At 41.9% G+C, this 72,089-nt stretch overlaps 1 protein-coding gene across 1 annotated transcript; it reads left to right on the plus strand.

Annotated features, from left to right (window-relative positions):
• The first annotated feature begins 12,748 nt into the window (after positions 1–12,748).
• Positions 12,749–38,168, plus strand: LOC142217513 (NADP-dependent alcohol dehydrogenase-like). Its single transcript, XM_075285798.1, has 9 exons — positions 12,749–12,872; positions 16,311–16,412; positions 18,685–18,823; positions 25,104–25,191; positions 26,324–26,546; positions 28,135–28,395; positions 31,376–31,511; positions 32,662–32,797; positions 38,006–38,168. Exons 1-9 carry the CDS (start codon positions 12,798–12,800, stop codon positions 38,028–38,030), a joined length of 1,185 nt encoding a protein of 394 aa, XP_075141899.1. The 5' UTR covers positions 12,749–12,797; the 3' UTR covers positions 38,031–38,168.
• The last annotated feature ends 33,921 nt before the right edge of the window (positions 38,169–72,089 follow it).

Genomic DNA, 72,089 nt, shown 5'->3' on the forward strand with positions numbered 1-72,089 from the left:
TAAATATGTTTTACTGGATAAATGGACCAAATAATAAAAAATATAAAATAATGCGTTCTTTCTGGGTAAAATATTGACAGATTTAAAATTAGTCAAGACATGGTTGGGCAGTAGCAAATAATTGGCGATATAGCTAGAGAAATAACCAGAAATGAAAGGAAGATTGTGATCCTGCTGCATCGAGTGCTAGGGAAGCCACATCTGGAATACTGTGTGCATTTCTGGAGACCTTATTTTAGAAAAGTCATTAATATAATTGAATATGTCCAAAAACAGGCACAAAAATGGTGAAAGGTCTTAAAGGGGTTTTAGTAGAAAAAAAAAATTCATAAAAAGTGTTTTAGTACTATTAATAGGTTAAGAAAGTGTACCCAAATATGTTGAGCAGTGCTTCAAGTGATTTCTGGGTTTCTCTGTGAGCTCCTGGCATTTTCTGCATTTGTTTACATTGACATGTATCTGTTCTGTGTTTTCCTACAACTACCATGATGCCTTGGGCTTCACTCGAAGCTCATACCACCTTCTTCTCTCATTGCCTCCCCCTCCCTTTCTCACTCACACCCCTTCCCTGTTTCCCTAGCTAACTCATCCACTACTAGCCTCTCCTAACTAACTCAACCTCTCACCCACCCCATCATACTTACCCGTCTTCTGGTCTGAACCTTCTGGGCACACCTGTGCAATAGAGCCTGAGTGCCAGCATGCACAGTAGTGAGTGCGTTATCCTGTGCATTGTATGCTGGCCGCTCACTCTACCTTTATGTGTTTTACTTTATTTACTTTTATATGTGTTATAAAAAGAAGGGGGATATAAACTTTAATTATTTTTTTTTTACTTTTATTTTTAGACCCGCTAATTGTCTTGAACCCAGAGAATCTGATCACTAATGCAATACACTGCAATGCTAATGCATTGCAATGTATTGCTAAATACCTATGCTTCTATTATAGGCTATAGAACTAAGGCCTCATTCACATCTGCATTGGTAATCCGTTGGTAGTCTGCATGGGGACCCCCCCAAACAGAATACCAAGCGCATTGGCAAGCAGTGTGCAGTGAAAGTTATAGTCTATGGAGTTTGTGTGCTCTCCGCGCAATGCCTGCATAAATCAAGCGGACATGAAAGTACTTCGTGATCTGCTTTCATGTCTGCATGATTCCTGTGGGCAGCGCATGGAAAGCACATGGATCCCATTATAGTCTATGGGGTCCATGTGCTTTCACTGCACACTGCTTGCCAATGCATTCAGTAGTCTGTTCAGGGGTCACCATGCTGACTCCCCAAATTGGATTACCAAACGCAGATGTGAACCAAGGGTAAGCTAATGACAAGGCAGGGAGCCTTCAATTGACAACACGCACACTCAACAGGCAACACACTCGATCATGTGCATGAGCCCTAAGATTCTACAGTAGGCTATTTGAAAATGGATTTTCTAAACTGCTTTAAGGCTAAGACCCCATATAGCAGGCTGCAGTAAAAAGTGCTGCAAGAAAAAAATGTGACAGCAACACATTGCTGTTTTTCCTGCAGCGGCAACACATTGCGTTTTTTTCCACAGCATTTTTCACAGAAAGTCAGCAGAGTAAGGTGACCCCAGGAAAAACATTCATTTTCCAAAAGTTCTGCTTTGTTCGTAAAAGTGGTAAAAGGTAATAAACACCAATATAACTATGGTATCGCCTTAAAGGGGTTGTCCCGTCACAAGGATCTTATCTATAATGCTTGTTAATGTGAATGTAAGACTTTTCCTAAATACATTGCTTCAGCAAAATTGCTTTGTTTGTCCACTATCTTACTTTATTCATTTTTTTGTGGCCACAGCCCTGACCTAGCTGCTCCTGAGTCAAGTGATGTGTCAGCCTGCTCTCAGGGGGGAGGGAGGAGGGGCTAAGTGCACGGGAGCGAGCCTGGAGGGGGTGGAGTTTACCCTTTGGGGGAAGGGGCCGCCAATGCAGGGTTAGATGCCGGCACAAGTGAAGTCAGCAACATCGCTATGCTTCTGCCCTGCATGACGCCAGCAGCGGCAGAAGCGATGCTGCTATTCCGGGGCGGGGGGCGGAGGAGCGGAATAACAGCATCGCTTCTGCCGCTGTTGGCTTCATGCAGGGCAGAAGCATAGAGATGTTGCTGGCTTCACCTGTGCCAGCGTCTAACACTCCCCAGCATCCGCTGTAATAGAGAGGCGGATACCGGGTACAGTTAGACACCGGCACAGGTGAAGCCAGCAACATCGCTATGCTTCTGCCCTGCATGAAGCCAGCAGCGGCAGAAGCGATGCTGTTATGCCGCTCCGGGGTCACATATGCCGCCGGCCCTGTGTGCGTGCTCATGCACTAGTCTAGCCTTCACAATGCAGACCCGGCACCCTGTCGGGTCTGTATTCGCATTGTGAAGGCTAGACTGGTGTATGAGCGCGCACACAGGGCCGGCGGCATCTCACCGCTTGGCTTTGCATATGTGACCCCGCCCACCAATGACGAGACAAAGCCGGAAGACAGAAGAATTCACAGAAACGAAGACTGGTAAGTATGCGACGTGGGACAACCCCTTTAATTGTAATGACCAGCCAGACAAAGCTACATTATAATTTTTAATGCAGAGTGAACACTGTGAAAAAAAAATGAAAAAATGATGACAGACTTGTGTTATTTCACATGGACCCCCAAAATGTAAATAAAATCTAATCAAAACATAATATACACCCCAAAATAGTGGCAAATGTAAGTACAACAGGTCAAGCAAAAAAATAAGCCCTCACATAGCTATGTCGAAATTAAAATAAAAAAGTTCTGAATTTCGGTAGACGGGGAATGAAAATATGAAAAACTTGCCAAGCATTAATGTAAAAACTACGCTACGGCATTAAAGGGTTAAACAGCATTAGTTACATAGGAAAATCTGGTTCAGTTTAAGTTGGTCTAATCTAAATTGGCAATGGCTAAAACTTAGACAGTATTAGTTTAAGGCTAAAGCCCCACTGGGCAGAAAAGCAGCGTAAAAGCTCTGTCTTTATAGAATGGGAGGAAATCCACGGAAACATGGGGACAGCGCCGCACCTCCCATGAGGCGACCTGAAGCGAGCGCTTCAGGCGGCGCTATGCCAGGGCCTCAGGGAGGGCGGCATTTTTGCTAACCTAAGCCAGTCCAGGACAAGCTGTCCTGGACTGGTTTAGCACGGAGCCGTGGTTTGGGGAGGCCACTGGAGCAGCGCTGCTCCAGCAGCCTCCCCACACGCTCAGGCAGAGCGCAGGCAGTCTCCGGGCCTGCTCTCTGCCGCGAACGGTGCTAAGCCCCGCCCCTCCGCTAAGCCACACCCCTCCGCTAAGCCACGCCCCCACTCCGCCCCCTCCCCCGGCGGCGGGGGGGGCGGCTTTCTGCATTTCGCGGGTGGCGAAGGGGGCAGGTTCACCCCTGCATGGGGAGAACATACAAACTCCTTGCAGATGTTGTTCCTGGCAGGATTTGAACCCAGCACTCCAGCGCTGCAGTGCTAACCACTGAGCCACCATGTTTCCCCTTATTTTTTTTGAAATATAGATCGTGAGCTCCACATAGAGCTCACAATGCACTTTTTTTTCCCCCCTATCAGTGTGTCTTTGGAATATGGGATGGAAATCCATGCAAACACACAATCCAATTTGTTAAAAAAAAATTTAAATATTTATTAAATATTTTGGCAAGTAATTGCCACTTAAAATTCAATAATGTACAGCATTGATATAACAGAATTCTACTATTCCATATATTTATATTGAAATTACCTGAACTTATATTATAGGATTCAGCATAAACACCTTATGCTATTTGTTCTACGTGTCTATTCTGTTTGTGTCTTTGGCTAAATCCATCTGCCCTGCTGTACATTATTGAATTTTAAGTGGCAATTACTTGCCAAAATATTTAATAAATATTTAAAAACTTTTTTAACAAATTGGATTGTGTGTTGGCTTGAGCTTTTTCCGTGATGTTATGGATGATGTTTTTCATGGCCATTTTTGTGTTACTTGAGGTGCTTCTATGTGAAATGGAAATCCATGCAAATACGGGGAGAACATATAAACACCTTACAGATGTTTTTTTGCCCTTGGTGGGATTTGAACACCAGGACTCCAGTGCTGCAAGGCTACAGTGCTAACCACTGAGCCACCATGTGGCCCCATATATTTTCTATTTTATGGATTTTCACAAAATTGTGATTTTAGTCCAATGAAGAGAGCTCCTCTGATTTTCCTGTCTCAGAGTAAACCTTGCCCACAAAATCCAAAAAGAAAGAATTTCTTAAAAGAAGAATGTGGCGAGGTCAAGCACACCATCTGCCCCCTACTAGCTACGCCTCTGCCCTGCGTTCTTTATACAGCCTGCAGCCTTGCAATTCTGCACTTGAGTTGACAATGCATTTTAGAATTTGACACAAGTAATTGAATATGATTTATAAAATTGATGTAAATGTAAAATCTGCTAACTTTGCCTAGTTTTGTGTGTCTTACGCTTGTGTAATCGTGTCCTGTAGCCTGCACTGCTTTGTACATGACTCCCAGAGTGGAGTGACTTGGCGCCTATTTATGTACCTTTTTTAAAAAAGGCGCAAATAATAAATTAGCGGACACATGTTACACAAGCAGCCACGCCTACTGTTCTAAATTACAAAATGACGGATAGGGAATTCTTACATAGAAAAAAGGCACAAATGCTTCATTAATCTCACATAACAGCAAAAAAGGCACAACATATGCCAAATGTAAGGCCTCATGTTGCAGAAAAACTGCTTTTTTTTTTGCACCCTTTGCTGTGTTTTTTTGAGCCAAAGCGAGTAGTGGCTACAAAAGGAATGGGAAATATAAAGGAAGCTCTTGTACTTCCCCCTTCTGCTCAACTCACTCTGGGCTTTGGCTCCCAAAACACAGCAATACCTGCAAATAAAAAAGCAGCTTTTCCACTTGTTGGTCATCTGTTCCATTACTTCCCTACTGATCAATTTAAATAGATTGTTTTAACTACTATTCTCATACTATATAGAATCTAGAAATAGAGTAATGGGATACTGGTAGAGATGAGCAAGTAGTAGTCGATCGAGTAGGTATTCAATCAAATACTAAGGTATTCAAAATATTCGTACTCGATCAAATACTACTAGCTATTCGCAGTAAATATCCGATTCAGTGTATAGGATTCGGCAAATCAACGCTGGTTCTGCAGCAGGCTCGTCCTTGCTAGTCAGGAGAGCTGGCAGCTTGCTGTTACGAGGGAGCTGACTTTTTCTCATAGGAATGAATTGACCAGCGTTGATTGGTTAGTCTACAGCATTCGGCCAATCAATGCTAATCCTGCTGGAGGCTCGTCTGTGAGGAGGCGGAGTCTAAAATCGGACCACAATGGAGACTGCTGTTCTGATCTTAGACTCCGCCTCCTCACAGACGAGCCTTCGGCAGAACCAGCGTTGATTGGCCGAATGCTGTACACTGGCCAATCAACGCTGGTCAATTCATTCCTATGAGAAAAAGTCAGCTCCCTCGTAACAGCAAGCTGCCAGCTCTCCTGACTAGCAAAGATGAGCCTGCGGCAAATCAACACTGGTTCTGCAGCAGGCTCATCCTTGCTAGTCAGGATAGCTGGCAGCTTGCTGTTACGTGGGAGCTGACTTTTTATCAGCGCAACTGCAAGCGCTGTGCAGTTAAAGCGCACGGACCCCTTAGACTATAATGGGGTCTGTGTGCTTTAACTGCACAGCGCTCCTCCTAAACATTTTCCTCCTGCTATTCGTGGACTTGGTGACTCTCCTTAGTCAAATAGTGGTTTCCCCTGAAACGAGCATTTTTTCCCATAGACTATAATGGGATTCGATATTCGATCAAGTAGTCGAATATTGAGGCTCTACTCGAAACGAATATCGAATCTCGAATATTTCACTGTTCGCTCATCTCTAGATACTGGTAAAATGTCACACATGAACGTTTACATTTTATTACTATATCATGTGTTTAGTTCGAAATAGAAAATTTGTTGACTCCAATATAGTATGGTTGGGGCCCCACTTGGCGTAAAGCCCGCAGGAAAAAAACGCAGCATTTTACAGTCACAGCAAACTGGTTAGTATAGCATCGCAGTTTGCAAATCGTAGCATGGCAATTATACATACGGAAATGCTGGCGATTTCCCATGGGTATAATTGAAGCAGAGGAAACTTTCTGTGGCCCGCTACGTGGGTCCTTAGCCTATAGAAGAAAAGTACCATTTCTATTGCTTTCCGCTTCACATTTACTCTAATCAGTGCATTTAGCTCTTAAGGGCGTTGCTCACTAAACTAATCCTTATGGGACAATATTTAACTCCACACCTCAGGGCCTGTGTACGGCTTGTGTAGTATTTGCTGTATAATGTCAACAGAAACACCCTTCGTAATGAATAGGTACAATTATTTCACTTACTTTTTCTATTACCATATTATCAGTTTGATCAGGATATTAGTAGTAAAATATAGCCTATCAAAATAGTTAATACAAAAAAAAAAAACTAAAAAATACAAAAAATATAAATGTCAGTTTTACCAATATCTATGAAGAGCAATGACACCTCTAACACGTATATACAGTACGTACTTATTTGAGAACTCTAGTTTACTAGTACTACAACCGTGTACTTCCAGTCTTACAAGTAGGCAGACATTTTCAGCATTTCATGTCATACAGCTAATGCATTCTTCTCTAGAAGGATGGCTACAAGGAGAGGACACGGGGCCTCATGGAGGTGATATACAGCAACACAATGAGTCAATATATGTCTGTAATATGGACCCATATACAATATGCATTGGGTCTGTGCACAGTAAATTGATTCTATATACATAACATAACAATATACAGATATATAACAATCCAGAGGGAACATGTATAAAGTATAAATAAAATAAAAATCAAATACTACAGATAGGCTCCGTCTTCACGGAGTAACGCACTGCTCATTTAGACACGTATACACAGATACATAAACAGATCCCATAGACTTCAATGTGTGCCAGCATACGAGCGATACACATTGAAATCAATGGGAGGCTTTGTAACCCATTGACTTCAATGTGTATCGCGCGTGAGCCGGCACACATTGAAGTCTATGGGATCTGTTTTGAAGCGCCGCACTCTGACACGTGGATATGTGTCTAAATGAGCGGCGCGTTACTCAGTGAGAACGGAGCCATACAGTGCCTTGCGAAAGTATTCAGCCCCCTTGAACTTTTCACCCTTTTGCTATATTTCAGTCTTCAAATATAAAGATATCCAATTTAAATTTTGGGGGAAGAATCAACAACAAGTGGGACACAATTGTGAAGTGGAACGAAATTTATTGGATATTTTAAACATTTTTAAGAAATAAAAAACTCCACTAAATCTCTCTAAGACTGAACTACTACTGTTTCCACCATCTAACAGATCTGTCCCTGATATATCCATTGCAGTCTCAGGCCTTACTATAACTCCTAGGCAGCAGGCCCGCTGCCTTGGGGTCATATTTGACGCAGACCTTTCCTTCACCCCTCATATTGAATCACTCGCACGTTCATGTCACCTCCACCTCAAAAACATCTCCAGAATACGCCCTTTCCTTACCAGAGATACACTAAAGACACTTATTGTCTCTCTGATTCATTCTCGCCTTGACTACTGTAATTCCTTACTAATCGGTCTTCCCCTCACTAAACTCTCTCCTCTACAATCTATTCTGAATGCAGCAGCCAGGCTCATCTATCAGGCTAGACGCTACAGCGATGCCTCCGGTCTGTGCCAATCACTACATTGGCTGCCTATTCATTGTAGAATAAAATATAAAGTTATTACTCTCATCCACAAGGCTCTCCATAATGCCGCACCTCCCTACATTTCTTCCCTCATCTCTGTCTACCGCCCAACCCGTGCTCTCCGCTCACTCAATGACCTAACACTTACATCCTCTATTATCAGAACCTCCCATGCTCGTATACAAGACTTCTCCTGAGCTGCACCACTTCTCTGGAATGCTCTACCCCGGACAATAAGATTAACTCCCAACTTCTACAGTTTCAAACGCAAACTAAAGACGCATCTTTTCAGACAAGCCTATCACAATTCCTAATGCACAAAATTGTCTGAACACTGTATAAGCAATGCCGCCCCTGCTACCTCTTGTGTCACCCCCTCTACCTCATAGATTGTAAGCTCTTTTGAGCAGGGCCCTCAGTCCCATTGTGTGAAATGACGTTCTTTGTTATGTATGTCTGTATCTGAACCCTATAAATTGTACAGCGCTGCAGAATATGTTGGCGCTATATAAATAAAATGTATTATTATTATTATAAACTGAAAAGTGGGGCGTGCAAAATTATTCGGCTCCCTTGCGTTAATACTTTGTAGCGCCACCTTTTGCTGCGATTACAGCTGCAAGTCGCTTGGGATATGTCTCTATCAGTTTTGCACATTGAGAGACTGAAATTCTTACCCATTCCTCCTTGCAAAACAGTTGGAGCTCAGGGAGGTTGGATGGAGAGCGTTCCTGAACAGCAGTTTTCAGCTCTTTCCACAGATTCTCGATTGGATTCAGGTCTGGACTGTGACTTGGCCATTCTAACACCTGGATACGATTATTTGTGAACCATCCCATTGTAGATTTTGCTTCATGTTTTGGATCATTGTCTTGTTGGAAGATAAATCTCCGTCCCAGTCTCAAGTCTTTTGCAGATTCCAACAAGTTTTTTCCAGAATGGTCTTGTATTTGGCTCCATCCATCTTCCCATCAAGTTTACCATCTTCCCAGGCCCTGCTGAAGAAAAGCAGTCCTAAACCATGATGCTTCCACCACCATGTTTGACAGTGGGGATGGTGTGTTCAGGGTGATGAGCTGTGTTGCTTTTACGCCAAACATATTTTGCATTGTGGCCAAAAAGTTGGATTTTGGTTTCATCTGAGCAAAGCACCTTCTTCCACGTTTGGTGTCTCCCAGGTGGCTTGTGGCAAACTGTAAACGAGACTTTTTATGGATATCTTTGAGAAATGGCTTTCTTCTTGCCACTCTTCCATAAAGGCCAGATTTGTGCAGTGTACGACTGACTGTAGTCCTATGGACAGACTCTTCCACCTCAGCTGTAGATCTCTGCAGTTCATCCAGCGTTATCATGGGCCTCTTGGCTGCATCTCTGATCAGTCTTCTCCTTGTTTGAGATGAAAGTTTAGAGGGACGGCCGGGTCTTGGCAGATTTGCAGTGGTCCTTCCATTTCAATATGATTGCTTGCATAGTGCTCCTTGGTATGTTTAAAGTTTGGGAAATCTTTTTGTATTCAAATCTGGCTCCACAACAGTATCTTGGACCTGCCTTGTGTGTTCCTTGGTCTTCATGACGCTCTCTGAGCTTTAAACAGAACCCTGAGACTATCACAGAGAAGGTGCATTTATACGGAGACTATTTATTTCTATTTATCATCGTCAGTCATTTAGGACAACATTGGATCATTCAGAGATCATCACTGAACTGAACGGAGTGAGTTTGCTGCACTGAAAGTAAAAGTTTAAAATATCCTATAAATTTCGTTCCAATCTACAATTGTGTCCCACTTGGTCTTGATTCTTCGCCAAAAAATTTAAATTTGATATCTTTATGTTTGAAGCCTGAAATATGGCAAAAGGTTGAAAAGTTCAAGGGGGCTGAATACTTTCGCAAAGCACTGTAAATGGGCTATTGGTCCAAGTAAATTACAAGAGCTTATAATCTAGGGGTGACACATGAGGCACAAATATTGTATTGTACTATGGTCCTGCCATATGTAATATTAAATTGAGCTGCATGAGCCAGTCACCCAGCTAGCATCTGTGTACCTACATATATGAAGTGCATTAGGTTGCCAGGAGTGTGTTGAATGATTGGATCAGAATTTGAGACATGATAGGTGTCATAAGTTATGAAATTTGAAAGATTTGCCTAAAAAGATGACTTTTTAGGGCACAGTCAAATCACACTGAATGCTGAGGGTGGCTTATTGTAGCATGGCGGATCAGTGTTTAGCGCTAGAGTCCTGGGTTTGAATCTTGCCAAGGACAATATCTGCAATTAGTTTGCATGTTCTTCCTATCTCTGCATGGGTTTCCTCCAACATTCCAAAAACATACTAATAGGAAATTTAGATTGTGAGCCCTATATGGTACAGTGACTGACAATGTCTGTAAAGTGCTGCAGAATATGATGGTGCTATATGAGTAATCTAAATAAATAATAATAATAATAATAATAGGACTAGTGCAGCAAATGAAAAGTCCTGGAGATGGGACGTTGAGGCTTGGAATAACCAATCCAATGATTAATCCCACAGTATTAAGAGTCTCGTAGGCTACAGGCATATAGTTGTCTTTAACCTAATGGGTTAATTTGTGGGGTGGGGTGGGGAGTTGGCAAATACAATTGAATGAGGTGATCCAGGGCACTAGGCCAAAAAGTTAGGGCGTACACCAAACAAGAGGTGCCAGGTCTTATTTTAAAAAAAATACTAACATACATACCTATATTAGAGATGTAATATCCTATAGAGATGGATATTAGTTTAGCCATAAATAAAAAGACAAAATACAAAAATTGAAAAGAAAATGTAACCAAATATATGTGTATACATAGATAGATATTAACATGTAGGTATACTATACTGTACATCTCTACTAAGTTTTGGCACATTTGTTGTGACCTATTAAGTACTTTTATATGCATATACAGTGAAACCTCCTTAAGACCACCTAAAATTGCTTGAAAAAGTGGTCTTCTCAAAAAAAAACATGGCTATTATGGAAAACTGAAAATCTGTTACAAAAATGTGGTCTTGGTCGGATGGTCGTCTTCTCAAAGAGGTTGCCTTCTGGAGAAGATTCACTGTGTGTATATTTATGTACACACACACATATATTATATATATACACTCACCGGCCACTTTATTAGGTACACCTGTCCAACTGCTCGTTAACACTTAATTTCTAATCAGCCAATCACATGGCGGCAACTCAGTGCATTTCGGCATGTAGACATGGTCAAGACAATCTCCTGCAGTTCAAACCGAGCATCAGTATGGGGAAGAAAGGTGATTTGAGTGCCTTTGAACGTGGCATGGTTGTTGGTGCCAGAAGGGCTGGTCTGAGTATTTCAGAAACTGCTGATCTACTGGGATTTTCACGCACAACCATCTCTAGGGTTTACAGAGAATGGTCCGAAAAAGAAAAAACATCCAGTGAGCGGCAGTTCTGTGGGCGGAAATGCGTTGTTGATGCCAGAGGTCAGAGGAGAATGACCAGACTGGTTCGAGCTGATAGAAAGGCAACAGTGACTCAAATAGCCACCCGTTACAACCAAGGTAGCCAGAAGAGCATCTCTGAACGCACAGTACGTCGAACTTTGAGGCAGATGGGCTACAGCAGCAGAAGACCACACCGGGTGCCACTCCTTTCAGCTAAGAACAGGAAACTGAGGCTACAATTTGCACAAGCTCATCGAAATTGGACAATTAAAGATTGGAAAAACATTGCCTGGTCTGATGAGTCTCGATTTCTGCTGCGACATTCGGATGGTAGGGTCAGAATTTGGCGTCAACAACATGAAAGCATGGATCCATCCTGCCTTGTATCAACGGTTCAGGCTGGTGGTGGTGGTGTCATGGTGTGGGGAATATTTTCTTGGCACTCTTTGGGCCCCTTGGTACCAATTGAGCATCGTTGCAACGCCAAAGCCTACCTGAGTATTGTTGCTGACCATGTCCATCCCTTTACGACCACAATGTACCCAACATCTGATGGCTACTTTCAGCAGGATAATGCAATGCCATGTCATAAAGCTGGAATCATCTCAGACTGGTTTCTTGAACATGACAATGAGTTCACTGTACTCCAATGGCCTCCACAGTCACCAGATCTCAATCCAATAGAGCATCTTTGGGATGTGGTGGAACGGGAGATTCGCATCATGGATGTGCAGCCGACAAATCTGCGGCAACTGTGTGATGCCATCATGTCAATATGGACCAAAATCTCTGAGGAATGCTTCCAGCACCTTGTTGAATCTATGCCACGAAGAATTGAGGCAGTTCTGAAGGCAAAAGGGGGTCCAACCCGTTACTAGCATGGTGTACCTAATAAAGTGGCCGGTGAGTGTATATATATATATATATATATATATATATATATATATATATATATTTCCACTCTATATAATGAATGCACATTCTTTTTTGGGGTGGGTAAGTAAAGCAAGGTAGGGGCAACACGGTCGCTCAGTGGTTAGCATTGCAGCACTGGAGTCCTGAGTTCGAATCCCGCCAGGAACAACATCTGCAAGGAGTTTGTATGTTCTCCCCATGTTTGCATGGATTTTCTCCCATTCTACAAAGACATACTTAAATGAAAAAAATAAATAAATACATTCTGATCCCTATATGCGGCTCACAATCTACATTAAAATAAATAAATAAATAAAGCAAAGTTTACAGTACCCAGAATTTGCTACGTGACCTATTACATTCCAATGCATAAAGCCCAGAATCAGACTAATATTATACGAACTAGTTTACCTGCAATGATAATGCAGGTAATGAAATATTAACTTCATGGCAAACATTTCATTGTCATAGAGCAGCCCACTATGACACTTTGTTTACAGTGGAGGTATTCACACTGCCAAAACCTCAGCCAGGAGTTAGACCTTATAAAGCTGCCTAAGACAAAGTGCTTGAGACTAAGCTGAGCAAAAATCGCAGGGAGTGGCGTGTGTACTCAATAGAGTGTAATGCAAGCAAGTGAAAGATGAACAGAATCAGAATGCAGAGCACTGAGAACAGACACTGCAACCGCAGCCCCGCCATGAGCACCGCAGGGAAAGTATGATACTGTTACTACTACAACATTCCTATGATGGCACAATGCTTTTTTCTTAGACAGTTATCTTTCTTTTTATGTGTAGTTTCTGTTATTGTATTGCAACAAATGGATTTGCCAGGTTTTAGATTTACCAGATTTGTACCTTCTGCAATGTTAGGGTGCATGCAGACTACGTAACGCCGGGCGTGTATGAGAGCCGTACACGCCGGCATTACGGCAGACTGCCGAACACTTCCCATTCACTTCAATGGGAGCGCTCGTAACAGCGGCGTTTACGAGCGCTCCCATTGAAGTGAATGGGAAGTGTTCGGCAGTCTGCCGTAATGCCGGCGTGTACGGCTCTCATACACGCCCGGCGTTACGTAGTCTGCATGCACCCTTAGGGTGCATTCACACTGAGTAAACGCTAGCTTATTTTGTAAAGTAAAATTACACTTGTAAATTTTGCTATCCCATTGACTTCAATGACATTTTACAGGCGTATTTTTACAGGCGTATTTTTACAGGCGTATTTTTTACAGGTGTATTTTTACACTTGTAAAAAAATATCATTGAAGTCAATGGGATAGCAAAATTTACAAGTGTAATTTTACTCTACAAAATAAGCTAGCGTTTACTCAGTGTGAATGCACCCTTACAGTGATTTGAGCTGATTTGATACCTTTTACACTACTTTGCTAATTTCATTAATATGTAATAAGGATATTGTGAAGTTGCCTGCACTTCATTATATTTGTGATATCACATAGTCATACACGCTTAACCTTGACCTTGATGCAAATGTTATTAGATATGGAGTTTTAGTGAAAGTCTTGAAGCACAGGAGAGGAACTAACAGAAGAAGAAGAAAGGAAAAGAGATCCTACAATTTTGTAAATACTCTTGTGTTTAGCTCTAAAAACAGGCTGAAATGTATTTTTTTTAACTAGATAAAATATGTTGTATGTATGAAGTCCTTAATAGAGCTGGGCGAACCGACTCGTACAGAGCCAGGATTGACCTGAATATTTCAAGCTGTTGGTTTTTCTACTAAACCAAACGGAGGTTCGTCTTTGGCAAACTACAATGGCCACCACATTATACTCTGGGGTCTTTTCATAGGAGGTGAAAAAAGAATTAAAAAAAAACATTTATACTCACGTTCCCTCTACTAGGGATTTCATGCACCCGGGTCACCGCTGAGTCCTATGTTTGGACCACCAGCGGTCATATTGACATACTAAGCGTCATGATGCTCAGTATGCTCATGTCACTATGTGAACCTGGGCGCATGACATTACCAATAAATGCAGAACACCACAGGGAGGCCCAAAAGAGATAAGGGAAAGTGTTTTTTTTTGTTTTTTTTTTATACTTCCCCTAGGCCTCTATATATTATAATCTGGGGTCTGAAGAGACCCCAGAGTATAATAACATCATATTCATTTTGACATAACCATGGTTGTGTTTGCCTTGTCAGGGCTGTGAGCTCTGTCAGTGTTATACCCAATGTTTTAAGTTTAAGGTGTGCTTTATACTAAACTTGCTTGACTAGGCAATGAATCTTGGACCCGAGGCACAAAAACTCAAAACAAACAGAATCCTGAAATATTTGCCCATGAGAAACTAGAGATTGTGAGAACATGCTGAGAGTTGTAGCTGGCATATACTATTAGTTTCTAGAGATGAGTAAACAGTGAAATGTTTGAAGTTTGATTCGAGTAGTCACTCAATACTTGACTGTTCGATCGAACATCGAACCCCATTATAGTCTATGGGAAATAAATACTCGTTTAGGGGGAAACCAATACTCAATTCAGAAGGGTCACCAAGTCCACTATGACACCCCAGGAAATGATGCCAACACCCTGGAATGCAACTGGGATAGAAGGGGAAGCATGCCTGGGGGCATCTAACATGCCCAAGTCACTGTATTACGGTGGGATCCCTGTCAGCTTGCGATATGCGCAAGCTAACTTTTTCCCATAGGAATGCATTGACCAACATTGATTGGCCAAATGCCATACAGAGTACAGCATTCGGCCAATCAACGCTGGTTCTGCCGGAGGCTTGTCTGTGAGGAGGCGGAGTCTAAGATCAGACCAGAATGGAGACTGCTGTGGACCGATCTTAGACTCCGCCTCCTCCGGCAGAACCAATGTTGATTGGCTGAATGCTGTACTCTGTATGGCATTCGGCCAATCAACGCTGGTCAATGCATTCCTATGCCGAGATGTAGCAGTGCTGACTGTGCACTCAGCTCGACTACTCCGGAGATGAGCCGATCTGAGCGCACGGCCAGCACTGCTATACCGGCGATGTAGCAGTGCTGGCCGTGCGCTCAGCTCGACTACTCCGGAGATGAGCCGATCTGAACACACGGCCAGCACTGCTACTCTGAGATGCAGCAGAGCTGAGTGTGCAGCAGGATTCAGCGCACACTCAGCTCTGCTACATCTCTGATGCAGCAAAGCTGAGTGTGCAGCTGGGTTCAGCAGTTCTCCGATGTAGCAGCGGTTCTCCGGTGTAGCAGTGCTGGCCGTGCGCTCAGCTTGACTGCATCTCTGGAGTAGTCGAGCTGAGCTCACGGCCAGCACTGCTACATCTCGACATAGGAATGCATTGACCAGCGTTGATTGGCCAAATGCCATACAGAGTACAGCATTCGGCCAATCAACGCTGGTTCTGCTGGAGGAGGCGGAGTCTAAGATTGGTCCACAGCAGTCTCCATTCTGGTCTAATCTTGAACTCCGCCTCTTCACAGATGAGCCTCCGGCAGAACCAGCGTTGATTGGCCAAATGCTGTACCCTGTATGGCATTCGGCCAATCAACGCTGGTCAATGCATTCCTATGGGAAAAAGTCAGCTCGCACATATTGCCAGCTGACAGGGATCCCGACCAGATAGAGCCCCAAAGAGCTGGGTGAGTGACATTCCCACCTAAATAAAGGTAATCCCTAGCTAACCCTCCCTGTACATCTATCCCTGTCTCACAGTCACATAGTTCACAGTCTCATATGAACCGGATATTAAATCCACTGTTTGTATAAATTGGAGGTCACCTGAATTAGCCAGCCAATTACTTTTTCAGATTTTTTTTTCAATGCCTCCGTTGTCGTAGGTCCTGTCCCACCTCCCCTGCGCAGTTATTGATGCAAAAAAAGCGCCAGGGAAGGTGGGAGGGGAATCAAATTTTTAGTGAGTTTGCCACCTGGTGTTCGACTCGAATCGAACATCTCAAACAGCCTAATATGCGATCGAACATGTACTCGATCGAACGCTGTTCGCTCATCTCTATTAGTTACTAATGCCTGCAAATGTGTGTGTAAATGTCCATTAAGCAAAGTATTACATAAGATTAGTGTACTGGTATAATTTATCATGAATTGTATAGGTTATAAAACATTCTTCTTGATAATTATATGTAACATCATCCAAAACAATGATTTCATTTTCAAGGTTATTAAATGCAAGGCTGCTGTCGCCTGGGAACCTTGTAAGCCCCTCACCATTGAAGAGATTGAAGTAGCTCCACCACAGGCTCATGAAGTCAGAATAAAGGTAAAACAATTGCAATAGAAATGTCTTATAGATAAAATGACATAATGTACATTATGCAAATATGCCAATATGTGACACACTGTTTATTAAAGTATTTCATAGGTATATTTCATTTTTAGATTAATAGGGAATGGTACTTAAAGATGACCTTCCATGTCCTCATGAATGTATGGTTTTATATATCGCTAGAAAGCCAACAGTGCGCTCAATTCAGCAGATTGTCAGCTTTCTCTATATGTGTGTTAATTTTGGCACTGATATCTTCCCACTGTCAGAATGGCGTTCCTCATAGCTCACTGTCATTGCTGGGCTGCAAGGAATGCCTCCTGACTGTACTCTAACATATCCTTGTACTGTCAGAGGGGGCGTTCCTTAAAGTCTAGTGGTGACACTGAGCTATGAGTAACGCCATTCTGACAGTGGGGAGTTATCGGTGCCGAAAATGTTTACAGTTGGAAAATTACAGAATAAGTAAGAAGGATACTCTTCAGTGGCACTGACTGTGGCAATAGTTCGCCTCCCCAGTTGCCAATTGAATACAGTTCTTAAGACCACAGTTGTTCCCCCAATTAGAGTAAGTTATCTGTAGTTTTCTAACTCTAGTGGGAGTGGCAGGGGTGTGTTGTGTGGATGACAACAATGGACTTAAAGAGATGTTCCCATGTACATAACCATTTTTACATTTGTAAAAGTTAAACTTTTTTTGTAAATATAAGTAATTAAATATTTTGCAGAGTTTTAAAGTTTAAAGTTTCCCTAAATATCTTGTGGTCACTAGTTGTCTTGATCAGTTGCCAATGGATACAACCATGAATACAGGACCTTTCTAAGATCAGAAAATTATTTCCTTATAGTGATATTTTCTGATACATGTAGTGTCTCTGCCTGATAACCCAGCTATGATAAGAAAATCATGGCTGAGTTCCTGACAAGTCCCAGAGCATAAAAAGTTTCTGCATTCATGGTCGTATCCATTGATAACTGATCAAGAGAACAGACTGTCACCTGTTAGAGAAAATCTTTAAACTCTGCAGTTAATACAACTTATGTAGAAGGGAGACTATTGCCTATGGGGCGGTACTATTGCAGAAATAGTGCTCCCCACCCCTACAGGTAATAAGATTGCTTATGTTGCAGGGGACTATTACCTGTGGGGAGGGACACTATTAGGGCACTATTACTGTAATAGTGCTCCCCACAGGTAATAGCATTGCTTATGTGGGAAGGGGTGCCATTAGGGCACTATTACTGTAATAGTTCCCCTCCCAACAGGTAATAGCATTACGTACATGGGGAGAGGCAATATTATTGTAATAGTGCACCCCACAGCTAATAGCATTGCTTATATTGTGTGGAAGACTATATTGTGTGTAGGGGGTGCTACTATGGCACTATTACAGTAATAGTTTCCCCCTGCAGGTAATAGCATGACTTATGTTGGGTTGCGATTTATGCCTATGGTGGAGAAACTACTACAGTAATAGTGCGCCAGCATAGTTGGGGATCCCCTGCACAAAAAACAACAGAGAGCCACCCTCTAAGCCACTAAAATGTATCTGAATGGATGCTGGAGCAGTACATGTTCCTGGGTGACCAGACATTTCTGAGAGGCAATTCTGTTTTTTCAATATCAGAGTTTAAAAGGATCCTATCATTAAAATTCAATTTTTTCTCACTAACACGTCGGAATAGCCTTAAGAAAGGCTATTCTTCTCCTACCTTTAGATGTCTTCTCCGTGCCCCCGTTCGGTATAAATCCCGGTTTTCGTCGGTATACAAATGAGTTCTCTCACAGCACTGGGGGCGGTCCCCAGTGCTCAAACAGCACTGAGGGCATCCCCAATGCTGTGAGAGAACTCTCCAGTGCCGCCTCCATTTTCATCAAGAACGTCCTCTTCCCGCATCTTCTTCTGGCGCAGGCTTCAAACTTCTAGGCCTCGGGCCTAGGGCAAGGCCGACTGCGCATGCTCGCCGGCCACAAGAAAATGGCCGCTTACACGGTATTGTAAGCATTGGGGATTCCCCCAGTGCTGTTTGAGCGCTGAGGACCGCCTCCAGTGCTGTGAGAGAACTCATTTGCATACTAACGAAAACCGGGATTTATACCGAACAGCGGCACAGAGAAGACATCTAAAGATAGGAGAAGAATAGCCTTTCTTAGGGCTATTCCAACATGTTAGTGAGAAAAAATTGAGTTTTAATGATAGAATCCCTTTAAATTTTTTATTATTTAAATTTTTTAAATATTTGTTATATTTCCCATTTTACGCAGATTATTTCTTCCGGTATTTGCGGCTCTGATAACAGTGCACTTAACCAAATAATACAAACCAAGTTTCCAGTAATTTTGGGTCATGAAGCTATTGGAACAGTGGAAAGCGTGGGTGAGGGAGTCACCAAAGTTAAACCAGGTCAGAAGTATTCAGAATTGTACTGAAGATAATATATTCATATTTTACTTAATTAAATATTTGATATTACCATTGATTAAATGATAATAGGTTACATTTGTTCGACTTTTCTTTGTTTATCCAGCTACAGAAGTGCATCACTGTGAATTTAGCTGAATTTTGACACTGATCAAGAGGAATAGCCTAAGGCTGGGGCCTCTTGGGCCGGATATGCCGCGGTTTTGCCTGCGGCAGAGACGCTGGCAAAACTGGTGCCATTTAACAGTAACAGCAAAGTGGACGGGATTCATGAGAATCCCATGCCAACTTTGTGTTAAAATCTGCAGCGCGAACATGCCCGTTTTTGGAAATCACAGCATGTTAATTATATCTACGAAAACCCCAGTGGCTTTCACATAGATATAATGGTAACAGAAAGTCCGCGGAGGAAAACTAAGTGAACTTTCTGTTCAAAGTGCTGCGGGAAGAACCGCGATGCGTTTCCACCTTGGTTGTTCCCACGGAGCTTTAGTACAGCGTTTTTGGCCTGTGGGGCCTTAGCCTAGAAGTCTGTTCAGAAGCCAGCATATCAACCCAATCAACAGATAGATAGGTTAGGGTCACCTGAGTTAAATAATGTTCTCAGCTTATGAATTGCTGCCTCCAATGCTGAGATATCATTTTTTTCAATATGCAAATTAGTTCTTTGCCTCAATGAGGGTGTTATCATTGCACCATAAAGGTAAGTGGTAATGCTTACATTGCTCCACAGAACTCATTTGCATATTGACAAAAACAGGTAGCTGTCAATCACTGGGTAGGACGACCCCCTTGACTTAGCATACAAAGAGCAAAGATATAAATAAATATCAGGTTATACTGAATCTTCTTCCATAAAATGATATATTAATATATACTATACTAGCAGGAGGACCCGGCTTCGCATGGGTATATTACATTTTATGTTTGTGTAGTGGCCCCATAAGAATTGTCCAATTTTGCACTGGTGTATTTTGTATGTTGTTTGTGTGTATGTCCATAAGCGTCATGTGATTATGTGTATCTCATTTTGGATATCGGTGAAAAACCTATGATCAGTTGTTATGGATACCTGGAGTAAAGCTGTATCTAATCCTTCCCCGTGTAGTACAGTGTTTAGACGCAAGTATCTAATCCTTGTTGGTATAATACTGTGTGCAGATGCACATATCTAATCCTCCGGCGTGTGGTACTGTGTGCAGATGCGCATATCTAATCCTCCCCCGTGTGGTATTGTGTGAAGAGGCGCGTATCTAATCCTCCAGCAAGTGAAAATGTGTGCAGACGCACATATCTAATCCTTTGGCGTGTGGTACTGTGTGCTGAGATGCATATGTAATTCTCTGGCGTGTGGTATTGTGTGCAGAGACATGTATCTAATCCTGCCCCATGTGGTACTGTGTGCAGACGTGCGTATCTAATACTCCAGCATGTGAAACTGTGTGCAAACGAGCGTATCTAATACTACGGCATGTGGTACTGTGTGCAGACGTGCGTTTCTAATCCTCTGGCGTGTGGAACTGTGTGCAGATGCACATATCTAATTCTCCCCCGTGTGGTACTGTGTGCAGATGTGTGTATCTAATCCTCCCCTGTGTGGTATTGTGTGTAGAGGTGCGTATCTAATCCTCCCCCACGTGGTACTTTGTGCAGACACATGTATCTAATCCTTCAGCGTGTGGAACTGTGTGCAGACGCGCACATCTAACCCTTGGTCATGTGGTACTGTGTGCAGACACACGTATCTAATTCTCCCCTGTGTGGTATTGTGTGAAGAGGCGCATATATAATCCTTCGGCGTGTGGAACTGTGTGTAGACGTGTGTATCTAATCTACGGCATGTGGTACTGTCTGCAGATGCACGTATCTAATCCTCCCCCATGTGGTACTGTGTGCTGAGATGCATATCTAATTCTCTGGCTTGTGGTACTGTGTGCAGAGGCATGTATCTAATCCTCCAAAGTGTGGCATTGTGTGCAGACACACGTATCTAATCCTCCCCTGTGTGGTATTGTGTGAAGAGGCGCGTATCTAATCCTACAGCATGTGGTACTGTGTGCAGACGCACGTATCTAATCCTATGGCGTGTAGTACTGTCTGCAGACGCCTGTATCTAATCCTCCCCATGTGGTACTGTGTGTTGAGACGCGTATCTAATTCTCTGGCTTGTTGTACTGTGTGCAGAGACATGTATCTAATCCTCCAAAGTGTGGTAATCTGTGCAGACACACCTATCTAATTCTCCCCTGTGTGGTATTGTGTGAAGAGACGCGTATCTAATCCTACGGCATGTGGTACTGTGTGCAGACGTGTATATCTAATCCTATGGCGTGTACAACTGTGTGCAGATGCACGTATTTAATCCTCTGGAGTGTGGTACTGTGTGTAGACGCGTGTATCTAATCCTATGGCATGTGGTATTGTATGCAGATGCACTTATCTTATGATCTGGTGTGTGGAACTGTGTGCAGATGCGCATATCCAACCCTTTGGCATGTGGTACTGTGTGCAGACGCGTGTATCTAATCCTTCGGCATGTCAAACCGTGTGCAGACGCACATATCTAATCCTTCAGTGTGTGGAACTGTGTGCAGAAGCGTGTAGTTAATCCTCTGGTGTGTGGGACGGGACTGTGTGAAGACGCGTGTATGTAATCCTCTGGCGTGTGATACTGGGCGCTGATCTGTGTATCTAATCCTCTGATGTGTGTATCTCAGTTTGGATATCAGTGTTGTATTGCATATGGAATATGAGTGAAAGACTTGCAGGTTAGTAAGGGGGGGGCATTGTGTTTGGAATGCTGTATCTCAGCAACGGTACGTTCGAGCAAGTTGGAGTCTCGTCTTAAACCTTCCCGGATACCTGAAGTATCTCTGTACCAAATTTGGTGAAGATCGGTCCAGTCATTTGGTTTTCAATAGAGAACAGACAGACAGACAGAAATTCATTTTTATAATATAGAGAGATATTAACTTGCTCTGCTCCTCCTGTTCTATAACATGATGCTTGTGCATTGTACTGCATCACAAAACCATGTACAAGCCCCCTCACACCCTCACAGAAGTCGATTTTTATACTTTTTCCTCCTTTCTAGGTAGTTATTTCAGGCTGCAGTAGCATGGAGATTTTAGGTTAAGAACTGCATGCTTTTTTTAAAAAATATTATTTTATTTTATTTTCAAAAACTGAACAGCTTTATCATGAATTATAGAGCATATACAACAGAACGGTGACATGCACTGAGTCCACGTTCTGCTGTACTGAGTTCTGTCTGGTAAGAAATAACATTTGTGAAGTTTACACTGGGAAGTTCGGAAGTTCCTTTCCTTTCTGGCATCATGAAATCCTGCCAAGCAAGTCAGATAACCCTGGGGGAGGTGCACATATGAAAATTCAACAGCCCAAGAGGCTTGGGCCCTCTAGCTAATTATGCATAAGTTCTGTATGGTGTTTACTGACCTGGACCTACTTCATGAGGACTTTCCAACAATATGGCCACCATGCCCTTGACCAGCGAGTCTATACACTACCTGGAAATTTCACCTGTGAGAATGGTGCTGATTATGAATTAAGGCTGCTTTCACACGGAGTAACGCTCTGCTCATTCTGACACGTAAACATGTGTCAGAGTGAGTGCTGTAAAACAGAATGCCATTGACTTCAATTGGTGCCATCTTATGCGCGCTACACATTGAAATCAATGGGAGGCTTTTTAACCCATTGATTTCAATGTGTAGCGCGCATTAGACGGCACCCATTGAAGTCAAAGGGATTTTGTTTTACAGCGCTCACTCTGACACGTGTTTACGTGTCAGAATGAGCAGAGCGTTATTCCGTGTGAAAGCAGCCTAAGAGATCAAATGTGAGGGTCTCCTCCTTTTTGAGGTCCTAACCGGGGGTTTTGAAAATGTTTCCTGGACTCTTGATAGTAGTATTGCTATCAAACTCCAGCACAGTAAAGAATTTCTCTAGTTTAATTTTTTTGGGGACAGATGCTTCCACCCAGGCCATAAGAATAAACAATCATTTCTTCAAGTCTGTATTGTTTTTTGCTAAGATCAGATGGAGGAGCTTTCTGCTATCAAATTTGTACTTTTGTTATTCGACTAGCCAGACACTGTGCATAGGATGTGAAATGGTTCACAGTTGGTAAGGTGGTACTGGGTGAAAATTTGGATTTCTGAGACAAAAATTCTGAAAACAATTCACAAAATAACAGACAATACCAATATTTGCCTTGGGCAGCCCGCTTTTGAAACAGGATTCAGTTGTAACTATACTTATTCTATAATATAGAACAGTGGTTCTTAACCAGGGTTCGATCGAAGCCTAGGCCCTGTGCACGGTTCATTTTGTGTACCAGTAAAAAACCATATACCTATGTCTTGAATTTGGAAAAAAATCCTATTTGATTTATCACTAAAGAAGGGTTTGGTGAATGCGCATATGAAACTGGTGGGTTCGGTACCTCAAACAAGGTTAAGAACCACTGATACAGACTCTATGTAAAAACCTTAAGGTCATCTCTACATCTAGCACAGGGGTCCTCAAACTTTTTAAACAGTGGGCCGGAGGCAGAGCAGGTCGCACAGACATCGGGAGCGGTGCCCTCAAATAGGTAAAGTGAAGTGCGCTCCATGGCCTGCCCGATCTCCCCAGGAGCTTCATTATTAATGCACGCCTGCCGGCGTTGTCGGCGGGGCCAGACAGAACTGCATGGCGGGTCGCAGTTTGAGGACCCCTGATCTAGAAGAAGGAGGTATCTTAAAGGGGTTGTCCCATCACAAGGATCCTATCTATATTGCTTGTTAATGTGAATGTAAGACTTTTCCTAAATACACTGCTTCAGCAAAACTGCTTTGTTTGTCCACTATCTTACTTTATTCAATTCATTGTTGACACAGCCTTTGACTTATCTGGTCAAAAGTCAAGTGATGTATTTGCCTGCTCTCAGGGAGGAGGGGCTAAGTGCACGGGAGCGAGCCTGGAGGGGGGTTAGTTTATACTTTGGGGGGAAGGGGACGCCAATACAGACCCGGCATCCGCTGTAATAGAGAGGCGGATGCCGGGGAGGGTTAGACGCCAGCACAGGTGCCTGTGACATCGCTACGCTTCTGCCCTGCATGAAGCCAGCAGCAGGAGTGATGCTGCTATTCCGCTCCTCCGCCCCCATCCCCTCCACCCCCTTCACCCCCTTCATGCAGGGCAGGAGCGTAGCGATGTCGCAGGCCCCTGTGCCGGCGTCTAACCCGGCACAGGGGCCGCCAATGCAGACCCGGCATCTGCTGTAATAGAAAGGCGGATGCCGGGTCTGTATTGGCGTTGTGAAGGCTGGGGAACTGACTGGTCTCACCATCTATGAGCGCGCACGCAGGGCCAGCGGCATAGAAGCGACGTCATCTTGCTTTGCATATGTAACCCCACCCACCAATGACGCAACAAAGCAGGAAGAAAGAAGATTTTATAGCAGTGAAGACTGGTGAGTATGCAACGTGGGAATACCCCTTTAAAGGATTTTTCAAATGTGTTTGCAGCTTAAATCTATCAATGTTTGGTACATCAGAATTCCAACTCACCATACCAGACTTGTATCCTTTATGCTCCAGAGAGGGTCTGAAGACTATAGGAGGAGGCTATATAGAGAAGAAGACTGACCTCTTGTGGTTGTGGGACCTCACAAAATGTTCTAGATTGTCTGGTCCCATTCCAGTTCGGCAGGATGAATAAACATTTGTGTGTGCAACTGGCAGTGAATGTGGAGTGTGTATATCAGGCTGTTTGGATTTTATTAATGTCTGAAAAGCACATGTTCATTTTGTTTGTCTATTGTCCATACTTGCACTTTTAAGTGATATTTTGTTTTGAGTACTTACTATGTTACTATGCATTATGCATGGAAATAATGGGCAGTAAATTGAAAACTTCTGTTATACTGGCATAGTAAAATGTCCTACTCATTACTATAAATAAAAAGCACATGCAGTTCTTAATTCAAAATGCAGTGTGAACCGAGCCTGAAATAATGAATAACACTTTGTAGGGGTTTGTTCTCACTTCAGGATTGAAGAGTCTTTATATTGATCAGTGCCATGAATGTGTTCTGACTCAATAGTATCATGAAATAAAAGGGGCTGAACATTAATTAATAATGAATATAATGTGCAGTCTAACTAACAATACACAAAGAGGAACAAACCTAATGACTTGTATAACCAATAAATAGTCATGAGTATGCTAAGACTGTCTTCTATTAAATCCATAGGTGATAAAGTCATCCCATTGTTTGTCCCACAATGTGGATCATGCAGAAGTTGCAAAACCCCAAACTGTAACCTGTGTGAAAAATTTGAGTAAGTACATGTTATCTAAATTGTTTACTGATCTACCATTTGGTGTTGGCCCACTGACGATTGTTTTAGGGCACATTCGCACTTTTAGCCCTTCGAAGAGTGTCTAAGACATATCTACCCTATAATTTTTTCAGTATGTCTTTTGGGAGTCTGTCACCAGGGTGAAGCTATTTTCATGTAAATTTCCATTTTATTTATATACATATGAGAGGAGAAGTGCTTTGTCTTGGAATCTAAACAGACATGCCCCTATTTTTCCCTCATTTCTATATGAATAAAATAGTGATTCACATAAAAATTGGACCCCAAAGCTGAATAAGGGCTCATTCACATCTGCGCCCAATTTCCGTTCATGCACATTTCCGTTTCCTGCACAAAACTGAGCAGGAGACGGAAACCTGCAGGACTCTTTCTCACCCATTCATTTGAATGGGTTTGAAAGAAGTCCGGCCGTGAGCACCCGTGAGCGTTTTATGCTCTCCGCCGCGAAACCATTTTTTTTAAAACCGGACACAGAGTCGGACATGCAGTACTCTGTGTCCGGTTTAAAAAAAACGGTTTCACGGCGGAGAGCAGAAGATGGAAAGCTCAGAACGGACTCCGGGCACTAGTGTGAACCTAGCGTAAAAGAGGCATATTTTGAAACTATAGAATCACCTCCGCAAGATATTGGAATTAGGTTTATAATCAATTTACTGCTCACAGACTATCTTTAATAAGTACCTGTCACGGCCTACTCACCTATATTAAATTGTATTTCAATGCTTTTACAATCTTTGGCAATTGTCACTCCGGTGACTGCTTATATTTCTTTTTCCAACTTCCAAATGCCAGAATTTCAAATGTGATACCTGGGGCTATCTTAGAGGGCAGTTTATTTTTTTGTTGAAAGAAAAATCCTATTACTGTCTAATAAGTTGTCTGTATCAATACCTCATGGTTGTCATCACCTCTGTTGACTTCAAGCACAGATCTTAAAATCCAAGAGGAGTTAATATGCAAAGTATATTAGACAATTGTATTTGTCTTTTTAGTATAAATTACCTTTATTTGCTACAATACCTCTATCAATATCAATTCTTCAGATAATTATTAGCTACTTATTTATTTCTTCTAATATTCTTACCTGTAGGTTTGGGTTAAGCACCCAGTCAGGACTGATGGCAGATGGTACAAGTAGGTTTACTTGTAAAGGCAAATCAATTTATCATTATGCGAGCACAAGTACCTTTACCGAATACACTGTTGTGTCTGATATTTGCGTTGCTAAAGTGGATGGCCGTGCGCCAGCTGAAGTTTGTCTTATAGGCTGTGGATTTGCAACTGGATATGGTGCAGCTATAAACACTGCTCAAGTAAGAATTTCCATATATGAATTATTGTTCATGAAATGCCTTATATATTTAACATCTGATAGAGCACAATCTGTTGGCTTCTACTCAATGATTCTGAATGTGTTTGTGTATTAGCAGTGTAGTGTGTATTATCAGTCATAGCATAGATAATGATATTGGAGACTTAAAGGGGTTGTCCCATCACAAGGATCCTATCTATACTGCTTCTTAATGTGGATTTAAGACTTTTCCTAAATACACTGCTTCAGCAAAACTGATTTGTTTGTCCACTATCTTACTTTATTCAATTCATTGTTGACACAGCCCTTGACTTATCTGCTCAAAAGTCAAGTGATGTATCTGCCTGCTCTCAGGGGGAGGGAGGAGGGGCTAAGTGCACGGGAGCGAGCTTGTGTTTCTAGCTATTCCTGTGTCTGCACAAAGTGACCTAGCTCCCTGCTCTCAGATAGAGGAGAGCAGCTGCTTTCATTTCTGAACTCGTCTTCTGTTCTCCCAGTTATCAGGCTAGCTAATTCAATTGTGTTCTTTATGGCAGAGACAGGCAGTCTCTGTATGTAACACAGAATGGAGTTGCTCCTGCCTGTACTTCATAGTCCAATGTTGTGCATATAGTGTTGTTTGAGGACCTTTGATGACATCACAGGCCCTTCAGCTGCCCCGTAGGCGGCTAATTTGGGGGCGGAGCTAAACGGCAGGTTGCATGTGAAACTCCACCCACCAAATGACGCAAAAAACCAGGAAGAAAGAAGATTTTACAGCAGTGAAGACTGGTGAGTATGTGACGTGGGAATACCCCTTTAAGGACCTTCGCTTTATTTTTAAGAGCAGACAAATCAGATTTTTGACACAGATGGTATCCTTCACTCTGCAGGTCTTTAAATATCTTGTATATATCTATGTCAGGAATCAGCACAGATATATGCAGAGAAAAGCAGACATACAGGGCTGAAAGGTCCTCCTTTCTAATTGTACACTGCAGCTATCAAAGTTGGTGGGAGGTTTGAATATAAGCCCCTGGGTACCAAGAACCCCCACATTATAATCCACCATTGTGCTAAGCCAAGAGGAATGGTAAGGAAAGACACATCAGTGAGCCCGATGGTATTAGGAACAATAGTGGAGAAAGGCAACTGCTATGGAGGCTTTCATTTATTTAGATTTTGTCCGTCCGCCGTGTTTCCGTCCTAATCCCCAGAGAAACTGAATAGGGGACGGCTTACTGGCAGTCAATTTTAAAACCCATTCCTTTGAATGCTGCCTCTCCACCTGGAAACCATTTTTTTAATTTTTGCACAGACACAAAGTTGGACAAGCAGGACTTTGTGTCCATCCAAAAAAAACGGTTTCCAGGCAGAGTGTCTGCATACGAACACTGGTGGTTTGCTTTGCATACTGATCGCCGGCAAGCCTTCCCCTATCCAGTTTCTCCAGGGTTTAGGATGGAAACCCCAGGTGCTAGTGTGAACGCCTCAGAAGTGATACATGCAGAGCACATGCTCACTTGTTCTATATGCTACTTTATAAACATACATTTCTAATTCAATTACATGTTTAAAATGATCTGTTAAAATGATTTCCCTTTTTTCAGGTGACAAAGGGTTCTACCTGTGCTGTTTTTGGCTTGGGAGGTGTTGGTTTTTCAGCAATAGCAGGATGCAAAGATGCAGGTGCTGCACGAATCATTGGAGTAGGTACACATAAAGATAAATATCCAAAAGCCATACAACTTGGAGCCACTGAGTGCATAAACCCAAAGGATTATGATAAACCCGTTCATGAGGTCATTTCTGAAATGACTAATGGAGGAGTGGACTTTGCCATAGAATGTGCAGGCCGCATTGACACCATGGTAAGAAGATAACAACATTACAGTATGTGTTATGGAGTATTTGTGGAGCACTTTCTTTGTTCTATACTCATAAGTCATGCATGAACATTTCTATAAGGCAGTGGTGAACCTAGCCTCTCTGCTGCCTGAGGCGGACGATCGAAAGACGGCTTTCATCTTTTGATCGTCCGCCTCAGACAGCGGGGGGTGGGCGGGGGCCTGGGGGGAACATTACAATAAATACAATGCAGTAATACTCACAGGAGACATCTCCCCACATTTACTGTCTCTTCCCTTTGGACCGCCATGACCACTTCTTTCAGCTGTGACTTGACTCTGCAAAGTTTGAAACACAGACATTTTTGACTCCTCACTTCTCCACGCACCCAACCCCTATGTGTATATAGATAGATAGATATCTCACAGCGGCCCCTGTAGCCTATATTATGCCCCATGGTGGCACAATAGACTGTGGGGCATAAAAGAGGTTGCAGGGGGGATGCTGTGGGGCATAATAGAGGTTACGGTGGCCACAGTGGACCCTTCAAGCTCTTTTCAGACCCCTGAGTATAATAATCAGAGCCCCAGGGGAGATGAGACAACATAATAAACACTGTTACTCACTTCTCTGGGATCCGGTGTTAAAGAGGACCTTTCATGGGGTTGGGCAAAGGCAGTTCTATATACCGCTGGAAAGCTGACAGTGCGCTGAATTCAGTGATCTGTGCCCCAGGTGAAGAGCTATCGGTGCCGCTACTGTAGCTCTTCACAGTCAGAAGGACATTCCTGACACTCTGTCAGAAACGTCCTTCTTCCCAGCAGCGCCTATAGTGCTGTGCAATGTGAGCGGGGAGGAACACCCCCTCCCTTTGCTCACAGTCAGTGGCGTAACTAGGAATGGCGGGGCCCCGTGGCGAACTTTTGACATGGGGCCCCCCCCCCCATCCCAACTGACGCCGAAGACCTCGACCGACCCCCTCCTCCGCACTCTATTATGTCCCTTACTTGCCCCTGCACACAGTATTAACCCCAATAGTGTCCCCTGCACACACAGTATTAACCCCAATAGTGTCCCCTGCACACACAGTATTAACCCCAATAGTGTCCCCTGCACACACAGTATTAACCCCAATAGTGTCCCTTGCACACAGTATTAACCCCAATAGTGGCCCCTGCACACACAGTATTAACCCCAATAGTGTCCCCTGTACACAGTATTACGTTCCTCTGTGGACACCCATAAACAATTATTATACTCTGGGGTCTTTTCAGACCCCAGAGTATAATAATCGGAGACCCGGGAAATAAAAACATAAAAAAAATAAAAAAAAACACTGTTGCTTCTTACCTGTTCCCCGGCTCCTGTGCTGTGCTGTCCTCCTCTCGCGTCCTTCGTTAATGACGTCGGACGTCACATGACCCGGGAAGCATGCCGGGTTCATGTGACGTCAGAGACGTCAGACAGCAGTAGGACGGAGGCCTGGCAGGATCGCGGAGAGGTAAGTAACAGTTTTTTATGTTCCCTTACCTCTCCGGTCCGCCGATCATTATACTCGGGGGTCTGCAAAGACCCCCGAGTATAATGATAGCCCTTGTGGGGCCCGCGGTGTCACTTGCCGATCCCGGCCCAGCCAGGATCGGCAAGTGAATAGGGCCCGTAACTGCCTATTGAAAAAAAACCGCAGCGGTAGCGGCTGTCACCGGGCCCCCTAATGGCCCGGGCCCTGTGGCAGCTGCTACTGCTGCTACCACGGTAGTTACGCCACTGCTCACAGTGCTCGCCCACAGACGAGTATTATCAGGAGGGGAGGGGGCGTTCCTCCCCGCTCACACAGTACAGCACTATAGGCGCTGCTGGGAAGAAGGACGTTCCTGACTGACTGTCAGGAATGCCCTTCTGACTGTGAAAAGCTACAGTACCGGCCCCGATAGCTCTTCACCCGGGGCACAGATCACTGAATTCAGCGCACTGTCAGCTTTCCAGCGGTATATAAAACTGCCTTTGCCCAAACCCATGAAAGGTCCTCTTTAATCCTAGCAGGCTTCGGCCTATATGGTATTGCTAGCACAGGCTTTGAACCTATATTGGGCATTACCATATAGGCCCGAAGCCAGCTAGGATTAACATCGGATCCCAGAGAGGTAAGTAACAGGGTTTATTATGTTCTCTCACCTCCCCTGGGGCTCCGATTATTATAGTCCAAACACACCACAAGTGTTACTGACTGCTCTACCATATATAAAAACGTATTCACACTGAGCAAAAAAACCTGGCTGCACGGAAAAACTCCCGGACTGCTACTCAGGATGTCAAGATAGATACAAAAGAAAAAAAAAGTTCCAGCATGCCGTATATAATAAAATATAACTTTTACTAAAGCATAATTAAAAACCTATAACAATAGGTATGGAGCCATGTAAAAGAAATAACATACAAAGGCTTACGCGTTTCAGGTGTTCAAAAAAAACGATCCCTTAGTCATAGCATCTGAAAAGACCCCCGAGTATAATAATAGCGGCAGTGGGATTGCAGCCTGGCCCGGGCCTATTCACTGCCGGCCTCGCGGCCTATAGGAAGCGGGGGCGGCAGTGATCAGGTAGGGGAGGTTGGTAAATAGGCCGCTACCTGCTGGAGATACTCCAGCAGGTAGCGGCCTATTATAACACAAAAAAAAATGTTATACTTACCAATCGCGCTGCTGCTGCTCCTGCTGCCTCCATGATCCTCTTCTCTCAGCAGACGTCAGACGTCTACGTATCAGTGTAGGTGGCATGATGACGCCGCCTACGCTGATATGTAGACATCTGAACCAGCGCAAGGAGAGCGGCAGCTCTCCTGCACTGGTTCAAAGAAAAAAAAAAAAAATGGCCCGGACTGCCGCCCCCCTCCCGTGCGCCACCCGAGGCAAGCTCCTCTCCTCACTAGAGGTGCAGCGCTGCTATAAGGTCAAATATATTACAAATATATTAACATGATGAATTATCTACGTATTCTCTTTAGATGAGTGCTCTTCAGTGCACTTATTTAAGCAATGGTGTTGCTGTTCTGCTGGGTGTCGCATCTCCAAAGGACGTACTTCCTCTAAATCCGGGTTTGATTCTTCCTGGACGTCAACTGAAGGGATCTATATTTGGAGGTAGGATATTAAAAAAAATAAGAAGAGATCACATGGACTAAACCATTTTATATTTTTATAATTCATCTTTGAAGTAAAAGAGTTTCTCAGAAAATAGGCAATCTGGAGATGCTGTAGGATTTGACTGATCTTCACAGGTCCAGTTTATGAGATCAGTGTCGGACTGGGATGCCTAGGGCCCATCAGTAACATATATGCTGGGGGTCTAGCATACAGCTACATGCAAATAAACTCTTTTGCAAAATTCCTAAAATATCACAAACATAAATTTTCTTTAGTAGCTTCCTGTCTGTCATGTGGTCCTGTTAGTAGTTTGCTGTCGGGTTCTTGCCTTGGGCTAGGGCCTTTTCAGTTCTGTGAGTTAGGGAGAGGTGCCCAATGAGTAGACGTCAGGTAGAAGCAAGATGCTGCAGGATTACTGGTTATTGGGGCCCCTTGTAGTATGATTGAAAAGATGAAGCTCAGGGAGGAAGCATATTGGTTGACCAGACGCCTCACATAGATGTCATCTCAGCTGCCAAATGTGTCTACTTTATTGTAATATAAACTGAGAAATTTCTTAAATAATCTACCCAGATTCAGATAGCTGAGATTCTGTAAATTAAGTCTCTCTGAAGAAAAAGTAGCTAATTTTGCTGCAGGAAGCCATTGCCAGCGGAGGGAATATCATTGCTTATTAGTGACTTTGCACTGTGGCTAATAGAGGGGACACCATGTGAGCAGATACTTACAAGGCTTTAAATTACATTTCCACAGAAATAGAGAAAAGTGTCTAATCGGGAAGTACCAAAGATTAAACTATTAATCTGTTAATCTATCGTTGTACTCCAATCCACCCATTCCCCTAATAATTTTGGTTGCCCGTCTTTGTACTTTTTCATTCCATGTGCAAGGTTTCAGCTCCATGGTCAAGAGCCTATATAGGTATAATTGAAGTATTTTCTGTGAAAAGCGCAGCAGGATAAATTGCAATGTGTTTCCACCACTGTGTTTCCGGCAGTGCTTTCTTGGCTGTGGCTCACTACATGGGACCTTAGCCTCAGCCATTCTTGATTTCTGTTTTATGCTTCATGATATATTATTCAGTAGGCATAATTGGTACATTGGCTTAAATGTATAAAATAAGAAAAATTATATATTTTTCATCTAGGTTATAAAGGTAACGATGTCACAAAACTGGTGCAAGACTATATGGATAAAAAAATCAATCTGGACCATTTAATCAGCAAGACATTAAAAATGGAACAAATCAATGAAGGATTTAAACTAATTCAGTGTGGAACAGGGTAAGTACATTATAAAAAAGCACATATATGGATACAGGAGAGATATTAGATTGGCTGATAAATACTTTGCATAATAATTTGGAACGCGGTATATTTAAATTATATTTTTCTCAAATGTCCACTGTTCCAAATTATTGTGCACAACACTGTTTCTAAACATTTTATAGATTGTAAAGAACTGAGAATGGTCATTTGTTGAATTTGAAGCGTTAAGAGGTCACATAGGACTCCTTTATGTCACCTTCACAATTCTTGCATCCATTGAACTTGTGAGTTTTTGGATAGTTTCTGCTTGAATTTCTTTGTAGGGTGTCAAAATAGCCTCCCATAGCTACTGTTTTGCTATGAACTGCCTCCCATTCTCATAGATCTTTTGCTTAAGGATACTCCAAAGGTTCTCAACAGGGTTGATGTCAGGTAAAGATGGTGGCTACACTATACATCTTTCTCCTTTTATCACCATAGAAGTCAGACCTCTCCAGTCCAAAACATGACTCCGCCATCTCCTTGCTGACATCTTGTTGGAACATGGTGTCCATCTACCAACCATCCACTACTCCATCCATGTAGACCATCCAGGGTTGCACGGTACTAATCAGTAAAGAAGACTGTTTCAGAATTAGTCTTCATGTATGTCTGGACCCAGTGCAACCTTTTCTGCTTGTGAGCACTGTTTAGGGTGCTCAAAGAGTAGGTTTATGCACGTCAAGCCTCTGGAGGATCCTACACCTTGAGATTTGTGGGACTCCAGAGGCATAAGCAGCTTCAAATGCCTGTTTCCTGCTTTGTAATAGGATTTCAGCAGCTGCTGTTCTTAAACTGATGAATTTGGGTACAGGAACTTTCCTCATTATGCCTTCTGTGCCGTCTATGCTCTGAGTCAGGCACAAAGCTCTTTACAGTAAGATTATCACGCTTCATTTTTCCTGAAATATCTAATGTTTTCATACCTTGTCCAAGGCATTGTACTATTTGACGCTTTTTGGCAGCATAAATATCCTGTTTTTCTCATATTGCTTGAAATACCAGTTTAATAATGTGGAAACTGGCAAGCCAATAATCACACGTGTTGGAGACTGATTTTTGTGATCCAAAGAGCTCCATAGAAATGAATGGTGTTTCCAGCAGCCAAGGAGAGGCAAAAATTAAAACTTAACTTTTACTAAATCATGAAAAAGAAAAATTCAATAAAAAAATCTCTTACGTGTTTTGGGATAATGTCCCCTTAGTCATGGATCTCATGTGGTAGAGAATGGGCATTTAGCAGCTTCCATAATATTATTGTGGTGCTCTGCTATAGGAAACAAAAATACGTACAAAATGTAGCACTGAACAGATGGAATAACAGATTCATAGAAATATCCCATCCTTTTATTGTCCGCTCATAGCAGGTATTTTACATGCATCATTGGCCATTTCCAATATCCACACTTCTTCCGATCCAAGTCACCCAACTATGTGTCCCATAAGCCCCTGGGAGGCGCAAGTCATTTCCATGGTTACACATACACTGAGCAACACAAACAATATAATAAAAACTATTTAAGTGCATTTAATCGTCTAGTATTTTTACAAACAAATTCTAAGATCATTACAGTCATTCAAACCTAAAGTTCCCAATGTATTTGTCTTCAAGATCCATTACTCTACCCAACAGATAGAGTAATGGATCCCCTCCATATTTCGAGGGATTCACTATTTCCAGCCATATGAACTGCAAACTGCTACAGTTTATTACTGCTATGTATATTATGAACATGATGAATGAATCTGGGGCTGCCCATAATAGTAGAAATCAACCCTCAAAATGTTCCCTCACTGTTATATATAGGCTTTGTATAGTTTTCCTATATAAAAACATCCACAGGGACATATAATTGCATAAACTACAAACAGGGACTAACAATTTATAAACCGTTGAACTACAATGCTCTTTTCACTTAACTGAACAAATCTTTTTTGCAAATTTGCATGGCAAAAATAACAAAGAGCACATTTTAAGTTCCCTTTAGGGATACCCTTACTCAACCAATCACGTTCCCTCTTAGGCATCCGACTTCTCATCAAGATGTCCTTAAGAGATTGGGTTTGACTAAAAGTCACACAGGATTGTCATATGGCAACTTTGTGTAAAACAGAAAATAGGATCCCTTTCAATCATATTCCAATTATTCATAATAATACTTTTTATCTTCTCCACCATTACATTAAATTTGAAAGAAAAGACAAACCCATCTCTCCCTATTTCTCTTTGTTTTAAGTTATAACGTATAGTCCGCTGATATCATATGCGGACCTGCCGACGGTCAGAATATATACCGTTCCTCTCCCATCAGATAGCGGCTGAGTGCCGCAATGCTATTTTTAGCCCCTGAAGAGTCTAAAAGACGAAACGCGTAGGGCTGTTTAAGTAAGAGGGTTAGTTGCTGTGGCTCGTAAGTAGGCTGATACTTTGGGCTGGTTGTAGTCTCCGCTTCTGGTGTGCCTCTGTTGGTGTGACGATAGGTCAGTAGCCTCAGGGGACCCAGGAGTAGGAACTGCTTTGTTTATCCTAAGCCTGTGGAAAGATTTATATCAGCCGAGTAACAGCAACACCCTTTATACTCTGGTTGAGGGAGATAGGGCTTGTAGGGACAGAGTCCTATATGTATTCCCTATTATACAATTGCCATATAGGTTATTGTCTCTGAGCATACTGACCGTGACTCAGTGGTGTCTAGTCACCTTAAGTGCCTTTGCACTTTTTTATTATTATACCTTTTTGTTTTTAATGAACTAATAAAGGTTACATTTTATATTTAATGGATACTTTTGTTGGGAGGATCTATATAGGTCCTTCCAATCAGTGATGAGATAACGTATAGTTAGTATGGTTGAAAGAAAGACATATGTCCATCAAGTTTAACCAGGAGATGGAAAACACCATGACAGTTTATACATTTCCATAACCATCAATGCTATTTTACTCTTCAAAGACATTTAAGCTTTTTTTGAAGCTGTCGGCTGTGACTGCTGTGACCAACTCCTGGGGTAGGCTATTCCACAGATTCACAGTCCTTACAGTGACAAAGCCTTGTCAGCTTTTACGATTAAACCATTTTATCTCCAGATGGAAGGAGTGCCTCCTTGTCTTTTGAGAGGATTTTGCATGGAACGGCTTTTTCCCCATATTTCTTGTATGGGCTATTTATATATTTATACAGATTTATTATATCTCACCTTAAATGCCTCTTCTCTAGACTAAACAGAATTAACTCCTTTAGTCTCTCCTCATAACTGAGGTCCTCCATGCCCCTTATCAGTTTTGTGGCCCTCCTTCGAGCCTTTTCCAAATCTAGGACATCTTTTCTATGAACTGGTGCCCAGAACTGAACTGAAAAGTTCAGATGGGCTGTACCAATGGCTTATCCCATGAATCCATCACTCTTTTAATACATGACAATATTCTGATGGCCTTAGAAGCAGCTGATTGACATTTCATGCTGTTATTTAGTCTATGATCTACAAGTACTCCCAGGTCCTTCTCCAGTGACTGTTCCAGCTTTACTCCCCCTAGGACATATGTTACATGTGGATAATTTTTACCAAGATGCATAACTTTACATTTATGCACAATAAACCTCATTTGCCATGTGGATGCCCAAACACTCAGTATGTCCAAGTCTGCTTGTAACCTACGTACATACTCTATACTGTACTACATAGCTTGGCGTCATCTGCAAAAATAGAGACAGCACTATTAATCCCATCTTCTATATCATTAATTAATAAGTTAAATAACAGTGGACCTAGTACTGAACCCCGGTGTACACCACTTATAAGAGTGGACCAGTCTGAGCTGCAGTCATTGACCACAACTCTCTGGATACATTCCTTTAACCAGTTTTCAATCCAATTACGAGCTATATCCTGATTTTATGAGGGACATTGTCAATGATACTCATATCATTACTTTTGTTCAGATGTCTAATGAATGTCTCAGATGACTCAGGAATGCCCTCCCATATCAAAAACACATAAGCTACAAATCTTAAATGTGTCCTTATTTGATTCAAAAAAGAGTAACTTACATTAAAGACTAACCTCTCCTCCAAATATACCAAATACAATTTTACATATATGTGCTAGACAATAATAAACAATACACAAAAGAAAAAAAATTCTGCTTGCTTTGTTGTGGTATAATACAATATATTGCAACTCTGTGGTTTATAAAATTTATTATGATGCCAAAGCAATTTTATCAAATTTGCAATAACCTAGTAATTTAAATGGTTGTAATTGTCACCCTTGTCCATTTGCGGTATTATGACAAATGACATAGAGGAGGATTCTTTGGTGAGGACCCCTTTCTAGTAAAGGGATAATTGCTGCAAAGTGTGTACACTATTCCAAGGTTAAAAAAGGCAGAATGTTTCAGAAGCTGGGTTTATCATGTGAGATATCGCTACTTTTGTCAATATGCATATTAGCTCTTTGCAGCAACAAGAGTTTTGCCTTTGTTCTGGAGAGGTAAGCGCCAAAATGCTTGTTGCTCCCTAGGGCTCATCTGCAAAAACAGTGATATGTTGGCAACAAAGATAAAGATTCATAAATTAAAAACTCTGTTTGATTCAGATGACCCTAGCCTATGTATCTGAGAACATTGTGTGCTCTTATCAAATAAACATCCAGAGATAGATAATGGGACCAATCTATTAAGACTAGCGCTTTGTGCTCCAGTCTTAATCCACTTGTGTTTTGGTGCAAGATGCACCAAAATTATTAACCTCTTCCCGCTGCAGCCTTTATTTTAATTTTCCCATATGGAGACCCGGCGAATATCAGGCCCTGAGAAGCCACTATATTCAAATACCTGATATATGCCGTAATAGTACGGTAGATGTCGGGAAAGTATTAAGAAGCTCCAGCTACAATAATTTTTGTACACCAAAGGAGAGGTCCCTTCTTCTAGCAATGAAATCTATGACAATATCAGACTGGTAAAGATGATAACTTCCACCATAATTTTTGTGAGTTTTCTGACCCGACACACTGAAATTTTTTTAAAAAGTGGTGAGTGGGATGTAAAAGGGGATACTTTTTACACAAAAACAATGCAGGTTTAACAAAAATTGTGACTTCTCATGCCTTGTATAGGCAATATGAAAAGCATGATAAAATGGCTCATGTCCAACTTCTTGTTTATCCTTATCTTTTTTGTTTCAGGGTCAGGAGTATTATGATATACTGATCTTACTTCAAGGAGAAATATTGAACCAAGCTATGGAGTCTTCCTTCTTCAATGAATTTACAACGTCACTTCAAAAAAGACCTTTCATGTCCTCTATGATATGGCATGTTACATACCGTACTGCATTCAGCACACTCAGCTTTGCAAGTGTCTGCCTCGGTTCCAGAGATAATTATTGCCATTAGTTTCGGCTGCTAATATCTCTGGAACTGGGGCTAGTCTTATAGCTCAGTATCATTAACTGAGCAGTGAGGAAAGACCACCTGATGGCACACTATAGTTTCGTACTGTGAAGGGGGAATTCCTCACCACCCAGCAATGACACATAGCTGTAAGGCCGGCCTCTTTAACAGTGCAGTAATATCGGTAGCCAAAACTAACAGTACCGCTATCTCTGGAATCAGGGCAGAAGCCTGAAAAATTTAACGTTGACTGAATTAATTCCATCTGGAAAAGTATATAGCATGCCACATCTTAGATAATATAGTGGTACTATTCTCTATATTCTCTATAAGAAATGCATTTTTACTTTATGGTGTATTATGATTTCTGTACATGGTGGTAGAAAATATATACAGCTGCTATACTTATTCAATACATTCTGACAAATAAAATGTAGTTGATATTTTTTATTTTAAATATGGCATACTTGAGAAGATTAAAGAAGTCTGCAACCACGCTACTTAGAAGATTGTATTCAGATGGTGTTGTTGAGTGCGGTATAAGTTGCTTCAAAACATATCAGAAAACGTTTTTATGTGCTTTTTAAAATAAACGTTTCTTACTAGGAATTTCAATATTAAATCAACCACAGTGCATTGTAGGGGACATTATTCTGAGCACCATCATACCTATAGACAGTCCAGTAGATGCACCAATTTTTTAAAAAGGCCATTTCTGGAAAAATGTCAATGAGGCTCAAGTGCAAAGGGGGCCTCTGATGGGTCTATATTCATGTTTGAAAACTCAAACCTTTGGCACATCCCATTAAAGGCTCATTTGCATATTTATAAATGCTACCACCATTTTTCAATTTTTCTTTTACTTTGTGCTTTCTAAAAATCATAACTTTTTATTATATTTCCATTCACAGAACAATATGAGGTCTTAATTTTTGCAGGATTACGTTACCTATATTCTACAGGTCATTAAGATTATTGCAATACCAAATGTATCCAGCTTGTGTTATGTTTTAACACCTTAAAAAAAAAACCACTTTGAAACAAATAATTTTGGGGAATGTTTGATGTTTTGAACACCCCTTTATTCAAAACGGTGAAATGGTAAAACTACAGTGGTTTGGCCATTTAGATTTTTCTTCCCAATTCTGCATTCACCGTAAGGTGTTTTATCAGCCCCTCTAGGGTGCTTGAACCTGTGATCATTACAGAGCTTGTCCCTTGGAATGTAATACAACTTTATGGCAGTCCGTTAGGATATCATTATATCGCTACTGAGGGCTGCAATATTTCAAGACCATTCTATTATGGCAGATGTCAGGAAGGGGTTAAAGGTAAAATACATTAACTGAACATGTTTCACCTGTAAAATCAAAAACGTATGTTATTTCAATGTGGTTTCAACTGAATACACCTACAATCTCCATATGGAAAGGTAGAAAAAATAATAATTTATATTGGAATAGAACATTTTTGCAGGTTCGCTCTGGCACTCAGATCCCTCTTTTGCAGCCAGAGTAGTTGAAACTAGACTAGTAAACAACTTGAAAAGAAGATTTGTTCCTGCACAAAGTCTGAACGAAGTCTTTATGCTTTACTCAGTGAACTGTAAACGCGGGATACCCAATAAACAAGGAAGTCTACTAGAAACATGAGTAACCAAAAATAAGTAAGGCTTTTGTTCAGTTTGAGCCTCCAGTTCTAAACAACTTTGTACAAATAAATAGTACTCGTCAATATAATATAACATGTCTTATATATTTCTATCTTATTACACAAATGTGTTTCCTTCTCCACTGTGGAGGGGGACAATGAGGCTACTGAATAGGAAACTCCGATATTATCTGTTGCTGCTACACGCTGCCACTCCATGAGTGAGAGACGGACTTGATACCACTCTGAGTTCCAGATAGAACTGATAAGCCATGAATCAATTAACTATCACACAGGGAAGGAGATACTAAAACATTACTTTTTAATAATAGTTAAATATAAAAATTCTGAGAATATCAAAGTATTTGCGACTAGCCATATAGTAGATTAAGGAGTCTGAATTATTCCTTAGATTCAATTAGGTGTTCCACACTCCTCCTCTTGCCTCAACCCCACAGTAATAAGGGGCGAGAGCACCATTAGAATGTATAGATTGCATCCACCTAACCCTTGAGAGCATTACTACCTGTCCCTGCCTAAGAATTCTATGTTTGTGTTTTCACATCATAATTGCAAATTAATTTCTCTAGATATTCACTAATAACTGGTATGGCCAGCCATGTGGGGCAGCAGCATAGCTGTCTGCTATGAAATGCCGCAGCTAAATAACACCTATATATAAGCCATGCCACAACCCTTCAGGAGGTTCATCCCATCCCTAGACCCATTAGGTCCAATGGCCAATCCCTACTCTAAGACTTGGGATAGGAATGAAGATGACACCTCTTGAAGACATAACAGAAGTCCTGCCTCAAACCGCTTCAGACATCCAAGAGGGACCAGCATTGGATGTACATCACTCATTGATGGGAGGTGGCTGCCCAGTGCTTGGGAGCTTCCTAGCTCTCTAATAAAAAAAAATGTAAACAGAGACCGATAATGGTTTAATTGTAAAGAAGTACATAATGTGAGACATCAGAACTTCTCTCAATAGACCCCCAAGACTAGCGAGGCTGCAGTTATGCATCAATGTCAAACTCCAAAAGAAAAGGGGAATTTTACTGTGATATATCATTTTCTCTGTATGAATGTACATATGTGGTATTGTATCATATTGACAATTTTGTGGTGCAATCAATTGGGACACATGTATTGGGATCTCTATGCCAGTAAACAGTGTTGGCCAAAAGTATTGGCACCCCTGCAATTCTGTCAGATAATACTCGGTTTCTTCCAGAAAATGATTGCAAGCACAAACTCTTTGGTATTAATATCTTCATTTATTTTGCTTGCAATGAAAAAACACAAAAGAGAATGAAAAAAAAAGTCAAATCATTGATCATTTTACACAAAACTCCAAAAATGGGCCGGACAAAAGTATTAGCACCCTCAATCTAATACTTGGTAGCACAACCTTTAGACAAAATAACTGCAAACAACCGCTTCCGGTAACCATCAATGAGTTTCTTACAATGCTCTGCTGGAATTTTACACCATTCTTCTTTGGCAAACTGCTCCAGGTCCCTGAGGTGTGAAGCGTGCCTTCTCCAAACTGCCATTTTGAGATCTCTCCACAGGTGTTCTATGGGATTCAGGTCTGGACTCATTGCTGGCCACTTTAGAAGTCTCCAGTGCTTTCTCTCATACCATTTTCTAGTGCTTTTTGAAGTGTGTTTTGGGTCATTGTCCTGCTGGAAGACCCATGACCTCTGAGGCAGACCCAGCTTTCTCACACTGGGCCCTACATTATGCTGCAAAATTTGTTGGTAGTCTTGAGACTTCATAATGCCATGCACACGGTCAAGCAGTCCAGTGCCAGAGGCAGCAAAGCAACCCCAAAACATCAGGGAACCTCCGCCATGTTTGACTGTACGGACCATGTTCTTTTCTTTGAAGGCCTCTTTTTTTCCCTGTAAACTCTATGTTGATGCCTTTTCCCAAAAAGCTCTACTTTTGTCTCATCTAACCAGAAAAAATTCTTCCAAAACGTTTTTGGCTTTCTCAGGTAAGTTTTGGCAAACTCCAGCCTGGCTTTTTTTATGTCTCTGGGTAAGAAGTGGGGTCTTCCTGGGTATCCTACCATACAGTCCCTTTTCATTCAGATGCCGACGGATAGTACGGATTGACACTGTTGTACTCTCGGACTGCAGGGCAGCTTGAACTTGTTTGGATGTTAGTCGAGGTTCTTTATCCACCATCCGCACAAACTTGCATTGAAATCTCTCGTCAATTTTTCTTTTCCGTCCACATCTAGGGAGGTTAGCTACAGTGCCATGGGCTTTAAACTTCTTGATGACACTGCGCACGGTAGACACAGAAACATTCAGGTCTTTGGAGATGGACTTGTAGCCTTGAGATTGCTCATGCTTCCTCACAATTTTGCTTCTCAAGTCCTCACACAGTTCTTTGGTTTTCTTTCTATTCTCCATGCTCAATGTGGTACACAAGGACACAGGACAGAGGTTGAGTCAATTTTAATCCATTTCAACTGGCTGCAAGTGTAATTTAGTTATTGCCACCACCTGTTAGGTGCCTCAGGTAAGTAACAGGTGCTGTTAATTACACAAATTAAACATCACATGATTTTTCAAACAGTGCCAATACTTTTGTCCACCCCCTTTTTATGTTTGGTGTGGAATTATATCCAATTTGGCTTTTTGACAATTTTTTTGTGGTTTTCCATTGAAGACAAATTAAATGAAGATAATAATACCAAAGAATTTGTGATTGCAATCATTTTCTGGAAGAAAATGAGTATTATCTGACAGAATTGTAGGGGGTGCCAATACTTTTGGCCAACACTGTATCTTCCCATAGAAACCTTATGGTTATTAAGATTCTCTAATGCAATATGATGGGATATTAACACACATACTATATGTGCCAAAACACCCCATGAAATGAGGAGAACTAAGTAAACATGCAACTAAATGTGCCAAGGAGGTCACTAGACATAGTCCTGTATCACTATGTACCATCTGTACATTTCAATGATCAAACAAGTGGGTAGATGGACATAATGCATAGATAAACATACAAAAAAACTGGGATTCCCATTATGTCTGATGGAGGTCCGGGGTGGGACATCTGTGATGCCATACCTAGAAGTTCTAGACTTTCCTACCCAGGGGCTTTTTTACCTAAAAGGATATTGACCCTCATGAAATGGCAGGTAATGACTATCACAGATTAACAATTGTCTATTAACATATGAACCTAATCTCCCATTCACCAAAAAAAAAAAACTTAACTTTTATCCATTCAAATAAATAACAGTGTTCTTTAAGAAGAAGATGCTATGCTGTCTGTCAATAGATTCTATATAACGCATTGTACAATAGCTCCCAAAGTATATTCCCATGCTAAATACAGGATACACTGAAGTATAGATATTAGACATCTGTATAAGCAGCTGCTAAGATATTTGTATGCATAGATTTATCTATACTGCTTGCCTTTTAAGAGCCAATATGGTATTTGCCAATGGCTGCTATAAATAAAATGGTTCCTAGCCTATAGTTGTATATTACAGTGTATCTCTTGTTGAATTAGCATTAATTTTGTCAGAAGTAAGGTGTCTGAAGTACATCTGTATGCCCAGCAAAATAAAGGAATTGCAGCACAGCTCAGAATTAAAATATGAACCCCCCAGACCTGTTTTACCCTATACCAAGCAACCTCAGGGATAACAAATATGAACACTGTTGGTCCTATATAAGGTCGATTGTGACTTTAGAGGTGAGTACTTCAAAATGTCAGCCAATCCCAAGGTTCCATAAATTCCACCTCACAAAATAGTGGTCAACCAACGACGCTCACCAGAGCATGTGCCCTTACTGGTTTTCAGGATTTAGTCTCCAAAGCAAGATTGAAAGGATGAAATGTGCGTGCATATATTAAGGCATACACATTTACGTATTTACTAGACATAGTTTCTGGCGTACAACAGGATGTTTGTGAGTGTGTATTGTGGGGAACCGCTCAGGTAGATGCTTGTAGTAGTGCAGGAAACAGGGACACAGACACTGGATTGCACACGAGTTCAGGCTTTATTCACATGTAACACATACACTGCTTTTGCAAAGCCACAGGATAAACAAACAAAAAAAAATCTTTCTTGGCTGAGAAAACTAACTTAAACGTAAGGAAACTTTTCCCTGACTATACAGGAGACTTTCTACCAGTCTCCCACCTTGACAACAACAACGGGTGGCACAGTACCTGCTTTGGAGGTCCAGTCTGGACAGTGTAACTCTGTCAGTGTGGTGCCACACTATTAGTCTTCACGCTCAGACTGTTATTAGGGCCTGATTAGTCAGCTGACCTCCCTGGTGTGGGCCTTTACCAAACACCCTTTAGCTGCCTGGCTGGAATGTACCTGTCTTCCCAGACTATACCCTTCACTCTCTCACAGTATGCACTGATGCAAGCCGTCGTATCTGCAGCATATTCAATCTTTTCTGTTTCATAAATATGTTCTAAACCATGCCCATTCTAGTGTACATTTTGAGTGTTATGCCAGTTGTATTTCCGAATTTTTTCTCGTGCACTCTGTTTATAAATACGATGTATATGATGTGCACCATAAATTTTCCTGCAGAGGTAGACAGAAAAGTGTCAGACTTCTATTGATAAATTATCTCCAATGGTCTAAACAAGCATACAATGGCTTCTGTGGCTGAATCAGACATGGAATCTGCAACAAGGTTGAGCAGAAAGCTTCTTTTTTCATCATCCTGAAGAAATAAATATCCGTCACTGCCTCCTCTAATCTAACAATGGTGTTTTTTTATATTTAGTGTAAGTTATTATGGGTAGAAGTGTGGAAGCACGTAGGAATAGCCTTTAGTGAGGCTATTCATCTCTTTCCTTTATTTTGAAGGTCCGCTCTGCCGTTTTTGAATTTTTCTTCTTTATGCATATTGTGCTCAGAAAGCACAGACATTCCCTCTGTGCTCTGATCTCAGCGTTGTCATCCATTCCTGATCCACCACTGTCTTCAGCGCCTAACGCGTCTCCTCCTCTTCACTCTTCTTCTTAAACAAGACCACTGCAAAATGGCCGATAGAACAACAATATTCCATTGCCATTTTATGGTGGTCTCATGTAAGAAGAGGAGTAGACGCGTCAGGAACAGAAGACAGAGGCGGCACCGGAAAAACTCAGAAATGGCGACACGGACCTGCAAAATGAAGGTAAGAGATGAGTAGCCTTTTTTTTTATTTATTTATTTTTTTAGAGGCACATGCTTCTTAATACATTTTGCACATTTTCCCTATCTGCGTTCCAGAGGCATTGCTATATGGAGTGCAATCACTACCAGCCCCTGGATCCTCAGGGGGCCCAAAGGCATCTGCACAACATTAGGAGACATCAGTTTTATAGAAAGCATATGGTAAATTGTCTTCCTATTATATATTTTGCATTGGGGCCAAGTAGCTTGTTGTTATGCCTCTGCTCCAGAAATTGACATCTACACTGCTATAAGATTTGTGCTATAATTTACACCAATGTGAAGCATACATTGCAGTAAATCTGTTTAATTTAAGACTACTACTGGGTGTTTGGGAAACCACATTCAAAGCAAGTTCTATGGCAAACACAAATAGATGCACGCATTTGTTTAATGGGCTGTGCATTACATTTACAAAAGAATAGTGGAAGATATTTATATAATCACTTATGGCCCCTTCTACAAGTAGGTGTTGCTGAGGTCATGCATAACTGGAATACTTAGGAGGGCTGCTGCTTGTCAAACTCTTTTATACTTCACAAGTAAAATGTTTCCATTGCAGTAAAAAAGTAAGGGCCCCTTCACACTACTAATACGCTGCCTGATTCTGAACGTTAAAACACGGCATACAAGCGCTACCCATTGAAATGAATGGGCTGCTTTTTATTCTACGAGCGCTCCCATTGAAGTGAATGGGAAGCGCTCACGTGTACAGCTTGGACTGAGCCGAGCGCCGGGCCCCTTCACACGGCAAGCCGTACACGTGAGCGCTTCCCATTCACTTCAATGGGAGCGCTCGTAGAGTAAAAAGCAGCCCATTCATTTCAATGGGGAGCGCTCGTATGCCGGCTCCCCATTGAAATGAATGGGATCTGCTTTATACGCGCTGATTCTGACCGTGTTTTAACGTTCAGAATCAGGCAGCGTATCAGTAGTGTGAAGGGGCCCTAAGAAAGTTTGTTAGGTGTAGTGTTGTAGTGAGGATGCAGGTCTTCTGGAATAAGTCCACAGTGAGATGGTTACTGTTATAGATCAGAACACTTTATTCCATGCTTCCATCATGGCTCTCTGTCTAACAACTCCTCCCCATAAGCTCAGCTCCTCCTCCATTACTACCTCACTGTTGCTAGGCAGACAAAGCAGAATAAGTAAGCAGAACAGAACATACAGAACATACTTATAACAACATCACATTAGGGTCAATTGTTTGTCTTTCACTTCTGAAGAAAGTACATGGTTTTGTTATATTGATATGATGATACAGTGCGCTGTATTATGTGTGTTGTGACCGTAGAAGCACAGTCTATTCATGGAATAAAGTGTTTGTGTTCAATGTCTACTGGGTATATGACACTGACAGGGCAATGTCTGTGCAAATGTGCCATACAGAGAATAAAACAAATACAACTGAAATTTTACACTCAAGTGGTGTATCCTATTATAGCAAAAAATATCTGCATGTCCTGTTTGACACCAGGTTAATTCATACACACAATAGAACATGAAGACATGACTGATATTAGACAGAAACATAGCTCAGACATACTAACAGAATGATAGCATGTGTCCAAACAGTAGATCATGACAGACAAATGAGACATTGCAAAGCTGAGTGTAGCTAGAGAAGGAGACTTATGTATGTACAGGCAGCGGGATTGGCAGAAGAAAGTTCACCAGGTGGATGTGTACTCAGAAACAACTAGGCTAGATCTGCTCCGAAAGGTAGTACATCGGCAAGCACAGAGTGCCAGCATTGCAAAAAACCTATCAATATCATTATCAATATAAAAATTAATTGTCAAACTTTTTGGGAATTCCTACTGCCCAGAAACCCCAATCTGAGAAGTTCAGTTTAAAAAAAATAATAATAAAAAAAACAACATTGTGGCATTTATTAAAATGTCTAAAGAAAGAAAAACTATTGTTGTTTATGCCAACCAATCAAAGTTCATCTTTTATTTTTCTAGAAGAAGTTAGAGCTGTGTTTTCATTTGTTGCTTTAAGCACCAAAGACAATTTTTCATTTAGACTTGTTTAGAAATGTATCTATTTAGAGCCCATGGATAAGGCTCACCTAAAATGTAAATGAATCACTCCAATACATTACTATGTAGGCAAACGTAAGGCTTGGCAGCCACAATGTATAGTAACTAGCAGTTTCCCACCTAGTCAGTGTGATAACTGGGGATAAACTTCCTGCACAGATGTTGCAGTATGTGATAGAAAATCAACAGGCAGCAGTGAGAAGGAATACAGATGAGTGGCAATAGGGTGAAGCAAACAAAAAGAGAATATACGGAGTTATGCCATAGATACTGACCCTAAATGGCCCTAGCATTATAACACTAAACGGCATTAAAAGCCTAATTTGAAGCCCCTGACCTAAACAGCATGGAGCCCCGACCGGATCCTCACCATATAGTGAGCGCAGCCCTATTATGTACCCTGTAATGAATACAGTAGAGCACACATTGGAGCTGTACACAAAATATCCGATAGTATAAATCACATAGGTATCATCTGCGGTACAAATGGCACATTATTACTACATGAGGGATACATAGAGCCCCCGCACATTATATTGCTCCTTTACTGCCCTCGCACAATATATTTCCCCTATATTGGCTTCCACACAATACATCTCCTCTTTACTGGGCCCCATAAAGTATATTAAGTCCTTTATTGAACAGTATACTGCCTCCTTTACAGGCCCCCACTGAGTGGCACATTAGATCACTACCTAATGGATGATTCCTGCCTTGCTGGATAATATATTCATTCATAGCCACCTTTGCTTCAACTCCAGCCTTTTGCTGCATATTACGTATCGATCCTGAACAACATCAAAATGTGATATCTGGACATAATCTGTGATGATTCTTATAACATATCACAAATGTAAAATATACAGTATATATATATATATATATATATATATATATATATATATATATCAGTGGCGTAACTAGGAATGGCGGGGCCCCGTGGCGAACTTTTGACATGGGGCCCCCCCGACACCGAAGATCTCGACCGAGTCCCTCCTACGCATTCTTGCGCGCTCTATTATGTTCCATAGTGGCCCCTGCACACAGTATTATACCCAATAGTGGCCCCTGCACACAGTATTATGTCCCTTAGTGGCCCCTACAGGACTAAATACTGTCACGTCACCCGCTGACCGCTATACCAGGACAAATTGTGGATAAAAAATCTGGTCATGTGCATTACAATTTAGTAACTCCATGTGCCTCATATTAATAGAAGTTAACCCCATCATCTCCCTGACATTAACCCATGTGTGCCTCACCATAAGGGTTACTGATATGTGAGAGACATGGAGGTAATAATAAAGTATCTTCATTATTATTACCCCCATATGTCTCACACATCAGTAACTCTTATGGTGAGGCACACAGGGGTTAATGTGAGGGAGATGATGGGGTTAACTGCTATTAATATGAGGCACATGGAGTTACTAAAACACAAGTAATCCCCCCATATGCCTGACATTAATAAGTAACCCCAGTACGTACCTGTGTAGCTTTAGTTTCATTTTCCTTCTTCCTCCAGTGCAGGACGGCAGGGATAAGCCCCGCCTCCTCCTCTCATTGGTGGGCAGAGGACAGCAGAGAAAGGGAGGGGGGAGAGAGAGGGGGGAACGTCCTGCAGCGCTGACAGGAGCCAGACCTGCAGCTCCTGTGTCTCAGCCGCTGCTGCAGCTTCGGGGCCCCCTGTTGGTGGAAAGTATTCTACCAACAGGGGGCCCCGATCATTATACTCGGGGGTCCGAAAAGACCTCCGAGAATAATGATAGCAGCGGTAGCAGCTGTCACCGGGCCCCTAATGCCCCGGGCCCTGTGGCAGCTGCTACCGCTGCTATGGTGGTAGTTACGCCACTGATATATATATATATATATATATATATATATATATATATATATATATATATATATATATATTTTATATATTTAAAAATAATTTAGATATACGATTATTGTAGTAAAAATAAATGCCTATAAAAATGGTTTAAAAATGGATAAGTTACTGTTGTCTGTATCCATCGATTTTTTTGGTGGGTATTTTGTTACTTAGTTAAAACGTTACATGTATCTATCCCTGCATAACTTGATATGCAATATGCAATCTTGAAGTCGACCATTAGATGTCAGTGTGGTAGCTCAAATATTGAGAAGATACATCTTTAAATACATCTTGTTCAGGCTAGGGCAGAAGAGCAGTTAGCAGTAAGGGCAAGGAGTGGCCACACACAAACAGCACTTTCAATTATATCATATAAATGAATACAATGGTGAGCAGAAGGCCTATCTTCAGCTCAGAACTGCAGGCAAGAGGAATAGAACAGGAGGAAGCTGCAGCCTTTCACCATGTCATCCACTTTTCCAGACACTTTATTGTGCTGCCAACATCCTCCACCAATTTGTGAGATTGTACTCAGGATCGCCTTTACTGGATGCATGCTGACACTGGGCCAGGTTTCATTGATATGGTTTAAGGTTTACAGAAACTAAACCAAATCAGCAACAAAAGAAAATCCTGGTTTGTCTCACACTTACTGAACATTAACCCCTGATAAAATGTGTTGTATTATTATGGTGCAAGGTATGGTGTGGTAATAGTATGGTGCAGTGTTTTAGGGTTAATGAAGTCCATGACAGCAAACAATCCAGGAATATGGTCTGGGGGGATATGATCCGCCACAGCAATGCAGATCGCTCTTATTGGCTGATTAAATCTGATCATCCAATAGAAGCTTACCTGCTCAGAACCAATGATAACCCATTCCTCTACTTTTCCTCCTCCTCATCATCATCCAGACATGAGCAACAAAATGCCACCTCCTCTTATGCTAGGTCCCAAATATTTTAGGATCTTGTGCTCCATATGGGGATAATTAAAAAATAAATAAATAAAATTAGACAGTACAGACATTTTATATAAGACTCCAATGCTTTGGTGATATTATGATGTACAGGCAGGAGAGGAACATCTTCAGTTTCAGGAAGACTTTACCAAAATCCTGATATCTGGGGACCAGAAAGGGCAGGGCCCCAGTACTTCTGGGACTAAAGATGCCGTATTGTACCAGGGAAACACTTTCCAAGTGAAGTCCCACAAACTGCAAAGAAAGGGAAGCAAAGTCTGTTCCCAAAGGGGAATAAGGAAAGGCAATTTATCAGTCTGACACCTGCCCCAAAAAACCTGGCATATGCATGAAGGATTGCTTCAGACTGTACTACACATGGATTATTAATTTTATAATTTATTTGCCCTCGTCACCTCCTCACACCATGATGTACTCTGCACAGACTTACCTTTCATAGTAATAAATTAAAACAATACCCATGGGGTCCAAAGCTCGCCATACCCCTCGATATATTTCTTAAAGGGGTACTCCCACATCGCATACTTACCCGTCTTCGTTCCTCTAAATTCTTCTGTCTTCCGGCTTTGTCTCGTCATTGGTGGGCGGGGTCACATATGCAAAGCCAAGCGGCGAGATTCCGCCGGCCCTGCGTGCGCGCTCATACACCAGTCTACCCTTCACAATGCGAATACAGACCCGACACTCTGCGGGTCTGTATTAGCATTGTGAAGGCTAGACTGGTGTATGAGCTTGCACGCAGGGCCGGCGGCATCTCGCCGCTTGGCTTTGCATATGTGACCCCGGAGCGGAACAGCATCGCTTCTGCCGCTGCTGTCTTCATGCAGGGCAGAAGCATAGCGATGTGCCTGTGCCGGCGTCTAACAGTCCCCAGCATCCGCCTATTACAGCGGATGCCGGGGAGTTAGATGCTGGCACAGGTGAAGCCAGCAACATCGCTATGCTTCTGCCCTGCATGAAGACAGCAGCGGCAGAAGTGATGCTGTTATTCCGCTCCCCCCCCCCCCCCAAAAAAAAAAAATAGCAGCATCACTTCTGCCGCTGCTGGCTTCATGCAGGGCAGAAGCATAGCGATGTTGCTGGCTTCACCTGTCCCCCAAAGGGTAAACTACCCCCCCTCCAGGCTCCCGTGTACTTAGCCCCTCCTCACTCCCCCTGAGAGCAGGCAGACACATCACTTGACTCAGGAGCAGCTAGGTCAGGGCTGTGGCCACAAAAAAAATGAATAAAGTGATATAGTGGACAAACAAAGCATTTTTGCTGAAGCATTGTATTTAGGAAAAGTCTTACATTCACATTTACAAGCAGTATAGATAGGATCCTTGTGACGGGACAACCCCTTTAAGGGATCTAGTGTTCAAACTGAGGTCATTAGTTGGGGGTTTTCACTTCTGGGGCTGCAAATACGGCATGGAGTTTGAAAACTACGGAAATTCTGCCCCCCCAAAAAAAATTTTTTTAGAGAGATTAACTGATTGATTAATTAATTAATTAATTAGAAGGTTAAGGCCTTTGCTTCCTATTATTCACATAAGATAAGAATCTGGAAGAAACATATCACCTGTCCGCAACCAATCCTGTACAATTGTCACTATATGTATATATACAGTCCTATGAAAAAGTTTGGGCACCCCTATTAATCTTAATCATTTTTAGTTCTAAATATTTTGGTATTTGCAACAGCCATTTCAGTTTGATATATCTAATAACTGATGGACACAGTAATATTTCAGGATTGAAATGAGGTTTATTGTACTAACAGAAAATGTGCAATATGCATTAAACCAAAATTTGACCGGTGCAAAAGTATGGGCACCCTTATCATCTTATTGATTTGAATTCCCCTAACTACTTTTTACTGACTTACAGAAGCACAAAATTGGTTTTGTAACCTCAGTGAGCTTTGAACTTCATAGCCAGATGTATCCAATCATAAGAAAAGGTATTTAAGGTGGCCAATTGCAAGTTGATCTCCTATTTGAATCTCCTCTGAAGAGTGGCATCATGGGCTACTCAAAACAACTCTCAAATGATCTGAAAACAAAGATTGTTCAACATAGTTGTTCAGGGGAAGGATACAAAAAGTTGTCTCAGAGATTTAACCTGTCAGTTTCCACTGTGAGGAACATAGTAAGGAAATGGAAGACCACAGGGACAGTTCTTGTTAAGCCCAGAAGTGGCAGGCCAAGAAAAATATCAGAAAGGCAGAGAAAAGGAATGGTGAGAACAGTCAAGGACAATCCACAGACCACCTCCAAAGAGCTGCAGCATCATCTTGCTGCAGATGGTGTCACTGTGCATCGGTCAACTATACAGCGCACTTTGCACAAATAGACGCTGTATGGGAGAGTGATGAGAAAGAAGCCGTTTCTGCACGTACGCCACAAATAGAGTTGCCTGAGGTATGAAAAAGCACATTTTGACAAGGCAGCTTCATTTTGGAAACAAAAATTGAGTTGTTTGGTTATAAAAAAAAAGGCGTTATGCATGGCGTCCAAAAAGAAACAGCATTCCAAGAAAAACACATGCTACCCACTGTAAAATTTGGTGGAGGTTCCATCATGCTTTGGGGCTGTGTGGCCAATGCCGGCATCGGGAATCTTATTAAAGTTGAGAGTCGCATGGATTCCACTCAGTATCAGCAGATTCTTGAGAATAATGTTCAAGAATCAGTGACGAAGTTGAAGTTACGCCGGGGATGGATATTTCAGCAAGACAATGATCCAAAACACCGCTCCAAATCCTCAGGCATTCATGCAGAGGAACAATTACAATGTTCTGGAATGGCCATCCCAGTCCCCAGACCTGAATATCATTGAACATCTGTGGGATGATTTGAAGCGGGCTGTCCATGCTCGGCGACCATCTAACTTAACTGAACTTGAATTGTTTGTCCAAAATACCTTTATCCAGGATCCAGGAACTGATTAAAAGCTACAGGAGCGACTAGAGGCTGTTATCTTTGCAAAAGGAGGATCTACTAAATATTAATGTCACTTTTCTGTTGAGGTGCCCATATTTTTGCACCGGTCAAATTTTGGTTTAATGCATATTGCGCATTTTCTGTTAGTACAATAAACCTCATTTCAATCCTGAAATATTACTGTGTCCATCAGTTATTAGATATATCAAACTGAAATGGCTGTTGCAAACACCAAAATATTTAGAACTAAAAATGATTAAGATTAATAGGGGTGCCCAAACTTTTTCATAGGACTTTATATATATATATATATATATATATATATATATATATATATATATATATATATATACTAGCTGCTACCCGCGACGAAGTCTGCGGTGATTGTAGAAGTGTGTAAATAGAGTGGGGGGTGAAATGTTAGTAGTGTGTCAAAGGTATGGGATATGGCTTTTTGTAAATGGAGAGAATACGTGAGCCTTTTTTGTTTAATGTAGTTTTTATTTGAGCTGCTCTACGTTGTTTTGCGAAAGTGTACATACAGTGTTTGGGAGCGAGGTCTTTCAAGTTAATATACTTTGATATACGACATTGTATGATTTGTTATTTTCTGCCAGTACATGTAAGTTTTGGGCACAGGATACTCTTGAGCAAGCCACATAAAGTTGTCCATGTGAGAAGCGTGGTGTGGCCAAATGTATTCCTGCTACTTTCAGCGTTTGTCCTTGGGATTTATTAATAGTCATTGCAAAAGCCAACTTAAGGGGAAATTGTAGTCGTTTGAATTGAAATGGGAAATTATTTGGTATAATTGGAATGCGTGGGGTTAAGACACTGCCCTAGCTCAGTGTAGGCGGCAGAGATGAGCAGAAGGATGCCTACGCGCAGCGAGAACAAACCGGAGCCGCGGGACAGGTAAGAGAAGGCAGCGGATGAGCTAATGTGGGCACGAACTGGAGACATGACAGGGGTAGCGCACTGTATGAGCGATTGTGGAAGGGAAGGGCTATGGCAGGCGAACGGCTAACGGCCACCTGGCATACCGAAAGTGTCGGCATGCGCCGTAGTACAACGGGGTATGCCGGCAGGGAGCAAAGGCAGTGTAAGGGAAGTGAGCGGTGGTATGCAAAGAAGCGTCGGCTATGGCGGGCGGTTGGCACACGAACATGAGTGGCATGGGCTGTAGCAAGGGGGTGAAGTGAGGTGACTGTGAGGTGTGTTTGGGGAGGAGAAGTGGAATGATAGGGCATTACGGGAGAGGGGTAAGGTTATTATGGAGTGTAAGGTGTTGGCACAGCGGAGTATAGAGGCCAGAGGTCCTGGTAGTGGAAGAATGGTACGTGAACTTACCAGTGTCAGGCTGGTGGATGTATCCTGCAGAGGAAACAGCAGGGAGGTGATAGCGGCGTCGGGTAGTGTTGCGGCCTAAGCTGTAGGTGCAAAATGGTGGCGTGCTGGAAAGACGTTCTTTATGTGTGCAAAGTGCACATGCTCCTGTCAAGATAGTGTAGTAGTGTGGTGGGCGGTGCCGCGGATCCTCCCAGCGGTGGGGGTCGGCAAAGATGGCTGATCTGGAGAGTGACAGAGTAAGCCTCCTGCAGTATGGTGAAGGTGAGGGTGAAAGTGGGAAAGTATATGTGAATGTGAGTGTGTGGGGTTAGGGGCTAGACTGTAGGGGGTAATGTGAAGTTTAGGGGCTTGCTATGGTCCAAAGTGTGTGAGATTGCAGAGATGGTGATGGTTTGTTTTTTGTGGGGTTTGTGTGGAAAACGTATGTGGGTTATTGTGTTCAAAAGTAGCCTATTGCGCAATCGTGTGTATTAACTATGTTTGTGGAAAATTTGAACCAAATCGGTGGAGCGGGTTTTGTGTGATTGACCGCCAAACATCCGAACATCCAAACCCACAAACTCACAAACATTTCACATTTATAATATTAATAGGAGATATATAAAATATATATATATATATATATATATATATATATATATATATATATTTACATGTGTGTGGGTGAGTGGGTGTGTTTTGGGCACATAAAGGAACAAAGGAACATTGTTACATGTAGTGATGCAATTGGAGCATTACTACAATATAGAGACATATTGGGTAACATATTAGGTAACATTATTACTGTACAGAGGCAGAGAGGGGGCATTATTACTATATGGAGAAAACAGGGAAACATTTTAACTATATGTGGGCATAGAGAGGGCATTTTTACCACGTGGGGACAAATAATGGAATTTTATTACTACCTAGTGGCACAGAGGGATCATTGCTACTAAATGGGGTGCAAATTGGGCAGTAATTCTATATGAGGGCACAGGGTGGGCATTATTAATATATGGGACACAGAGGGAGCATGATTACATTGTGGAAGCATGGAGGGAGAATTATTACTATGTGAGGCACAAAGGGCACATGATTACTATATGCAGAGACATAGAAGAAGAACATTATTATTGTTATCATATGTGGTATTACATACAGTGAATTACTGTAAGTATTTCTCACAGAAAATTGCAATTATACATGTTTTGTTATACATCTGTTTATTTCATTTGTGTGTATTGGAGCAACACAAAAAAATGGGGAAAAAAAGCCAAAAATTATATAACTTTATGCAAAACTCCAAAAATTGGCTGGAAAGAATTACTGCCATCCTCATTTTAATATTTGGTCGCACACCATTTGTAAAAAAAAAAAAAAAAAAATATTGAAATCAATCACTTCTTATAACTATCAACAATCTTCTTACACTTCTCAACTGGAATTTTGGACCACTCTTCTTTTGCAAATTGTTCCAGGTCTCTCATAGTTGAAGGCTGCCTTCTCCCAACAGCAATTTTAGGATCTCTCCACAGGTATTCAATGGGATTTAGATCCAGACTCATTGCTGGCCAGTTCAGATCTCTCCAGCACTTTGTTTTCATCTATTTCTGGGAGCTTTTTCAAGTATATTTGAGGTTATTGTCCATGACCTGGAAAACCCATGGAAAACCCATGACCTAGGACACAAATCTACCTTGCTGACACTGGGCCATACAATGTGAACCAAAATCCTTTATGTAATCTTCAGATTTCATGATGCTTTGCACACAGTGAAGACACCCAGTGCCAGAAGCAGCCAAACAACCCCATAACATCTTTGACCCTCCACTATATCTGACTGTTGGTACTGTGTTCTTTTCTTTGTAGGTCTCATTCTGTTTTCGGTAAACAGTAGAATAATGTGCTTTACAAAAAAAGCTCTTTGTTGGTCTCATCTGTCCACAAGATTTTTTCCCACAATCATTTGGGCATATCCACGTACATTTTAGCAAACTGCCGTCTAGCTTTTTTATGTTTGAGCCAGCAGTGGGGTCCTACTGCGTCTCCTGCCATAGCGTTTCATTGAAATGTTGACAACTAGGTCATGCTGACACTGATGTACCTGAGTCTGCAGGACAACTTGAATTTAGCATATTTATATTCAGCTGCTCCTAATCCCAAATTTGATTTCCGCTGATGATAGTTCTGGAAATCATACAGGTACGTAACTACCCAACTTCCCAAGATATCTGTTTGAAGTGATCCCCCCTCCAGCCCCCACTTCACTGTATTATACATTGCAGACGGCCTTCACATACTCCTAGTGAAACACAGTCAGAGGGTTTCTGCAGGCAATAGGGAAATGTGAAAGAATAAATAAAGAGCTGTAGGTGGATTTCAGTGCAGATCTTCATAGAAAGGAGTCAAACTATTTTATTAAAGTATATTGCAACTTTTATCAATGAAACAAATGCTGGCTGAAAAATGAAAGTGGTTGAAAATGTTGCTACACTTTAAAACAAAGAGCCATATGCATTCACTGACGGGTAATTTACTCAATTATTAACTTTGTCACAGAAAGAGTAAATTTAAAACATAACTTTTAAGTTTTTAAGATAAAAACCAAAAACGAACAAAAAAAACCCCAATGTGCGCTAAAAATTGAGAAATGATACACACTATACGGAATGATGGTGTCCGTGTGCGTTAATAAATTCCTCAATACATAACTGCAGCATTGCGTTTTTGACCTCCCCTGCCGGGATACGTTGGTAACCAGTCAGAATTAGCTGTCAACTTATCCCTGCACGAAGAACTGGCTCTGCGCGCCGCGGCAGATTTAGCCCCACCCTCTTTTATGTTGACTCCGACCATTCTCATTAATTTTTCATGTGCCCGCACACAGTATAATCCTCCCACAGTCACCCATAAATTATGTGTCCTCCCTCTATCTCTCCCCCAGCTTCATATACACCCTTCATCTGCCCCCAGTTTCATGTCCCCCCTCCATCTCTGCCCCCAGATTCATGTCCCCCCCTGCATCTTTGCCCCCAGTTTCATGTCCCCTCCATCTCTGTCTCCAGATTCATGTCCCCTCCATCTCTGTCCCTAGATTCATGTCCCCCATTTCTGCCCACAGTTTCATGTCCCCCATCTCTGCCCCCCAGATTCATGTCCCCCCTCCATCTCTGCCCCCAGATTCATGTCCCCTACATCTCTGCCCCCAGATTCATGTCTCCACATCTCTGCCCCCAGATTCATGTCCCTCCATCTCTGCCCCCAGATTCATGTCCCCCCATCTCTGTCCCCAGATTCATGTCCCCCATTTCTGCCCAGTTTCATGTCCCCCATCTCTGCCCCCCAGATTCATGTCCCCCCTCCATCTCTGCCCCCAGATTCATGTCCCTCCATCTCTGCCCCCAGATTCATGTCCCCTCCATCTCTGCCCCCAGATTCATGTCCCCCATTCCTGCCCAGTTTCATGTCCCCCATCTCTGCCCCCCAGATTCATGTCCCCCCATCTCTGTCCCCAGATTCATGTCTCCACATCTCTACCCCCAGATTCATTTCCCCACATCTCTGCCCCCAGATTCATGTCCCCCCATCTCTGTCCCCAGATTCATGTCCCCACATCTCTGCCCCCAGTGTCATGCTGTCCTCTCCTTCATCTGCCCCCAGTTTCACGTTCCACCTCAGTGTACACATTAAACTTACCTTCTCCTCGTTCCCCCGCTGCTGTCTGCGCGCATCTCTCACTCGCACACAGTTGTAGACACGATGTGACATCGTCACATCGCGTCTACAAAGCCGGCGTGCAGCGGTGGCAGCAGTAGGCGGCGTGCAGCGGCGAAGCAAGATGCTGAACTGTGTCAGCTCCTTGCTGTAGCCGCGTATGTGTTCAACTCAGATCTGCGTCCTCTGGACGCAGATCTGAGTTGAAATCAGACATACAATGACTGCTGCGGGTGCCAGGGGGCCGGCACACGGTGGTGGGCCAAAACCGGGCCCTCCCCCCAATTTTCAATTTGGCCAGGCCCCTAACGCCAGTAGCAGTAATACTGGCCTATCGGCGGCCCTGCATAATACCATGCCAAGCAGAATATATCTTTATTACATACACTGAAATGATTTTTAACTAGACTTCCACTCTGTACATTTCTCAAGGCTATTTCTATGAGTTAAATTTTAACTTCATAAAAATGTTGCATGAAGATCAATAAGATAAGCCAAAACTGGTTTACCGCAAGTTAATTGTTAACATGTTTTGACATAGCTTGAAATAAGGACAAAACCAATAAAAGGTGTTTTCACTTTTGTAGGGTATCTGGTTGTCATGGTGCTTATCATGAACTGTTAATTTTCATTTCAGAGTATTTCTATTATATTCTACTGAACAAAGCCCGACATCATTGAATATTGTAAAATTGTAACAAAAAACTCTCCTTAAATGGCTTATTTACAGGGCATTTCTAATTTAGGACTAAATACACAAGGAAGTAAAATTTGCTCACACAATCCAAGTCTATTTCATACAGGACAAAAACAAGCTCATAGGTTCAAAGACAAATTTTATGTAGGTCTCACATGAAGTAGTGCTGAACTGCTGTTCCAATATAGCAATGTGTATGGGCTACAAAAAGCCTCAAGACCAAAAATAAGAAGATTGACTTCATCAAAAAGTCTCTATTCAGATGTGCAATTGGCAAGTTTTCTATCCGTAAGGGCTAGTTCACACGTGTTAAGGTGGTCGAGGAATTTGGTCTGGAAAAAATCCGATTCAGGAATTAGGAAGCATTTTTTGGAACGTTTTTTTGACATGAGGTGGTTTTTAGGGTGCATTCACACTGAGCATATGCTCAGCTCATTCTGAACGTAAAACACATTCAGAATGAGCGCGTACAAAGCAGATCCCATTCATTTCTATGGGAGCCGGCACACGTGTGCTCCCCATTGAAATGAATGGGCTTCTTTTTTCCCTATTGCTTTCAATGTGATACGCCACTGGATGAGCATTTACTAATGTATGTTTACATTTTATAAAACAGTACATTTGCTGGGGGTATCTTGCTTCAGGTAAAAACATCCCCGGAGCCATCAGCAAAGGGGGAAATGACTTTGGGTTGGGGGAACCAATAACTCCTGGAGTTTCTTTGTCCAGTAGCTGTGTAGCTTTATATAGGCTGGTTCAGCTTTAGTATATATGTGTATATTCAGCTATAGGAGTATATAGTGCCTAGTGCTTTACTGTAGGGAGGGAGAAGTGGAGTAATAGATGTAACTTCCTTTCTCATCCATCTTCTCCTCTTTCTCTCACTACAAGGACTGGAGGAAACATTTCCCTTCTACCCACCCTCTTTTAATCACTATTTTATGATTGCTGTTTTTCGCATTTTCTTGTATAATGTATAATTGTATCATTTCTTTGTTACTGTAATTTTGTGTCTGGCCATATATACAATTCTAAGGGTCAGTTCACACGTGAAAACCGCCTAGCTTATTTGTGCGAGGTAAAAAACCTCGAGGAGTTTTTTTGACGCTGTTTTTTGCATTCCGCGCGGTTTTTGACGAGGTTTTTGACGCGGTTTTCGCTAGCGGTTTTCGCTAGGGTTTTTTTTCCTATATGTGCTATAGAAACTGCAGGCGAAAACCGCGCGGTTTTTTGCAAAAAACCGCGCGGTTTTGTGTGCAAAAAACCGCGCGGTTTTTTACCGCGCGGTTTTCGCCTCCCATTCACTTCTATGCAATTCTTCAGGCGTTTTCCGCCTGAAGAAAGGTCATGTCGCTTCTTCAGGCGGAAAACGCTAGGAGGAAAAAAAAAGCTAGTGGTCTACATAGACCACCATGTTAAAGGAGAGGTTTTTGAAGCGAATTCCGCTGTCAAAAACCTCCCCTTTGCCCACGTGTGAACTAGCCCTAAGAAGACTTTGATGAGTTAATGTTGGCATTGTCTTTCTAAGCACAAGGGAAGGGCAGTCCTCCAACCATGGTTCCCTAGAGGTTTCCTCCACATGGGGGTTTCGTCTCCTGAGTGCTGTAGGATGACTCTTCGTGAGTCGATGGTTTGCCATTTGTAGACGATATTTCATGGAATTTACCTGAATATTTAGTTTTGAAGTTACCGTATATACTCGAGTATAAGCCGACTTTTTCAGCACATTTTTCATGCTGAAAAAGCTCTCTTCAGCTTATACATGAATCAGGGCCATGACTGTGATGTCATCAAAGGTCCTGTAGCCACTGGTATGTAACATCTGCAGATAAGGTTGAATATAAACCCTAGTAGCTCCGCCCACACCAGAGTCTGATCACACAGTCATGACGTCATCAGAGGTCCTTTAGCACACTAGGATTTAGCATCTACCCTGCAGATAAGTGGTCAGGATTCATTGTGTCTTATGGAAGATGTCTGTCCTATGGAGGAGAGGAAGCTACAGTAAAGTGACACACACAGATACCTTCCTTTAGTTACTCTGCCTAGTAATGTCAGGCATTTGGGGTTATTAATTTAGTTTCAGTAACTCCATGTGCCTCACATTAATAATAGTTAACCCCATCATGTCCCTCATATTAACCCCTGTGTGCCCTATATAAGGGTTACTAATATGTGAGACACATGAGGGTACTAATGAAGGACATTAATTATGAAGATACCTAATTATTACCTCCATATGTCCCACATATCAGTAACTTTTATGTGAGGCACACAGGGGGTTAATGTGAGGGACATGATGGGGTTAACTGCTATTACTATGAGGCACCTGGAGTTACTAAGCTGTAATGCACATGGCTGTACTTTTTGTCTGCAATGGTGGATTTCCCCCCCTCGCCTTATACTAGAGTCAATAAGTTTTCTCAGTTTTTTGTGGTAAAATTAGGGGTCTCGGCTTATATTTGGGTTGGCTTATACTCGAGTATATATGGTATTTGTTCATGGCATTGGCAGTACTTGCAGAAAAAAATAAATTGAAATAATTTAAAGTAAAAAAATTATGAAGGGAGCCAGTTGTATTTAATAAAGTGTTACATGTCGCATGGTTCATTAGTAAACTGTCACAGCCAGTGGCGTAACTAGGAATGGCGGGGCCCCCTGCGCAAACTTTTGACATGGGCCCCCCCTCGACCGGCACCGAAGACCTTGACCGACACCTTCCTACGCATTACTGCATGCTCTATTATGCCCCATAGTGGCCCCTGCACACAGTATTATCCCCATAGTGGCCCCTGCACATAGTATTATGTCACTTAGTGGCCCCAGTACACAGTATTATGTCTTTTAGTGTCCCCTGCACACAGTATTATGTCCCTTAGTGGACCCCTCCACACAGTATTATCCCCTTAGTGGCCCCTGCACACAGTATTATGCCCCACTGTGGACACCCATAAATAATTATTATACTCTGGGGTCTTCTCAGACCCCAGAGTATAATAATCGGAGACCCGGGGGAGAAAAACATAAAAAAACTCTGTTGCTCACCTATCTCCCGGCTCCTACGCTGTCGGCCTCCGCTGTAGTCCATCTTCAATGAGGTCAGACATCACATGACCCGGGACGCAGGCTGGGGTCATGAGACGTCAGACGACTAGGCCTGAAGCCTGACCGTATTATTATTGTTATTATTATTTACTTGCTGGGAGTAAGTAAAGAAGAGGTTAAAGTGCAAAGACCTGCAAAATACTATCCCAATAAACTTTTAGTGCAGATCTTTGAAAACTTACAGAATATATATAAGGAATGCTTCATCCGAACCAAAGGCTCAACTGCCAAATAAGTGTTCAGCAGGCAAAACATTTTGAGAATTCATAACTCGTACGTCAATAAGGTTTGTATTGTTGGGATATTTCCAACGCCAGTGAAAGACAATATCCAGCAGTGCATACTACAGATAGACTATATTTAGTGTTCTTTTTAACCATCAAGGATCTGGCTCTGTCTGGTCTTCACTTTCAATAAGGTTATTGTGAGAAATTCAAAACTGTGATCATATTTTACATTGAAAATATTCAATAGGTACATTTTTTTATTGGACGCAGACTAATAATAAAAGGAATCTGTCGCTCGCATTGACCCCTTAACCCCTAGCAAACAATTTAGCATTCAGGTATACAGTGAAAGAAATAATTATTTGATCCCTTGCAGATTTTGTAAGTTTTCCCACTGACAGACATGAACAGTCTATAATTTTAAGGGCAGGTTAATTTTAACAGTGAGAGATAGAATATCAAAAATAAAATCCAGAACATCACATTGTATAAATTGCCCAGCAATGATGGTGAATGGTGAGGCTTCACCCTATACTGTCTGAGGGGGGCGCTAAGGAACAGCTATAGACAGTACTGTCAGGACAGGTGTTCCTAACAGCCCAGCTAGACTGTCAGGAACACCCTTCTGACAGTGAAGAGCTATTGGTAACAGCACCGATATCTCCAGCCCTGGGGCACATAACAGGAAACAAATTTTAAAACATATTTCTTTATTCACATATGCAAAAATAAAAAAAAGAGTTAATACCAAAGTCTTCTACATTCATGCCTTATAGTGGCTTCAAAGGCTACCTTCCAATTTCAGGAGATAGGTGGATGGTTCTAAAAAGGGATTAGTGTGCGAGCTAGATTCCTATTAGGAGAATTCTTTAGATTTTTCAGCAAAAATTGTGTTTAAACACTCTACATACAGATGAAATTGCACAACAGACAAAATCAGATTAATGTCATTGAAAGGGTTAACTGTACTGTCAGTGTATTAGTGATGATGCCACAGCAGGTACGGAAAGTATTCAGACCCCTTTAAACTTTTCTCTCTTTGTTTCATTACTGCCATTATTTGCTAAAATCAAAAAAGTTCATTTTATTTCTCATTAGTGTACACTCAGCTCCCCATCTTGAAAAAAAAGTAACAGAAATGTAGATATTTTTGCAAATTTATTAAAAAAGAAAAACTTAAATATCACATGGTCATAAGTATTCAGACCCTTTGCTCAGTATTGAGTATTTGCACCCTTTTGAGCTAGTACAGCCATGAGTCTTCTTGGGAATGATGCAACAAGTTTTTCACGTCTGGATTTGGGGATCCTCTGCCATTCTTCCTTGTAGATCCTCTCCAGTTCCATCAGGTTAAATGGTGAACATTGGTGGACAGCCATTGTCAGGTCTCTCCAGCGATGCTCAATTTCGGTTTAGGTTAGGGCTCGGGCTGGGCCAGTCAAAAATGGTCACAGAGTTGTTCCGAAGCCACCCCTTTGATATTTTAGCTATGTGCTTAGGGTCATTGTCTTGTTGGAAGGTGAACCTTCGGCCCAGTCTGAGGTCCAGAGCACTCTAGAGGAGGTTTTCTTCCAAGATATCTCTGTACTTGGCCGCATTCATCTTTCCTTCAATTGCAACTAGTCGTCCTGTCCCTGCAGCTGAAAAACACCCCCATAGCATGATACTGCCACCACCATGTTTCACTGTTGGGATTGTATTGAGCAGGTGATGAGCAGTGCCTGGTTTTCTCCATACATACTGCTTAGAATTAATGCCAAAAAGTTCAATCTTCGTCTCATCAGACCAGAAAATCGTATTTCTCATAGTCTTTGTTCTCAAGTGTTTTTTTGGCAAACTTTATGGGCTTTGTGAGAGAGTGAAGGATGTGGTCTGGGAAGACTAGCAGTGTGGCACCACACTGACAGAGTTGAACTGTCCAGACCAGACCTCCAAAGCAGGTACTGTGCCACCCGTTGTTGTTGCCAAGGTGGGAGACTGATAGCCAGTCTCCTGTATAGTCAGGGAAAAGTTTCCTTACGTTTAAGTTAGTTTTTTCAGCCGAGAAGGACTTTGTTTTTGTTTATCCTGTGGCTTTGCAAAAGCAGTGTATGCGCTACATGTGAATAAAGCCTGAACTTGTGTGCAATCCAGTGTCTGTGTTCCTGTTTCCTGCACTGCTACAAGCATCTACCTGAGCAATTCCCCACAGCTTTCATATGTCTTGCATTGAGGAGAGGCTTACTTTGGGCCATTCTGCTATAAAGCCACGACTGGTGGAGTGCTGCAGTCATAGTTGACTTTGTGGAACTTTTTCCCATCTACCTACTGCATCTCTGGAGCTCAGACACAGTGATCTTTTGGTTCTTCTTTACCTCTCTCACCAAGGCTCTTCTCCCACAATTGCTCAGTTTGACTGAACGGCCAGGTCTAGGAAGAGTTATGGTCATCCCAAATATCTTCCATTTAAGGATTATGGAAGCCACTGTGCTCTTAGGAACCTTGAGTGCTGCAGAAATTATTTTGTAACCTTGGCCAGATCTGTGCCTTGCCACAATTCTGTCTCTGAGCTTCTTGGGCTGTTCCTTTAACCTCATGATTCTCTTTTGCTCTGACATGCACTGTGAAGTCTTATATAGACAGGTGTGTGCCTTTCCTAATCAAGTCCAATACTTAATTAAACACAGCTGGACTCCAATGAAGGAGTAGAACCATCTCAAGGAGGATCAGAAAGAAATGGACAGCATGTGAGTTAAATATGAGAGTCACAGCAAAGGGTCTAAATACTTATGAACATGTGATATTTAGTTTTTCTTTTTTAATAAATTTGCAAAAATATCTACATTTCTGTTTTTTTGATGTCAAGATGGGCAGCTGAGTGTACATTAATGAGAAATAAAATGAACTTTTTTGATTTTAGCAAATGGCTGCAATGAAACAAAGAGTGAAAAATTTAAAGGGATCTGAATATTTTTCGTACCTACTATAGGTTCATAACAGCAGCACAGATATTCTCCCTCACTCCCAATATCCCAATAATTACTAATCTGCCTATAACTGATTAAATTTAACTACATTCTTATTCCTGATTCTCTAACTCTATTGCTTGCTATTGAAAGCTTGCCAGAACTGAATGCTCTGTATGATGCAGTCAGATGAATCACAGATCTTTCCATATCTCCACTATTATTGTAAATTCATTGTGATCAAGCTTACAGCACCCTATACTGTGTATATAATATCAGCACTATAAGAAGTCTACCTACCAAGGTCTATTGGATGAGGCTCTGTTAGCTGATGTCAGGTGATGCTAGAATTGAATCACAAGACATATGTCACTCCTGTATTTTTTCTGCACCATACTTGTGGTGGCCATTTTAGTTAGTCCAAGACAAATCAGCATTTGTTACGTTTCATTCAGGGCCACACCTCTAATGAGGCGAGGTGAAGCTGCGGCCTCAGGCGGCACTTTGGAGGGGGCGGCAGCTGCAGCAACTTGATTTTTCTTCTAAACTAGCGCAGGAGAGGGCTGCTCTGAAAGCAAACCGTGTGGCCTTCTCCTGCACTAGTTTAGACATAGATATCTGCGTCTCAGCGGAGGTGGTGTCATCATGCTGCCTGGGCTAAGACTCCGACGTCTTACTGTCGGCTGAAGTGAAGAGGCGGCTGCAGCAGGAGCAGCGGCAAGCGAGGTAAGTAACATACTTAATAGCCCACTACCTGCTGGAGTATTTCCAGCAGGTAGCAGCCTGAAAACATCAATGAACACTTTAATGGTGGAAGCTGAAAAACTCCCTGCTTTACTGTTGTATTCAAAGCATTCACATCTTCATTGTGTAAATAAGGCTGAAGTAGGGGTGTATCGTCTGTCACCTGGGATGCCACCCCAAAATAAAGGACTGTCCCACTAAATCTGAGATGGTTGAGAATTATGTAAACTGTGTGAAATAAGAAGTTTTTCTTTCTATTCTCTGGGATTGAAACATCAATGAACACCATGATGTCAGTATCTTCAAGAAGCAACATAGCATCCAATAGTATGAGTGACTGAAACCTTGAGAGAACAGGACCTAAATTTCTGTGGATAGAAAAAGTTGATAAGTTGTATTGTGGTCCATGATATATTTTCTTTTCAAATACGTTCCCAAATCCTCTACATAGATGGGCCCTTACTTTGTTTCATATTAACCTGATGTTTCTGCTATTCAAAACCAAAATGCTGCTCCACCTGGCAATAACAGGTACTGCAGATAAGACTAGTTGTATAGAAGAACTGCAAGTATGCATACAATGTGATAAAAATAAAAATGACACATACGGGATATGTTTGCCATCAGTGTCCTATGAGATCTGCAGAATAAAAATAATCTCCTTCAGCTGTTATCTAGGTTGCTATAAAGAGAAAAAATGATGTGTTTGTAGGGAGATCTTTCATTTTGTCATGTTTATACTAGATGAATGGCTTTCTCTCACGCTACAGAATGCCAGACATGCAGAGACTCTCCCTGGAGTCTGCTGATATTGATATACTCCATGTTTGTTTAATATACTGTATCACAACTATGCAAGCAAAGACCAAAAGGTCAGCGGTGAACGGCGAAACAGATATTATGAACTGTTCTTAGTAATATCGCCATTCGGCCAGAACGTTACAACCATCTGTTTAATATGGTGTGGATCAGACTGCTACCAAAACAACCCTCACTCTTCATAGTACAAGCTCCAAATGACGTTGTCCTGGGTTATTACTAGAGACTGGCAAATCAGTTCGTAACAAGCCAAGATCGACCTGAATATACCAAATTGTTAGATTTTTTTACGAAAGAGAACAAAGAGAACAAAAGGAGATTCATCACGGAGAAAATGAAATGGCTGCCACATTATAATCTGTGGTCTCTTCAGAATCCAGTGTATAATAGGTGGTGGCCAAGGGAAAATAGAAAAAAAAAAAAATTACATACCTTTTGTTACCTCTTTTGGACCTCTTCATGGTGTCTGGCACCCTCCAGATTGCCTCCAGTGGTCTTCTGCTATGTATTCGACCCAGGCTCAGGGTGGGTTCACATCTGCACCCGGTGTCTGGTTTAGCCAATCTGGTGGGTTTCCATCTTCTGCCCCGAGAAACTGAACAGGGGACGGAAACCTGGCAGTCAGTTTTCAAACCCATTCACTTGAATGGGTTTGCAAGGTGACTACCCGTGTTCGTCTTCTGCCTGTCCACAATGAAACCGTTTTTTTTTTTAGCTGGACACAAAGTACGGGAGCAAAATTTGGGGCACAGGGTGAGAACACTAGGGCCTAATAGGGACGGCTGTGTGCCCAAGCCCCTGAATACCCTGAACACTGTCTACCGCAACATTGGTTAAGATCCAACCAAACTTGTGATGTGTTATGCGGTTTCTGTGAGATGCATTTAGATCCCAAGTGGAGACCATTTTGTGGACCTAAATAATAGGGGCCTACGTTTACCTTTGCATCATTGATATTAACTGACAGGTGCTTTTTGTCTATATGCTAATATGGTGGTGTGTGGCATATGTGTTTTTATGAATCTTGAGACAGCTGCTCAGGATAATTTAGGGGTGCTTATTAAATGTCACGTTTTATTAGTGGTGCATCAATGCTATATACGTATAATTCAATTTTTGATGTAGTTTGATGTGTGCTTTAGTGGATATTATTCAGAGCCCATATTTGAAGCCTGCTGTGTTGTGGTCTAATAGGTGCCAATGGGTCTGAAAGAAAAGAGGATCAAGATATTGAAGGAACTGTCAAGTTTGGTGGAGGAAGCCTGATAGTATGAGGTTGTTTCACAGTCAAAGGGTTGGATACTTGACCAAAATTAATGGTGGTCTCAATGCTGAGCTATATGTGAGTATCCTACAAGACAAGTTGCTAAATTAACTCAAGTACTATGAGCATGAAAAGGACAATATAGTGTTCCAGCAGGACAACGATCCAAAGCATACATAGAGATTAGCGAAGAAATGATAAAAAAGTGGAGGTGATGAATTGGCAAGAACGCAACCCAATCGAACACTTGTAGGTAGTTAAAGTAAAAGCTGTATTTATCAACCAGTATGCACCAACATTGGGAACGTGTAGAAGAAACCTGGAATCAGCATACCCAGAAGGATTCAGGCAATGTTGAAAGTTAAAGGTGGATTTACAAAATAATAAAAATAAAAATTTAGATTTTTAGGAGCAAAACATTAACAATGCAGTTACATGACCAGAATCTGCAGAACTAATCATATGCTAAATAGTTGCAAGTCAAATTTATCTATGAGATAGCCAAGATGATTGTCTAGCAAATTATGGCAGTCTGATATTTGAAGCTATAGAGAATGGTGAGATATGGAGCCTGAAAGTCAAAAGATCAAAACATTGTTACTGACCTGCATGTGAGTAGTATAAGCTACCCTTGATTCAAACAACTCATAAAATGCAATCAAAAGTCATTGTGAGCCCTGTTCTATATAAACAAAAGTCAGAGATGTAGAGTTTCTAAAATACTATATTAAACAAATAATACGTTATGAGATTAGCTTAAATAGTCACTAACTTTACAGACAACTTAGTCTCATTTAATAGAGCATGTGATTCTGGATCAAAATGTAATATACTTTACTTAAAAATGTTACTGCTTTCTCTCTGAAAAACATCTCTAAAGTTCCTGACACTAGGTGTCTCCCTTTTAGCTAATTTGTACTTCACACCCAATTCCAGGGAAGTCCCATTGATAGATGCAAGATGGCTTTACAATGAGTAGAAGAGAGACTTTTCTCTTCGCACAGTGAATAGAGAGGGGAGGGGTTGGTTTTCCTCACAGCACATCTGCAAACTACTTTCTCTGTGCACTGCTTGTATTATAGTCTATGGAACTTGCAATCAATTGAATACAGGTTCAAGCACCCTAGGGGCTAATAACATAGTAAAAAAAAAAGTTAAAATATATATATATATATATATATATATATATATATATATATATATATATATATGCAAATATAAGTTTAAATAACCCCCGTTTCCCTAGAATACATTTAAAAAAAAAAAAACACATTAGGTATCCCTGTGTCTGAAAACTTCTGGTCTACAAACTTAGTAAAATATTTTTCCCCTACTGTGAACACCATATCTGTAAGGGGGAGTTCACACGGAGTTACGTGCCACGAGATTTGGCACGTGTACGCCGCGTGACCCTTTGCGTGCCGTACACGCTCCCATTCATTTCAATGGGAGCGGGGAGCGTATGCGACGCGCTAGTTTGCGGCCGTGAATAAATGCACGGCCGCAAACTAGCGCGGCGCATACACTCCCCGCTCCCATTGAAATGAATGGGAGCGTGTACGGCACACAAAGGGTCACGCGGCGTACACGTGCCAAATCTCGCGGCACGTAACTCCGTGTGAACTCCCCCTTAAAAGAACGAAAAGTGCTGAGCCACCGTTTTTTCACTGTTTCGCCTCTGATAAAAATTTTAATGAAAAGTGATCAAAGCAATAAACAGTCCCCGAAATGGTATAACTAAAAAATACACCAAGCCCTGCAAAAAAAGACAACCTATGCATCACCATACACAGAAATCTAAAAAAAAAAAACAGGTATCAGAATATGGCGACTTTAAGAAAAAACATTTTTTTGCAAAGTTTTAGTATTTTGTTAAGGGGTTAAAATGTAAATAAAACTATATAAACTCGGTATCCCTAGAATTGTACCGAACCATATAATACAGTAGACTTGTCAGTTTGGCTGCAGAGTGAATGCTGTAAAAACGAAGTCTGTATGAAAGTCGCACAAATGCACTTTTTCTCCCAATCCACCCAATTTAGAATTTTTTTCCAGTTTCCCAGTACATTGTACAGAATAATAAGTGGTACCATTATGAAGAACAATTTGTCCTGCAAACATTAAGCCCTCATGTGGCTGTCTGAACAGAAAAATAAAAAAGATGATGGGGTTTGGAAGGCAGGACGTCAAAAACGAAAATCCAAAAATGTCACTTGGGTCTCCCAGGATATGCGTCACGGAAGTGGAGTAACTAAAGTCTTCTGAGTTCAGGTGCAAACCAGGGCCCCTCCCTAGAGTGAATTCTTGATAGTGGCGGGTACGGGTGCTGCTTTGATACTTGAATGGGATAAAGTTTTAGAACCCACAACTGCAGTTATGAAGAATATGGTGAGTGAGCAGTGCAGCGCCAGCATGTAAATAACACTAAAGATTGAAAATAGATGAGTGGTCTATTATATTGGATGTCTGATCTTTATTAATACCAATTAAAAGATTTGAACAAACAAAAAACAAAAATTGTTTCGAACACCCAGGTGATAACAAAAAACACCAAAACACTACACTGGAGTATGATCTGTGGAAAGTTTTTGCCCCCACGATCTATTCAACTCAACAGTGAAAAAGAGACCATCAAATTCAAAAGATGGTCTCATAAAGAGGTAAAAGTCACTAATAAAAAAGCGAACTAATACCAAACTAGTCACCAATATTAAGGTTGAAGATGATTTAGCTAGTTAGTCAGTATCTGAAAAAACGCCTCTGATACTGACGTGTTCACCAGAGTGTGTATTTAAGTATTGCAGAAAGACACCATGGTCCAAATTAGAGCATTATGTTATTAAGTCCAATCTTGCAGTCCAAAATGATTCTGCCCTATTTTACAGGCTATAAACATTAGCTTCCGAGCAGAATGATATCCTGACGCGTTTCTTCCACTAATACCACTTGGTATAGCGGATTCATCTAAGGCAGGTAATACGGGTAGCGCTTACACCTAAATGTTTCTAATTTAAGAGTTCTAGGTTAGGTCTCAATGAAGTTAACCCTCCCGCAGACCAGTCGGCACTGATGCATGGCCGTACGGGGCCGCGGAAGGTGCCGCTATTTAAGGTGAGTAGCTCAGCTCCTGCTATGATGTATCCCACCAATCACCACTCCAAAACGCAGCTGGTAGAAACAAGGGGATCGTCGGAATGAGAGACAACACACCGCAGATGCTCCAAGGCGAAGACCGTAATAGGGGAAAGGGTAGGTATACGTCACATGCAGTGGCGTAAGTACCGCCATAGCAGCGGAGGCAGATGCCACAGGGCCCGGGACATTAGGGGCCCGGTGACAGCCACTACCGCTGCTATCATTATCCTCGGGGGTCTTTTCGGACCCCCGAGTATATTGATTGGCGGCCCAGGAGAGGTAAGAAACATAAAAAACATGTTACTTACCTCTCCACGATCCTGCCAGGCCTCCTTCCTGACGTCTCTGACGTCACATGAACCCGGCCTGCGTCTCGGGTCATGTGACGTCCAACATCATTGAACAAGGACGGCAGAGGAGAAGGCAGCAGAGAAGACAGCATAGGAGCCGGGGGACAGGTAAGTAAGTGTTTTTTTATGTTTTTATTCCCCGGGTCTCCGATTATTATACTCTGGGGGGATAATACTGTGTTAAGGGGCCACTATGGGGCATAATAGAATGCGCAGAAATGCGTAGGAGGGGGTCGGTCGAGGTCTTCAGCATCGGTCGGGGGGGGGGCATGTCATTGCTCATTCAGAGACAGCGCCCACAGCCAATGTAAACAAGAGGTCGGCTACATCTCCCACCTGCCTGTCTTAGAAAATTATGGCTAGAGGCCTCCGCTGCAGGCCAATTGCGGCGTTTACGCCCAGTGGGGCCCCAGCCTTAAGGGGATAAGCGCATTGACAGACACAAAGGCAGTATGAAAACCCTTGTTGAATAAGGTGCAGCAAACAAAAATCTTTCTGTGATTCAGGAAGATATGGAAAATTAGTAGGTGATATTGTCTGGAATAAGATTACTTCTATTGGGACACATTTGTGAACTCATACATTGAAAACATGCCCCATACATTGAACCAATACAGTGATAAAGTGGTACGACAAGCTAGGCAAGATATTGGTCTTGGATGTGATGTGAAGATGTATAAAATGCTTTCATATACAAATTACATCAAGTTGTGCCCTAAAGAGAGTCTGTCAGCAGTAAATTGGTTATAAACCTAATAAAAGTACTTTATAGAGGTGATTCTAAACTTCACAAATATATCTCTGTTATGTAGCTTTGTTCTACACTTTTGTAATTA

Source organism: Leptodactylus fuscus, chromosome 1 (genome assembly GCF_031893055.1).
Source record: "Leptodactylus fuscus isolate aLepFus1 chromosome 1, aLepFus1.hap2, whole genome shotgun sequence".
Classification (NCBI taxonomy): domain Eukaryota; kingdom Metazoa; phylum Chordata; class Amphibia; order Anura; family Leptodactylidae; genus Leptodactylus; species Leptodactylus fuscus.

Coding starts and splice junctions, on each gene's coding strand:
- LOC142217513 (XM_075285798.1), top strand. CDS start 12,798: ATGAACAGAATCAGAATGCAGAGCACTGAGAACAGACACTGCAACCGC. Junction 28,396..31,375: donor CAGGCCGCATTGACACCATG/GTAAGAAGATAA, acceptor TATTCTCTTTAG/ATGAGTGCTCTTCAGTGCAC. Junction 31,512..32,661: donor GAAGGGATCTATATTTGGAG/GTAGGATATTAA, acceptor TTTTTCATCTAG/GTTATAAAGGTAACGATGTC.